The 60,948-nt window shown below is 35.4% G+C and overlaps 2 protein-coding genes across 2 annotated transcripts; both read right to left on the bottom strand.

Moving 5' to 3' along the window:
• Window positions 1-22,205: 22,205 nt before the first annotated feature.
• LOC141629136 (uncharacterized) lies at window positions 22,206-22,730 on the bottom strand. Its single transcript, XM_074442186.1, has one exon. It carries the CDS (start codon window positions 22,728-22,730, stop codon window positions 22,206-22,208), a length of 525 nt encoding a protein of 174 aa, XP_074298287.1.
• A 14-nt stretch (window positions 22,731-22,744) lies between these two features.
• Window positions 22,745-23,812, bottom strand: LOC141629135 (uncharacterized). The gene has a single exon (XM_074442185.1). The coding sequence runs from the start codon at window positions 23,810-23,812 to the stop codon at window positions 22,745-22,747; it is 1,068 nt and encodes a 355-aa protein (XP_074298286.1).
• Window positions 23,813-60,948: the final 37,136 nt, after the last annotated feature.

Below are 60,948 nucleotides of genomic sequence, written 5' to 3'. Positions count from 1 at the left end.
AATGATCAATATATCGCGTCAAAGGTGATTGAAAAGTCGCCAACACATGGCGATCAAGACACATAATAACTATCTCCACGAGTAGCTTTCTTTTTGCACACCGAAGAACCAGTTGTATATAGTGGTGTATATAACCATCAGCAAAGTCTGCCTTTCGAAAAGCATCCGACATGGCACAACTTTTTTGGTTAAACATCTTCCTTGGGAACGCAGGAGCACACGTTTTTGGTTTACCGTCATCTCAGCGCCTAGATTGCGCCGGCGCACAAGTTTTTGGTTGAATATCATATAGGGGCTGCATAGTTCAAGCGTCTAATACCGATTCTATCGGAATGCTTTTGCCTACACAAAACCTCCTTTTGTCCGCACAAAAACTTATCTAAGAACCTGTAGAAATAGGTGTGTTTTACATGTGACACCTTTTTAATATAGGGAGTATATGTATATATTACTTCCTCCTATTCTCTATCTTCTTCTACATTACTTTTAGACAAATATTTAGTGGAATGATAGTATGGGGAGGAAAATGAAAGTAAGAGAGAGAAAGTGGGGTTACATGTAATATTTACCACAAATTGATAGACAAATAACTAAAGCGAAAGATCATTGTGATTTACCATTAAGAAAATGTGGAAGATGTTAGTGAATAGGAGGGAGTATCAATCTTTCTGCAGTGACCGTTATTCCCGAAAAATTTGACGATGCAGCCCGAGCATCGCTGGGCCCAAAAAACTAGTAAAAGAAATATGGCCGGACAGTACATCCTATTTTGTTAAAATCAACCTCAATTATACACGGATGAAAAAGGAGTTAAGGTTAAGAGAAGGACCTGAACTTTCATTTTTTTTTTTTTCAGATAAGGACTTAAACTATCAAATTTTCCAGGTAAGGATCTATAATCTAACTCTGTCAACCCTCCGTCAATATTCTACTCCAAAGTCTCCAATACTAGACGCATAATTAAGCTGTTCATATAATGAAGTAGCAAAATGAGAAATTTATTAGATATATACTACACAAAGCTTTGGGAATACAGTCCCTGTGAGATTGTGATTGTGTGAAAAATGTGAAACCTCAAGTATCTCTTATGTCTTCTCTCTGTATGAAATGCTGGTCGTTATAAGGAAACTTATCACTCTTCCTTCTTCCTCAATCCTCATCAACTCCCTTCTTTTAACCATTTTTCTTCTTTTATCTTTTACATAATACTATAATAGTAAATGGCATATCATATACTCCCTCCGTCTCATCCATTTATTTACCTTTTTTATTCGTTGTGAGGACATTTTAATTCAAGGTAAACAAATGAATAAGACCGAGAGAATATCAATAATAGTCAAAGACACCGTGAATATAAGACTTAAATAATGGTTAATCCAAATAAAAAGTAACAAAAAGATTTTATTAGTTCTTACAAAGTTTAAAAAAGGTTGTGGACTCTAGTGTAAATAAATATATCTTTTTTAAAAAAAAAAAAGTTAATCTTGTATATTCCATAATTCATTAACACGACAAAAAGAACTCATATTCAATATATCTCGATATTAATGGTTAGATATAAATCCACATGTAAATTTACGGAATTTTTAATAGAAAAAATTTACTTTCGAAACATTAATAAGCACTATATTACCACTTTTATTAGATTTTTTTTTGTGTAAAACGTTGATTAATCATTATTTAGGTCCAATGTCTATATTGTCGTGCAATTAATATACTCCCCATAATTGAGAAAATTGAACATCATTTTTTTAGAAATGTTGGTACTCTTGCTGTTTTTGAAAACCAAATATGCATACACACTTCGAGGGGCGAGGCCACTATAGGCTTTCGTGTAGCCGCCGTTACACCAAAGGCGAAAAATTCGGTGAGAATTTCGTGATTTGCTACACTAATATTTACTGCTTTCATACTAATTATCTGTACATTTTACCTTAAGTTTATATTTTGCTACACCGAAATGGAAATCATGGCCTTGCCTATGCACACTTCATATATATATATTTTTTTTTTTTTTTTGATAAGGTAAGAAAACTAGGTTGATTGAAAATCAACCTATACCATCCTTTCGGATGAGAACGGTAAAAGAAAATCAAAGATTTTCCAAATACCAGGTAGCAAGCATAAAAGAAAGGGCACTGAAAAGAACTCTCGTTAAACAAGAATGTCACACAAAAGCCCAAAACAGAAAAAAAGAAAAAAATAACATAAATAACTTCGTCTTAAAAACGATCAGACTAACCGGAAATAAAGAGATCTAGGGTAAGGAAGTTCAAAATCGATTCGGTTAACCAAACCGGTTCAAAAGATTCGTTAACGAATCGCCAGAAAAACCAAAACGAAACGAAATCGAAACCGGATCCCAAATTATTACTCCTACTTGCTAATGTATGCTGCCTGCGTGCTGCCTCATCAAATTGCAAGGACAGAACAAATCAAACATACACTTAGAGCTAGATCTTGATACCATAAATTGCTTATACCAAGTATAATCAGTAGACATAAAGAATAAACAAGATTTGAAATTTCCAATCCTACAAAACCGGTAAGACATAAAGTTTCAAAGAAAAGGGAATACAAGAAAATGCAAAAGTTCAAAGAACGGAAATAAATTTCGGATCCTTTGACAAATCTTAAGAAAAGAAGATATATGATTGTATATCTTCGCAATCTTTCAATAATACTAGTGTTTAGCTAAAACAAGACTTAAAAGAAATTCAATTTACATTCTTGATTTCACCTTTATTCTCAAGATACATGACTCAAGAAAGCTCTCCTAGGCTAAAATGAAGAGCAAGAAGAGTCAAATCTTAGGGAAGGTAAAAATCAAGAACAATAAATGAAGAAATTTCTAAAGAGTAGAAGAGCTAATTAGGGAAGAAAGCCAAGAAATAGATTCAAAGACATTCAAAACCCATATTTTTCTGCTTCTAGCCAGCCGCCTTGGCTACTTGCATGCACACTTCATATATTGATTGAAATGGCAGTGGATAGAATTTACACATAAATCATAATTATTTTAGTGAAATAGAAAAATGCAACTCCTTGTCATGAAAAGGACAACTAAGGAGTCAAATCTGACACATAACGGCAGTATTGACGGATGTTGTATATTACTCCCTCCATTCAACTCCACTTTACATGTTTGCTTTATCACGTTTGCAACGCGACTTTTACACGGTAAATATCTTTAACTATGTATTTGTAAAAATTATAAAAGTTAGATATTTTAAAAGTACTCTTAAAGACGAATCAAATAAGATCTCACATGAATATATTTTAACTTATGTATCGAGAGAAAACTGAAATTGAATGTCCGCTTGTGAATAGTGTGCAAAAGAGAAACCTGTAAAGTGGAGTTGAATGGAGGGAGTAGGTCCTTACTTGGAAAGTTTTAATCATGTTCAAGTCCTTACCAGGAAAAAGATCCATAGTTTAGGTCCTTCTCTTAGAAAGAGGGATAAACAAAACATGGCAGACGGTCATAGACTCATAGTAGTCAGTAGATGTTCATTGATATAGCTGACAATAAGTACTTATATATCCTATTCACATAAATTAAAATCCCTTTAAACAAACGGGGAAGTGGTGATTTAGCCCCATAACTCTTTACAATTGTGAAATTAAGCCTCATAACTCTGAATTGGAGTAATTTAGCCCCAATACTTATACATAAAGTGAAATTTGGCACCAATTCAAATTGTATCTTATAAAACACCATTGATGTAATCATATGAATGTGATATGAATGATGAAGAAGAATATTGAAGTTATTATTGAATATGATTTTGTAATCATCAGAAGTGAGTTACAATGAATGAATTACTCTGCTTATATAGTGAGCAATTCAGTTAGATAGTTTGTTAGGATATAACTAACTAGAGTTAGTTAGTTTTAGTTAGTTAACCCTCTTAGTTAGTTATTCCTCTATCTTAATATCCCCCCCTCAAGCTGGACAATCCTTATTCAATTGTAAAAGTCCTAGCTTGGAAGAGAGCAGCTTATGTTGATGTCCTCCTAGAGGTTTAGTCATTATGTCTGCCAGTTGCTGTTCAGAGCTGACATGCTGAGTGTAAAGGAACCCTTCTTCTTGTTTGTCTCTCACAAAATGGCAATCCACATTTAGGTGCTTAGTCCTCTCGTGGAAAACAGGATTCATAGCAATAGATTGTGCAGATTTGTTGTCACAATACAGTGGGATTGGAAGAGGAACATTGACTTGCATCTCCTGAAGTAGAGCTGCTAACCAAACAAGCTCACTTGCTGTATATGACATGCTACGATACTCTGCCTCAGTAGAGCTCTTGCTAACCGTTTTTTGCTTCTTCGTTTTCCACGAAATCAAAGCCTTACCAAAAAATATGCAGTAGCCACTCAATGATCTGGAACTGAATGGGCATTGAGCCCAATCTGCATCCGTGTATGCTCTTAATGTCATGTCTGATTGAGCAGGATAGAACAAACCCATGTTCACTGTGGTTTTGAGATACTTTATGACGTGCAATCTGCAGTGAGATGAGGCATTCTTGGTTGAGTTAGAACCGACTCGGATCTTTGAACACAATGTGAAATGTCGAGCTGCTCAAACTCAAATATAACAGATCTCCCTATTAATCTCATGTACTGCGCTTACGGATCACTCAAAGCAATTCTCCTTATCGGTGCTCAATCAGAGTCCTCTAGGAGTGGAAACTCAGTGGTTGCACAATTTTCCATCCCTATGTCCTTAAGTATATCCAAGATATACTTTCTTTGATTAATGATTATTCTGTGGCATTCCCCTCGCAATCTCCGTCCTAGGAAATATCCGGCCCGACCTAGGTCTTTTATTGTAAACTTGGTATGCAAACCATCTTTTACAAATGAAATTTGTGTAGCATTACTGCCTGTGATTAACACATCGTCCACATAAACCAAGGCAATAAGAAAATCTCCAGTTTTGGGATCTTTCCTTGTAAACATAGAATAATCATGTTTGGACTGTTGAAATCCTTCACTGACCAAGTCCTTAGTTAGCTCCTTGTTCCATTGTCTTGAGGCTTGTTTTAAGCCATATAAAGATCTCTTTAGTTTGCAAACTTGACCAGGTCTAGCTTTACCATATCCTTGAGGGACTGTCATATACACCTCCTCATCTAGAAATCCATGTAAAAAAGCATTGTTGATATCTAGTTGATGCAAAACCCAGTTCTTAGCTGATGCAAGTGCAATTAGAGACCTGACAGTAGTAAACTTGGCTACTGGTGAAAAAGTATGCCTATAATCTTTGTCTTTTATCTGATTATATCCCTTGGCAACTAATCTTGCCTTGTATCTTTCAATTGTCCCATCTGCTTTGTACTTTATCTTATATACCCACTTGTGTCCTATTGCTTTATGACCAATAGGCAGTTCAGTCAATTCCCATGTCTGTGTCTTTTCTAATGCTGCCAACTCTAAGTTCATTGCTTCAACCCATTTTGGATTCTTTATAGCTTGAGCATAGTGTGTTGGTTCAGGTTCAGCCATGACATTAGAGATAGAAGCCACATATGCTGGATCAAACTCACTCAGATCATTTAAGATAGAAGCATGAAGTGCTTGCCTAGCTGGAGTCACAGTTGTCCTAGTAGGAAGCTTAACATTGCACTGATATTCTTTGAACCTGCCTGTAGGAATGACAGGTCTAGTAGATCTCCTGACTACATTATCTGCAGCATTAGTAGTTGTTGCAGGAATCCCAGGAATAGTTGTAACTTCAACATTATTCTCTGGAACTTCTGTGTTGACAGTGCTAGGTATCTCATTTGTTTGCACATCAGGTGTTGTTTCAGGTATTTCAACATTCCTGTGTGAAACAATACATTGAGAATCTCCAGGATTTACTAATGCTAGTGGATCATCAGAAATTTGCTGTGCTTCTGAATGTATTTGTATATCTTTATGACTTGGCTTAAATGGGAAGATATGCTCCTGAAATTTTACATCTCTGCTAAAGAAACTTTTGTGGGTTTCCAAATCATAAACTTTGTATCCTTTCTTCCCAAATGGATATCCAATCATAATACACTTCTTTGCCTTTGCAGCAAACTTGTCAGATTGTCCCAATGGTATACTTGCATAGCATAAGCAACCAAACACCCTTAATTCTTCATACTTGGGTTTTTGTTTAAATAAAACTTCATAGGGAGTCTGCCATTTCAGTACTGTTGTAGGCATTTTGTTGATAAGATAGGTAGCTGCTAAGATACAGTCACCCCAAAACTTTGCAGGCAAATGAGCATGCAACTTTAAAGATCTAGCAGTCTCAACCAGGTGCCTGTGCTTCCTTTCAACACGGCCATTCTGCTGTGGCCTGCCTGCCATACTCGTTTGGTGCAAAATTCCTTTGGTACTGAACAATTCATGACACTGAGCTTGGATAAACTCAGAACCATTATCACTTCTAAAAACTTTGAGGTTCTTCTGAAATTGTGTGGTGATCTGATTTAAAAATTGTCTTAAGATTGCTGGTACTTGCATCTTATTCTGAAGTAAGAATGTCCATGTGGATCTTGAGCAATCATCTACTAAAGTGAGAAAATAACTAGCACCATTCAATGCTACTGTCCTATAAGGACCCCATAGATCAGCATGTAATAAATCAAAAGGAGATAAAGCATGTGAAATACTCCTTGGATAAGGAAGAGAATGATGCTTGGCCAATGCACAAGTCTCACAATGAAATTTCTTAAGAGCTTGCTTATTTAATCCAATTACATGCTGAAGCTTTTCAACAGAAGTATGCCCCAATCTATCATGAACCAACTGAGCATCAAGAGTTTTTACATTGAACACTCTACTAGTATTAACAAGCTGATTATTCCCTAAACTACAATTACTTAGGCTAGTGTTCCCGCCGCTTAAGCTCCCCGCCACTTTGGTTTATTCTTGCCAAACATGCTCCCTGCTGCTGGCCTGAGCTTGTAAAGATCTCCCACTCTTCTTGCTCTCCCAAGAATGGTCTTACTTAAATGGTCCTGTAAAACACATTCAGTAGGAGTAAAAATGGCTGTCATCTTAGAATTCTCTACAAGCTTGCTAACGAAAAGAAGGTTTTGTCTAAAACCAGGAATCACCAGAACATTCTCTAAAGTAATTGTAGGGGTCAAACAAACTCTCCCCATTTGATAGACAAATTTTATGCTACCATCTGGTAATGCCACAATAAGAGGTTTCACCAAATTCTGAATATTACTCAAAATAGACAACTGAGATGTCATGTGGTCTCGAGGCTCCAGATATCCACAATCCAATTATGAGTATCAAAACAACTAACCACAGATTGGACCATCTGTATTTACCGCAAAGTTTGCGGTAGACACACACTGTTATTCTTTGCCCTATCACCAAAGCTCTTCATGACCCTCTGCAAATGTAATCAACAATGCCATCAACCATGTCAGAATTAAAAGATGTGTTATTCTGAGAACTGGAGGAGAAATCCATGAGAGGGTCATCCTGCAGATAGTCCTCATATTGCATAACATCTGCATTATTAGCATTCCTTCCAGAATAACCACCCCTAGCAGAGTTTCCTCGACCATAACCACCTCTTCCTCTACCTCTGAAGCTTCTACTTTGTTTATACCATTTGCAGATGGATTGAATGTGCCCTTTCTTGCCACAAAAAGAACAAGTCTTTAACTGAAAACACTCATCTATAGAATGTCCCTTCTTGTTGCAATGAGTACACTTTTTAGGCACAATAATTTCAGCATCATCATCAACTGAATTATCTTTCTTAGCTTTCTTTAGGTCTGGTTGTTTAACCTCAACCCCAGCAGCATATGCATTGGCTTTACCAAGGACATCCACAAAGATCGTAAAATCGCATCTCTCTATTTTTTTGTAACAAAGACAGTGCTTTGTTCAGAGGTGGCAAGGGCTCCATGGACAAAATATTGGTCTTAACACCCTCATACCCACTGTTTAAACCCATCAAGAATTGGATCAACTTGGCATGTGTATCCCTGTCAAGAATTCTCTTGAGTAACTGACATGTACAAGAACTGAGTGCTCCACAAGTGCAAGTGGGAATAGGGTCAAGGGTGTCAAGGTTCTCCCATGTTCTTTTCATGTTACTGTAATACTCAACCAGAGATGTATTACCCTGACTAATAGCATTCAAATCCTTACGAAGTTGGTAAATCTCTATAGCATTGACATCACCATATCTTTCAATCAACTCATCCCATAACTCCTTGGATGAATTAGCATAAGACATATTTTCTTTAATGTCATCATCCATAGAATTACGCATCCAATGCCTAACAAGTATATCACAACGCATCCATTGATGATATTTTTTATCAGAACTGTCAGGCTTCTTTACAGACCCATCTATGAACCCTTCTTTGTTTTTAGAAATCAAAGACACATATGTATCCCTCTTCCAATTCATAAAATTACTACTATTAAACTTGTAATCAATCGGTTTCAAGTTAGGTTGATCATTGGTAGATAGGAACAAAGGGTCATCAAAGAAGGCATAAGGAGAAACTTCAGAATTATCAATATTCTCAGGCATTATGATGATGAACAATTAAGTAAAATCACGAAAATTGATCAAAAAACGAAGTTGATCAAGATGATGGAATGGAAGCAAGAAAGAAGAAGAAAAATCGATACCAGAATGAAGTAAGGTGATGAATGTGCAGCGGAAAAGAAATAAAGAACTTAATAACCCAGAATCGAACTCGCGATTGATACCATATAAAACACCATTGATGTAATCATATGAATGTGATATGAATGATGAAGAAGAATATTGAAGTTATTATTGAATATGATTTTGTAATCATCAGAAGTGAGTTACAATGAATGAATTACTCTGCTTATATAGTGAGCAATTCAGTTAGATAGTTTGTTAGGATATAACTAACTAGAGTTAGTTAGTTTTAGTTAGTTAACCCTCTTAGTTAGTTATTCCTCTATCTTAATATATCTAATATCTCCCTTGAAATCAATATCTCGTCAATTTCTCCTCATGCTTAAAGAAATAAGAAAAAAAAAACTTGTACTTTCCATATACGTATTACAATTTCACATTTTCATAAACGATATATATTCTTCAAATTTATGTAACAAAAAAAAATCAAAGGAGTAGCGGTCATAAGCAAACACTCTCATATCTGACATGTCTATATATTGAACAACCATATAATACACCAACACAAATTCTCACTTTAGACGGACACTTTCCGTCTAAAGTTTTAGACAGATAGTGTGTCACTTGCCCACTCACTGCATTTTGTGAGAGGACCACTATCCGTTTACAGCTTTAGATGGATAGTGTCCGTCTACAATGAGACGGATTGATATACCAAATAATGAACATATATATTTCTCTAATTAATCTAGTTTAGTAACAAAATAAGGCGATTTAAATGATAATAACAAGAATACATTACCTTTTGAGTAAGGTAAGATTAGATTGGGGTAGAAATTGAGGTTTAGCTATTGAGATTTTGATGAGAATTTTGTGAGAATTTGAATTGGGGCCAAATTGCACTTTATGTATAAGTAATGGGGCTAAATTACTCCAATAGAGAGTTATGGGGCTTAATTTCACAACTGTAAAGAGTTAGGGCATTAGCAATAGATAAACCTGCAATACGTTTATTCTCGTGCCACATAAATTAGTATACAAACTCATTTAGCTACAAAATTCATCCCAACAATAAATAAACCTCTTCAAGGTTCATCACATGGCACATCATACTATTTATTCTCTCGCATTCTCTCTCTACAAACCTGGATACTATATTGTAACCCCTCTCATCCATGAACCTTAACACCCATGTCCAACAAGAGAGGGTTTGTAGACAAACCTCTAAAATAATTGACACATCATCTTAAAAACCTATTGACAAACCTCTATGCTATTGCTCTTATGGAGCTAAATCACCACTTACCTGCTTTAAAAAATTACTCAAACTAAATTAATATCAAGAACAAAAAAATCTCATCAATACAACTTACCGCCATGTTCACCTACACAATAGTCAATAACCATTTTACTTTACAAAGATCGACGACTAACTGTGCCCCGAAAGATGACCTCCTCAGATGACGACTATTTTCCGAAAACGTAATCGGTGTGTGCTCATCCTCCCGTGATCTCCACCTCCTAAAAAAAAATTATAAAATCATTTTATATAAACTCAAGCATTAAAAAACTACTTTCTCCGTTCCATTGAATTATTTACGTTTGCTTTTTGGGCATTATTCATAAGTGAGAAGAATTTTCAGTACAACTTCTAATGTATAACATAAAAGATAGTCATGTGAGATCTGGTTTAAAACGTCTTGCCGAGTGTATTATGAATATCAAACTTTTATAATTTTCAATCATATATAACTAAAGATATAAACAAAATAAAACAAGCATTGACATACTTTTATAAAGCAAACGTAAACTATCATATGGAATGGAGGAAGTATAACTCAACAACATAATAAATCACCGATAATCGAAAATAATAATTAGATGAAAGAGTAGCATCATTAATAACTGAATAATTGAAACGGAAAACAATAATTATAATAATAATCAAAAGAAGAAGTAACAATTTGCGAGCAAAGCTGATTTAATTTCACAATTTAATTTATTTATAGATGCAAGGTAGAGAGTGATTATAAAAATCTCAATTAAAGTTGATTTATATATTACGCGTGGCTGCAGCCACCACTACTCGCCAGAGTTTTTCGCAGTGCCATCGTACTCGATATTATGCATGGGAGAAAAAAAACAATATGCAAAACCGGTGCAACTACCACACTACCAACCTTTCCTACCACCATCGTCCACCTAACCTCCCTTAGCGGAGCTCCTGGAACGACAGCCCCTCGGCCTATTGCTGGCCAACCTACGCCTATCCCCGAACGGCCTGCCTTCCATACAAACTACCATCTGCCAATGACCCCACCATCTCCCATCGTCGGCGACACCACCCTTTGTCCCGTCGAACTCGCCCCTTCCCTTGTCCAACATCCATCCTCGCCGCCAGCCAACCACCAAGCTTTCTTCAACATACTTGATTTACAATTTTCAATTAAACATGAACCCTAATTAATTAATAGAATAAAAATCCCAAAAAAAAAAAAACTTAAATCGATCAATGGTTTGTAATTAATGATAAATATCATTTATAATTGAAACAATTTGATTGATTTGAGATATTGTATTTGAATAATTTGAGATTTTGTATTTGATTATTTGAGAGGCATTGACGCATTGTTACAACCTTGAGAGAATTTGGTTTAGTTTTTTTTAGTTAGGGGTACATAAGTGGAAAATACTCAGTTAATGTATTATACAACCGGTTGTATATACAACTTATTTAGTGTTGGGGAGTTTTGTTACAAAGTTGTCGAGCTCTATTAACAAAATTATCGAGTTATGATACAAAATTTTTGAGCTTAACAGAATTAATATCACGCTCAATAATTTCGTAAAATAGCACAATAACTTGTAAAATGACTCAACAACTTTGTGTGAGAGCTCGATAACTTTGACGCGGTTGTACATAGTTATTATACAACTAGTTGTAGGATAATATTTATGCAAAACACTGCGTAAAAAGTACTGTAATGAGTAATAATTGTACTATGAAAATAAATTACGTTACTAAAATAAAGAAATTATATTTCATGACATCAACAAATAACTAAATAAATGTGTGAATCGTAAATTTTAGAAATACTTCGGTGAACATAATTCCAAAGCTAACATCACCATGTCAAACTATCATTAAACCTGCAATAATTTACCACAATTGGATTCAAGTAATAATAAATTAAATGAAAAAAAAACGCTCAAACTAATCGAGATAGCAATGCACACAAATCCACAATAACATTAACTCCTACTACAAAATAATAGCACAACCATCAACTGAAAAAAAACTATATGATCATAGTACAAATACAAATCTATGCAACGTAATATAAGTGGCAATTTATAGGTGCCACATATATATACACAAATAAAATTTGAGATAATTTAATATAGTGAGTCTCCAAGGTAGATCAGTATTCTTATGCATGGAGGATTGCACTAATGTCGTTGGCTTGAGGGTAGAGTATTACTTTATTTCTCTATTTTATCCCTTATACAATACATCAATAATACTATATTACTCCAAAGTTATTCAGAAAAGTTGGACTCTCTGCGATCGCTCGAAAAAAGCCTCCTTTATTAATATACTAGACTAGACTAGACTAGACTAGATTAGACTAGACTAGACTAGACTAGATAGACTAGATTTAATGCTCGTGCGATGCACGGGCCTGTCTGTAATGTTCTATTGTAGATAACTTAGTAACTGAAAAATACTAATAAATGTATACTCTAAAATTATTGTAAGAATGATTTCGTATGTTTTTAGCTCTTTATTAAAATAATTCATATTATGTGTATTCGTTGTTGTGTATGTTTTTAGCTCTTTATTAAAAAACAATCATATTATGTCGTATTTTTTTAGCTCAGTCGGAGGACGTTTCATCTCAAGCTTGCAAATTAGAAAAAATATGATCATTATCAATAATTTAACTCTATAATGTTATCTTTTACAAATAAAAATTTAACAACCAAGTGGTATTAGTCCAGTGGTAGCCGGGTTAAAAATTGAAGCTTGTGGAAATGCAGAAGTTGAGAGGTCCCGGGTTTGACTACCAGCTGGGGCGATGATCACTTGGCCACTGCAGCCCCGGAGGGGGTGGCTTATATGGTCCATGTGGTGGTGCGGCAATGCATAGGCCCGGGGGGATTCAATCCCCTCGCCATCAAAAAAAAATTTAATATACCAAAACTAATGCGAGTATATGTGATAAGTTTATTGATGGAGCATTTTCGATCAAAATCTTAATTTGGTGTGAAAGTTATAAAAAAAAATCTTATAAACGGAGAACGAAATTATTATATGCTAAATTGATCAATTTTAAAATAACTATTATATTGATTATGATTATGACAAACAATTCTCTCAATTGTTTTTTTTTTTTGTACGAATTTTTCTTAATTGATAGAAATATAGTTACATGTTCTCATAACTCATAAAAGGTGAATAACAACTTGCAAATGAAAAGATATGATTGAATTACCTAGCCCCCCTAGGTAATTGCAACTCTTATGGAATTAAATTTCTGTGTAGGCAACCAAACGGATTTTCTAAAATCAATTGAATTTCATGTAGGAACTTAATTCTCAAGAATTCGTTATTCCGGTGGAGTTAAATTTCAACGGGCAACCAAACGAGCACTAAGTACTCGTATTTAGCAAACTGAAACTATTACAAGCCTAAATATGAAAGGCTTATAAACCCTTAAGTGGTATTCTTTGACACTAAGAATTGTGATACAATTTTAATAGTTTATGTAATACATAAAGCGCATAGCTAAAGCTAGAAATCTAATCAAGGTAAACGAATTATTGGAGACATAGATTGTATTATGTTTAATAAACAACTAATAATTTTAATATTATGAGATGATTATTTCTCAAACAAATGACATATGTCTGGTTTAAGATATCTAAGATTATGACCACCCCATTACTCCTTACTTTAGCACAATACAACTTGTATCCCTATGATGAAACGCCTTAGATTAACCAAAAATGATGAAACAACATCAGATGCAGCCATGGCAAGTATTATCGTGCAAGCAAGATGATACGACCTTGAACTCTTCTATGCAGATAAGGCAAAGTATGGGTTGTTCGTCCAACCAAGACGACAACACCCTCGTCATATCGTGTGGCCAACACGGAAACAACACTGCCAGTTTGTGTGGTCAACATGGAAATATCATTGCCAGGTCGTGTGAAAGTAGACCTAACCACGGCTATGTCGTGTCACCAGCACGACAAACACACGGCATGGACGAATATGGCGGCCGACACAAAACGAATGTTTTGTTCTCGTCATACAACCATGTACGGCTGGTTATTGTCTTTAACGTGACCCAAAACCCCGCCACAGAACACTAAGTCGATCGAATATTGCGAATTCACGTCACTCTTAATTATTGTTGCTAAAATCGGAATTTAAGTATTGAATTCCTACTAATCCAACCAATATTCCAGAAATTGCATATTGAATTACCCTATTACATTGATTCTATACCTAATTACCAAGTACAACGATTAAATTAAATGAATTGAAAAGTGGTTGTCGATTGTCAATGTCAATTTCAGAAGTGCGGTGGAGAAGAGAGATGAATCGATGAACAATGTGTATGATAATGATGATACCATATGTTTCAAGGTGATACGTAATGTTCGATTATGATTTTCTCTATTAGGTTGAGTGCTTAATACACAGGGGTAATAATGTCATTTACTCAAGAGCTCAAAAAAATAAGCAGATTGAAATTAAAATATGCTTAAAAAAAGTTGAATCACAACATAAATTTCATTATTTTTATTTTTCTGCGGAAGAATAAGATTGTTATATATAACTCCAATTGTCCCAATTACTTGTTTACTTTTGATTAAAAATATCCACTACCAAGAATAAAAATAATTATAAGTTAGCAGATGAATAAGGAGAAAGAATTCTTAACTCAAAATTAGCTTCATAACTCTTATAGTAGTAAAACATTGTCAGTTATTAAGCATATACCTTTTTCGGTGAAACTATTTGAAGACTTATTTCGTAATGTATGTCACCAACCTTATATAGACCTCAATCTCATATTGGACCTCATATTATACGTGCAATCACAAACCAAATTACAGAATTAGTACTTTACATAAGAAAATACGGAGTATACCCATAATAAGAATATGAGACAATATGATCATAAGGCAGCAAGCAATCACATTATTAATAAAACAAATAATACACACAATCACTATTACAACGAAATTCATTAACAACAAACAAACAAAAAGGGAATATGACGATTGTGAAGATGGATTTCGGAGTAAATTTGACGTATTCGCTTTATATTTATACTTCAATAAATGGAGTCGTTGAAGTCGTATAAAACTCGTTTTATTATATTGAGTATTAATTAATAACTAATAATTTATTAATATTATTATTATTTGGAAGATATGATTAACCCTAAAACTCTATCAATGCAAAATTGTAAACTTATCTTTTCTACTAATACATTTGCAAACTTTATCAGTTAATTTTTTTAATAGTTACTATAATTATCTATTAATATTTATTTTTTGAGGTGTTTTACGAAGGTTGGAGACTCTATAATCGCTCGAAAAAAGCTTTCTTTAATAATATAGATAGATATATACTAGATTTAATGTCCGTGCGATGCACAAGCCTTTTGTAATATTTTGTTTTATAAACAATTGTTGAATTACGTTATACAAAAATAATAACCCGTTACAAAAATCAAGGCATGCATGGGTTATTAAAGTTTTAGAGGAGCATTAGATATTGTAAGCTAACAATGTCTTTCCTATTACAATACATCAGTTATGCTGTTTGTCATCTTGGACATAAATGCATACATATAAAATTAATAAGGTAAACAAAGTAAACAAATATAGGTCTTCCATGTTAAACAAATAATCGTACAAAGTTATTTGCCTTATATTTACTAACTAAATTCTTCTACACAGAAAAAAAAATATTATTATCATGTAATTTTTTTTTTTTTTTCTCTTATCTCTTTTCATTATCTGCCTATAATTAGAATTTTAAGTAGTACTCCCTTCACACAATTGTTTTGACCCCATTTCTCTAATATATGCGAGAAATATTTTATTGAAATGGAGTGAAAACAGTTGTGCGGAGGAATTAATATATGTGTAGCAGAGGGATGCTTTTGTTCAAGTGTTGGGATATATTAGCCAGTTTTAAAGCTATGTTAATCATGATGTCTATTACGAGTTTTCATAAAATTCATTAGAGTAGTCATAAAATAATCTTATTATACTCCCTGCGATTCGGACATTTGTTTATCTATTTTATTTTAGGGCGTTTTATTTATTTGTTTATTTACCTTTTTATGTTAGGAATATTTTTAATGTGTAATTTGATCACCCAATGGACTATTGTACACTTGACATCCATTAACTACAACTACAAACGGCCCCCTCCTTCCTCTTTGGTCTTTGTTCCTAAAAACAAAAGTATACAAATATTCGAAACAGAAGGAGTACTAAACAAACTCATACTAATACTAATTAGTCTCATACTAATACTAATTAGTTTCCAATGAAATTACGTAATAAAATCCTGTGTCTACCCAAATTCAAGATATAGATCAGATGCAAAAAAAAAAAAAAGAAAAAAAAAGAACCTGGTAATTTATGATTATCATTTACCTTTACTTTTCTCTTTGTATAAAAAATTATTTTTCTAACATAGATCTTCATTGAAATACTTCAAACACAATTTATTTAGCTGTATAATAAAACGTAAGATAAGTGAGGAAATTAAAAAAAGTTGTAACATCTTGACTCTGGTGCGTTAAACTTTGTTAGACTTGCGCATTTTAGCTAGTTACCTGGCCTCTACTTTAAATTAAAGTGATATTCTTATTTTTAATATTCATTAGATATAGTTTTATTAGTTATAATTATAATTTATTACTCATATAATATTAAATAAATTTAAGTAGTTTACGATTGTTCGAGACTCTATTATCGCTCGAAAATCCAACTTTTAATGTCGGGGTTCGAAAGTCATTCACAACTGTTGGATATATAGAGTTCATGGTCGTACGATGTACATGCCACTTTGTAGTGTTCAATCGTGAACCATGTATCGTGTAATAATGTAATAATTCCTTCATCTAATTTTATTTTCCTCTCTGTCTTCAATTTATCTCATATTTATTGTCCGGTTTTCTAAATTTAATGAGGAACTTAATTCTACCACACTTATATTGACTCAACTCTCTTTACTTTAAGGACTAAAATAGATAGTTAGTAATTGATTATGCAATATACTCTTAATAACTTCCTTTGAAACAAAATCATCGACTATAGAGGACTAAAGGCTGGTACACAACTACACATCTCTCTGAGTTTGATAAAAATTTGTTCCTTGTAGCTCAATAATATATAAAGGGAACAACTCTTTATGAACATGTTTTATAAAGTGGATTATGAGGTTTTAAGCACCGTCATACATGGTTTACAAATTCGTTATCATTATACTCCAAAGTATATAATGATAGAGAATATAGTATTTAGATTAATTTCATGTAAATATTCAAGATTTCGTAAAACCTGGAGTATTTAATATCGTTTGAAAATTCGACTTCTAATGAGAGTCCTCAGAAGTAGTTTGTAAATATTGGACAAGCTCTACAAACGGTAGTATATACTGCATTGAACTTACATTGATATTGATACCAATTCAATTAAAAAAGCATAATATGTATAAATCAGTAACAACTACCCTATATAGCGCCAAGTTTTGATCAAATACTTTGTGTTTCTATATTCAGCTAAAAAATCTTTAAAAATCAAATAATTTTTCCTCACTCACACCCACATGCACACATAAATACACGATTTTCTTAAATAATTACTAACGAGTCCTGATTTTCGGAGTACACATTTTACTTATTACAGTACACTTTTGACGAAAATACCCCTCTCATTTCCATCCTTTCAAATCTTGTCCTCTCACCTCTCACCTCTTTCTATCTCTCTTATATCTTCTAATGTACTGTGTAATGCTAGATTAATCTATGGTATTGCAAAATGTTAAACAATGTAAAGTAGTTTATGACTTGTGAGAAATAATCATTGTACTGGGTTAACTTTTAACGAATGTTTATTATGTAGTACATTTTTCCATTATTTCTCCTCATTTACTCTTCTTAGAATTCTTCATCTCATCTCTTCCACAACTACACACAGCCGTCGTCCACTACCGATAGGCGATAACCATCACTGGTGGCTGCAGCCACCATTACTCGCCAGAGTTTTTCGCCCACACTGCTGACATCGTACTCGATATTACGCATGGGAGAAAAAAAACAATATGCAAAACCGGTGCAACTACCACACTACCAACCTTACCTACCACTGTCGTCCACGTAACCTCCCTCTGCGGAGCTCCTGCAACGACAGCCTCTCGTCCTGTTGCCGGCCAACCTACGCCTATCCCCGAACGGCCTGCCTTCCATACCAACTACCATCTGCCAATGACCCCAACATCTCCCATCGTCGGCGACACCACCCTCTGTCCCGTCGAACTAGACCCTTCCCTCGTCCAACATCCATCCTCACCGCCAGCCAACCACCAAGCTTTCTTCAACATACTTGATTTACAATTTTCAATTAAACATAAACCCTAATTAATTAATAGAATAAAAATCCCAAAAAAAAACTTAAATCGATCAGTGGTTTGTAATTAATGATAAATATCATTTATAATTCAAACAATTTGATTGATTTGAGATATTGTATTTGAATAATTTGAGATTTTGTATTTGATTAGACCATGTACAACAACAATAAGATCTACACTCATAGTTGATATTTTTACAATTATTACCCCACAACAACGAAAAGAGCTTATCTAAAAATGACTTTTTTGTGAAACTCATCATATTTGGATGAGTTTCACAAAACCTTGTTTTATGATAAAAACTTTTTTATTGTTGCGGGGTAATGAATATGTAAATATCAACTTTAGAAAGGAGTCTTTTTGTTGTTGTAGGTGGCCACAATGAGAGAATGATTGCATTTTATTGTATTATTGATCTAATTGACATGAAATTTGCTAATTGTTGTTGTATAAAATTTTAGGGAAAAATATCATTTTATGATAAAATGAGATGTATAGGTTGAGGACCCACAAAAAACAATAAAAACTTTTTGTTGTTGTGGATGCTCTTAGTTTGAGAGGCATTGACGCATTGTTACAACCTTGAGAGAATTTGGTTTAGTTTTTTTTAGTTAGGGGTACACAAGTGGAAAATACTCGGTTAATGTATTATACAACCGGTTGTATATACAACTTAGTCAGTGTTGTGGAGCTTTGTTACAAAGTTGTCGAGCTCTATTAAGAAAATTATCGAGTTATAAAAAGTTGTTGAGCTTAACAGAATTAATATCAAGCTTAATAATTTCGTAAAATAGCTCAATAACTTGTAAACTGACTCAACAACTTTGTGTGAGAGCTCGATAACTTTGACGCGGTTGTACATAGTTATTATACAACTAGTTGTAGGATAATATTTATGCAAAACACTGCATAAAAAATACTGTAATGAGTAAAAATTGTACTATGAAAATAAATTACGTTACTAAAACGTAAAGAAATTATATTTCATGACATCAATAAATAACTAAATAAATGTGTGAGTCGTAAATTTTAGAAATACCTCGGTGGACATAATTCCAAAACTAACATCACCATGTCACACCTAGATTCAAGTAATAATAAATTAAATGAAAAAAAAAACGCTCAAACTAATCGAGATAGCAATGCACACAAATCCACAATATCAATAACTCCTACAACAAAATAATAGCACAACCATCAACCGGAAAAAAAAACTATATGATCGTAGTACAAATACAAATCTATGCAACGTAATATGAGTGGCAATTTATAGGTGCCACATATATACACAAATAAAATTTGAGATAATTTAATATAGTGAGTCTCCAAGGTAGGTCAGTATTCTTGTGCATGGAGGATTGCACTAATGTCGTTGGCTTGAGGGTAGAGTATTATTTTATTTCCCTTTTTTATCCCTCATACAATATATCAATAATATTATATTTGATACCGTCGTCAGGTACCAAAAATAAATACCTAAGTACAACTAACAGAAGTTAGCGGTAAGTAGGGTCGATCTCCACAGGGAGGCGGTCACTATCTACTTGTCAATTTAGTCTGTCTACGGTCACGATTGGAGGTTTTGAATTATTTTGACTAAACTAATAAGATTAAAGTAAGAGAAGTAAAGGTAAGAGAAATTAAGCAGAGGGAAAGGAAACTAGGATGTCGCTTCATCAATGAATGTCAATTAATTGCAGTTAAGGTCACAAATTAGTCGATGTGTCGGTCTAAGGGGCAACGAAAATCTCCTTCCGGTCTCAATTCGCCCTAAAATACTCTTAGCTTAGCTTCCGCCCTCACTAAAGCATTCTATTGTTCACTGCGGGTCTCACCCCTTCCAACCTTCCGGTCTAGGTCAAGGTTTACCAAAATTAAAAGGCTAATTGCATCGATTCAATCAGCAAGATACGATTATAAGCAGTGATTAACAACATAGGCATAACAACGACAATCTATAAACTAATTAGCAATTAACATTCATTCATCGAATCCCCTAGTCCTAGCCGGGAAAATTATCTAGACATAATAAAGGGAAGAACAGAAACAAAGAGAGAAATAAACATAAGCATAAATAAAGGGAAAGAGAGAAAGTTACAGTAGATCCGGGAAAAGAGTGGGAAGAACAAAGTAGCAGCAGTAACAAGGAAAAAGTATTGGAAAGTAGTGTATGAGATGATACAAGTGACGTCTGATCCTTCCTATTTATAACAAATAGGATTTTTTATTTGACCTAATAGCGAAATAAGACTAAAAAGCCCGAGCCCAATAGCAAACCACTCGATCGAGTGATTTTAAACCATTCGATCGAGCAAAATTAAGCTCAAACCACTCGATCAAGTGAAATAAATACTCAATCGAGTAAACCCTAAAATGCAACTAATCGATCGAGTAGAAAAAGGAGTCGATCGAACATAATTGTACTCGATCGAGTACTTTCCAGCGCACAATTCCTGCTTCGCGCATTGAACTTCAAACGGCTGCCATTTCTTCGTTAATTAGGCAAACAGGACGATTCCGTTGGCGTTGGAAATCTAAGAAGACAAAATTTAATCTCCAATTGGAATCACCTGAAAATATGTTGTAGAACTCGAGATATAGCTCTTAAAAGTAGGCACTAGCAATTTGAAGTTCTTCCTTTACTCGCCTAGCTATCTTACTTCTTTGCGCATCTCAAAATAGTAGTTTGTAAGCTCCGACTCAACTTATCTCCTAAATGCATTTATAGGGACATGTTTTAGGCTTGATTATTCTCCTTTTCAGTTCATACCTGCAAAAAATACAAGAGAAACCAAAGTAGACAATTCGGGGCATTTCGTAGCATAAAACTACGATAATAGCATAGAAATACGTGCATAAAAAGGCCTAAAAGGACTATATAAAATGCACGTATCAAATCTTCCCAAATCAAACCTTTACTCGTCCTCGAGTAAATTAAATGCAAACTAAGGGAACGGAAAAGATAACTCAGAGCTAGCTACAAATTGTCCACTTAAACAAATTTAATGCAAGCAGACTAACACTTATAGCAAAGCAGTCAAATGCAAACGAGTTATAGGATGTTTATAAAATAGTTGAACCGTCGACCTTGCAAGACCTTTAATAATGGACTCTCACGGGTCACTCTTCTCTCATGAAGCAAAGGGTGAACATATATATGTAAGAGAGAAAGAAATATAGTCGCTCACCTAAACTACGACCCACATAGACATGCATGCAGCTGATATGATAGACAATTCTAGCTACCGTACACACATTCCAACCAAACAAGGTCTTGTCACAGCCGGGGGCTTACAAAAATATGGCAAAGTGAGGCAATGGGTAAGAAAAGGCAAAACATGTATGGGAATGTGGAGGTATAGGCGACCAAGCTAGTACCTAAACAAAACCATATAGCAACATCCATTTCCAACTCAATTATGAATTAAGCACATATGCTCTTCATTTGGCACGAAACTCACCAAACCGAACTAAAAATACTCCTCAATAAATGTAAATAAAGCATAGGAGCGAAACCATCTACAATCTTTTTTCTTTTCTTTTTCTATTTTTTTTTCCTCTTTTTTTTCGGTTTCTTGCATCATCATTTTTTCAATTCTTTTTTTTTTTCTTTTTTCACGTTTTTTTCCCTCTTCATCCTCCTTTTCTTCATAAATTACCAACTCCAAATCATCAGATACAAGCCAAACTTGGCACAATAAAATATATGCCGCGAAACATACACTAAACTAGCTTGACAAGGCAGGCTAAATTTGGAATGTAGTTAAGGGTCAACAGGCAAATTTGTCTAAAGTGGAGTTTTTTTTTTTTTTTTTTGGGAAAGTGTAAGTATTATATTAAGCATAACCCGAACAATTGATTAACTAGGGAGATAGCCCTTAGTTAATTTACACCATTACAAATTCATTCTAACCATAGTTGAACTCTCCTATTTCTGCCTATTACATTCCGCACTTTTAATCTCAATACTATCCCCCTCTGTACCTGTCTAACTAGCACAGTGGGCAGAACCAAAAAACTCTCTACATGACTTCTATTTCTGGCATGCCAGATCTCATACATTAGATAAGCTATACTTGCAGCAAGCACTTGCCTAACCAACAGAGATCTATTTCTATACTTAAGCCACCACTCCATCACATCTTGAACTGGAATACGAATCTGCAGCCAATTTTCAACCACTGTTAGACATTTCCTGCTATAAGTACAGGAGAAGAACAAGTGTTGATGACATTCCTCCTCTTGCCCACATAACCAGCATACGTTGCTTTGAAGGAAACCCATCTTCACCATCCTATCCTGAGTAAGAAGACGCTGCTGTACAGCTAGCCAAATGAAAAATTCATGCTTAGGAGCCATGATCCTGTTGCTAACCCAAGGATACCAGGGCACATCAACCCCTGTCTGTTCTAACCACTGATAACCCATCCTCACAGTGTACTCTATACCTGTATTCCTCCACTGTTCAACATATCCCTAGCCTTCCTTAAACCCATCAGCTCCTGAGCACAAGCTCTTTCAGCTTTACACATCTCATTGTTAAGTGGATCATGCCTTAATTGCTCCTGAAAGTTCTGAAGAGCAATTTCAGTGACATGGGTTAAATTCTCAATGTCATTGAATTGCTCTCTATTCAACTCCTGCAACCTGTGCTTCAGACCTTTGAGTTTTTTGGTGACCCTAAACATAGGAGAGCCATCAATATCCTCCTGCCATCCATGTTGCACAACCTCATCAAAATTATCAGCAAGTGCCCACATATTGAAGTACTTGAAAGGTGCCTTTTTCCTTGCACTGGTCCTATTGAACTGGATCACACAAGGACAGTGATCAAAAAGCCCCTCAGGGAGGAATTGAGCCACTGAGTCAGGAAACCTCTGAAGCCAAGCATCATTAATCAGCACCCTATCTATCTTACTATAAACTCTAGTCCCATCATCTTGCTTGTTGTTCCAAGTGAAATAGGACCCAATCATTTTCCCTTCTTGTAACTGACAGTCATCCAAGGCTTTCCTCATAGGTAAGATCTCAGCCAATGTAACATCAGTTCCTCCAATCCTTTCCCCCATTCTCATTACACTATTGAAATCCCTACCCACAAGCCAAGGACCATTAGCTGTGGTGGCATAATTCCTCAAATCCTGCCATAAGCTTTCTCTCTCACCAATTTTATTAAAACCATACACTAGAGTAAAGTAGAAGACAAATCCTTGCATCATGTCCTTCACTTGTGTATGAATACATTGAGCAGTTGTATGAAGCAAGTCCACCTGGAAAAGTTTAGGATTCCACAAAAGCCAAACTCTCCCCCCTTTGTGAAAACTATTATTAGTACAAATAGCCCAATCACCACACATATTATTCCTAGTATTAATCCACTTATCCCTTTTTATTTTAGTTTCTAACAAACCAAACAGCCCAACATTATTCTGGTGCATAAACCACCTTATTTCATTTTGTTTGGAAATGCTGTTCAGTCCTCTCACATTCCAGAAGCCCAGACTACCCATTATCAGTTAGGCTCCTCTGACTAACCATTTTCTGCTGACAATCATTTTTGACTTTCTGAATGGACAAAGTGAGTGCATCCATAAAGGTGATCCCCACGGTGTAAAAATCCTCGCCTCACCTGCATCATTCCCGAGCATCCTAGTAAGAAATCTCCTAGGTGCGGACTGTGCAGAGACCCTTGTTCATTACCCCCATTTGTACCCCCATTAGCTTTGTCACCACACTCTGCTCGTCGACGGGCACACTAGGTGTCACCACCGCACTACGGGAGAGACAGGTTTTGGAGTGGTAACTGGAATAGGAGTCTTTGGAGCCTTTTTAGGAACTGTAGGAGCCTTCTGTTTAGGCCTCCATACCTTCTTCACTTTAGCATCACTCTCCTTCCTACAATGATCAGGTAAGTGACCCATTCCTTTACATTTCACACGGCTAAGAGGCGACCAATCATAAACAACCCTAATCCTCCGAGTGTTTCCTAGTTCATCCGAAACACTAACTCGGTAGGAAAGGTCATCCAACCTTGACCTCAACCATGACCCTAGCATAGCCCAGAAAAGCCTTATGAGTCGTAGCATCATCACATTTGATGAACTTCCCTACCAACCCACTAATTTTCTGCAGGCACACACTACCCCAAAATTTGATGTCTAAGCCGTAAAGTTTCATCCAGATGGGAACAATGGATATGTCATGTTTAATCAATTCTGCATTTGGACTCCACTCTTTAACGATTACAGGCTTATTATCAAACATAAGGTGGCCATTGTTAACAACCTCCTGCTGTTTTTCCTTAATCTTAAACCGCACAAGGAACAAACCATTAGGCATGAACGATATACGGTCAATCCCATAACTTTGACAAACTCTTTTCACAAACCCAGAAATAACAGAACTCGGAGGATTCGTACCCAAAATGTAACAATAAACCGCAGTAGACCAGTACTGAATCTCACCTGCTACATCATCAGAAGAGAGGCGGAGTGCTGGCGGTTGCAATTCATCCTCATCTTGTGATACAGCTTCCTCCTCGTCATCAATATCCTCCACTATAACTTCCAATTCAGACTCAAAATCAGCCGGATTATATCGTAAATTGATCTTCCTCGGAGATTTTGATCCTGAAGCTATCCCTTTGCTGCTACTCGCTACATTAGTATCTACTTGTTTTTGATTTTTTGAGAATTGAGGCGTTTTTGAAGAAGTAATAGGTGATTTACTGTTTGATTGAAGATTTTTGGTAAAGTTTTTCTTGTGTTTCGCCATTGCTGAAACCTAGAAAACCCTTTTTTAGATTTTTTGAGGTTTTTCTCTCTCTAAAATCTCTCTCATCTTCTTTCACACAGCAGTTGCGATTTTTATGTCTAAAGTGGAGTTAAATGGGTAAAAATGAAAGAAAGGGGAAATGTAAGCACCTCCCTGCATGTGAGACCAACCACTAACCCGAATGTATGAAGGCAAAAAGCAATTGAATCTCACATACGTACAAATTAATGTTACATGTTATGCAAGGAGTAACTACTCACAATCCTGCATAAAACTGGTCATGAATGTCACCAGTCTATAAGGCTCTAAATCTTAGAAATTATAAGTAGCTTGCCAAAATTTCCAGGTCAAGTCTATTTGTTCAGCTAAATTTTAACATAAACTCGTAGATATGAAATAAGATAAAGCTAAAAGATAATTAGTTTTATGCAAGGCTTAAGCAAAAAGACAATTGCAGTGCAATATCATCATCGAAATCGACCGTTTCGACTCAACCTACATGCTAAACTAAACGTGAATTTTTTGAATTTTTTTCTAATTTTTCAATTTTGATTTTTTTTTGAATTTAATGGAAATAACAATGCAATGCATACAGAAATTAAACGTGATAACAGAAATGCAATAAAAACAACATGCAGACACAGATATGGATGCATAACCTCCCCAAACCAAACCATACAATACCATCATTGTACCTATAACAGGGAAAGGAAATGCAAACTAAAAGAGAAAGAGTGGAGATGCGGAAAACTTACAAGATAACGCGAAGTAGAGACCTCCCCAAACCAACCAACAACGTGGCAGGTCGCAAACAGCTGCCAAACACAGTCACAGGAATCTAAGCAAGTCAAAAACAACTCGAACAAGAGAGAATAACGGTTGATCGAGTGAACTGGGTATCCTAAACATCTCGATCGAGGAAATGGGCACTCGATCGAGTGGTCATCTTTTAGCAGGTACTCGATCGAGTAGAATTTGTACTCGATCGAGTAAGAACAGCAGCAAAAGCTCTTGATCGAGTACAAAAAGTACTCGAACGAGTCATCATCAGTATGTTCCTGCAAAGACGCAACATAACAGCCCACAAAACTAACAAAGCAAGCATAACTGATATAGTATATGCTGTAAAGACCAATTATTACCACTAAAACTGAAATGAAATGTTTGAAAAACAACTAAAAATAAAATCTCCGGGTTGCCTCCCGGGTAGCGCTAGTTTCAGACAGGTCCCAGCTCGACCTTCTTTTCTTCGAGCCTCCATTTAGTTAGCCTGGTCAAAACAGCTCAAAGCGCGCAGCAATCGATCAAACAGCTGCGCATGTGCTACACAAAAATGTAAGTAGCACCACAGTGGAATAAAGATATAGGAAATAAAAATGTACAACTGTTTAAGCCTAACAAATTTCCTATGACAGCTTCTAAATTTGTCCACAAAATAAAGGAGCTCAGGAGCAATTAACAATAAATTAGGGTATCGTTTAAGATTAACAAGTTTGTGACGATAAGTACGGTGAAAAACTATTAAATTAATTGTCCAGTTAGGAGGGGGCATGGCATTAAAATATGAAGCATGAGTCAAATGAGGCAAACTACTATTTAAACAAACAATAATATAATTATCGTTAACTACCTCGGTTTGGTCGCTCTTAGTGATAGAATTATTGACAAAGGAAGATATTACCTCTTCCGTGCTAGGAGCAATTACCGACTCAGCTGCCTCGTCATCCTCCTCTGTGAAAACCGTCCCGTAAATCGCAGCCTCAAGCGCATCCAGCTCGGCCTTGAAAAGGGAAGATTCACCGTAACCATTATCTTCAGCCAAATCGTCATCTAGAACAAACCCACATGACATTGTATTGCTCACACTGGCCAATTCAGTCGATCGAGTAGAAATGTTACTCGATCGAAGACTCTCCTCTTGATTTTCACTCGATCGAGTGCATGAAACAGCTCGATCGAGTAGTTCCTCTAAGCAGCAGTTCGATCGAGTGGAATAAAGTGCTCGATCGAACAATTCTTCAGGTATTTCACTCGATCGACTAATATATGTCAGTCGATCGAGTGATTCTTGTTGTACAGTGCTGAAATCCTCATGGAAGGCATCATTATCTCATAGAATTTCGTAATCTGAGTCATAAAAATCATCATCAGCATTAGGCAACACGGTTTCTTCATGGGAAAAACCGCTCTCTGCGTAGGTAACGCAGGCTTCCTCTAGTTGCCTTATTTCAGACTCAGCAGCTAGCTGAGCTATGTCGGACTCAAGCTCATCAATTTGCGCAAAAAATCGTCTATCATGTTCTTGCACTTTGAATGCAAGTGCCTTCACCAAAGACTTCAACTCGGCAAACTCTTCTTTCCGCTTATCAGGAGGAGGAGCTTCTTGTCGCGGTGGTCAGGTAAATGGAGGCTTTTGATAGCCTCACTGATAGGGTGGATGTGACGGTACAACTACAGGAGGTTGTCTAGCTCGTCTATGTTGCTTGAATGCGTGGACCTCGTCGTTCTCTGCCATGCAAACAGCTGCATTGTGCTCAGCAGCACCACATCTCCCGCAGTAAATCACCTGATGCGCCATATAATGGAACATAGATGACGGGTCAAAGGTACTCAAGCCTTCCTTTTGACGATATTTTACCTATAACTGTGTAGGTAGGACCTGTAGGACCTATCAAAACAGCCCTAAAGAAAAAGATTAGAACGGCCTCAAGGGTAAATCCCTTGAGGCTAAAGACAGACAAAAATAAACAAGCAAATAAAGTAGTTGCCTCCCCGGCAACGGCGCCAAAATTTGATACCGTCGTCAGGTACCAAAAATAAATACCTAAGTACAACTAACAGAAGTTAGCGGTAAGTAGGGTCGATCTCCACAGGGAGGCGGTCACTATCTACTTGTCAATTTAGTCTGTCTACGGTCACGATTGGGGGTTTTGAATTATTTTGACTAAACTAATAAGATTAAAGTAAGAGAAGTAAAGGTAAGAGAAATTAAGCAGAGGGAAAGGAAACTAGGATGTCGGTTCATCAATGAATGTCAATTAATTGCAGTTAAGGTCACAAATTAGTCTATGTGTCGGTCTAAGGGGCAACGAAAATCTCCTTCCGTTCTCAATTCGCCCTAAAATACTATTAGCTTAGCTTCCGCCCTCACTAAAGCATTCTATTGTTCAATGCGGGTCTCACCCCTTCCAACCTTCCGGTCTAGGTCAAGGTTTACCAAAATTAAAAGGCTAATTGCATCGACTCAATCACTAAGATACAATTATAAGCAGTGATTAACAACATAGACATAACAACGACAATCTATAAACTAATTAGAAATTAACATTCATTCATCGAATCCCCTAGTCCTAGCAGGGAAAATTAGCTAGACATAATGAAGGGAAGAACAAAAACAAAGAGAGAAATAAACATAAGCATAAATAAAGGGAAAGAGAGAAAGTTACAGTAGATTCGAGAAAAGAGAGGGAAGAACAAAGTAGTAGCAGTAACAGGGAAAAAGTATTGTAAAGTAGTGTATGAGATGATACAAGTCACGTCTGATCCTTCCTATTTATAAGAAATAGGATTTTTTATTTGACCTAATAGCGAAATAAGACTAAAAAGCCCAAGCTCAATAGAAAACCACTCGATCGAGCAAAATTAAGCTCAAACCACTTGATCGAGTGAAATAAATACTCGATCGAGTAAACCCTAAAATGCAACTACTCGATCGAGTAGAAAAGGAGTCGATCGTACATAATTGTACTCGATCGAGTACTTTCAAGCGCACAATTCTTGCTTCGCGTACTGAACTTCAAACGGCTGCCATTTCTTTTGTACTTGGGCAAACAGGGCGATTTCGGTGGCGTTGGAAAGCTAAGAGGACAAAATTTCATATTCAATTGGAATCACCTGAAAATCTGTTGTATAATTCGAGATATAGCTCTTAAAATTAGGCACTAGCAATTTGAAGTTCTTCCTTTACTCGCCTAGCTATCTTACTTCTTTGCGCATCTCAAAATAGTAGTTTGCAAGCTCCGACTCAACTCATCTCCTAAATGCATGCATAGGAACATGTTTTAGGCTTGATTATTCTCCTTTCCGGTTCATACTTGCAAATAACACAAGAGAAACCAAAGTAGACAATTCGCGGCATTTCGTAGCATAAAACTATGATAATAGCATAGAAATACGTGCATAAAAAGGCCTAAAAGGACTATATAAAATGCACGTATCAATATTACTCCAAAGTTATTCAGAAAAGTTGGACTATCTGCGATCGCTCGAAAAAATCTTCCTTTATTAATATACTAGACTAGACTAGACTAGATAGACTAAATTTAATGCTCGTACGATACACGGGCCTGTCTGTAATGTTCTATTGTAGATAACTTAGTAACTGAAAAATACTAATAAATGTATAATCTAAAATAATTGTATGAAAGATTTCATATGTTTTTAGCTCTTTATTAAAAAAAATTCATATTATGTGTATTCGTTGTTGTGTATGTTTTTAGCTCTTTATTAAAAGAAATCATATTATGTCGTATTTTTTTAGCTCAGCCAGAGAACGTTTCATCTCAAGCTTGCAAATTAGAAAAAATATGATCATTATCAATAATTTAACTCTCTAATGTTATCTTTTACAAATAAAAATTAATAACTAAGTGGTATTAGTCCAGTGGTAGCCGGGTTAAACCTTGAAGCTTGTAGAAATGCAGAAGTTGAGAGGTCCCGGGTTCGACTACCAGCTGGGGCGATGATCACTTGGCTACTGCAGCCCCAAAGGGCGTGGCTTACATGCTCCATGTGGTGGTGCGGGAATACATGGGCCCGGGAGGATTCAACCCCCTCGCCATCAAAAAAAAAAAAATCATATACCAAAACTAATGCGAGTATATGATATAAGTTTATTGATGGAGGATTTTCGATCAAAATCTTAATTTGGTGTGAAAGTTATAAAAAAAAAATCTTATAAGCGGAGAACGAAATTATTACATGCTAAATTGATCAATTTTAAAATAACTATTATATTGATTATGATTATGACAAACAATTCTCTCAATTGTTTTTTTTTTTGTTTGTACGAATTTTTCTTAATTGGTAGAAATATAGTTACATGTTCTCATAACTCATAAAAGGTGAATAACAAGTTGCAAATGAAAAGATATGATTAATTTACCTAGCCCCCCTAGGTAATTGCAAACTCTTATGGAATTAAATTTCTGTGTAGGCAACCAAACGGATTTACTAAAATCAATTGAATTTCATGTAGGAGCTTAATTCTCAAGAATTCATTATTCCGGTGGAGTTAAATTTCAACGGGCAACCAAACGATCACTAAGTACTCGTATTTAGCAAACTGAAACTATTACAAACCTAAATATGAAAGGCTTACAAACCCTTAAGTGGTATTCTTTGACACTAAGAATTGTGATACAATTTTAAGAGTTTATGTTGTAGGGTAATATCCGTATAAGACCCTTTAAATTTAAGGATTATAACGTAAATTTAACATGTGAAATATGGTCATAAACGAAATACAATAGAAAAACGATAAAGATTAAGAATCAACCTCGGGTCCTTTGATGCACGGCGTAAAGAACAGAAATCAACAGAGATTTCCTCCTAATCGTTGCACCCAAGACCGTCTGAGACTATGCCCTTGTGCTAGAAATGCTCTCTAATTGACTTGCAATATCGAGAGAGCTATTGTGAGGTTATTCGATGTGAGATCGAGGTTTTTCAGAGAAAAATGCTCTTCAAAACCCTAATTTTCATGTAAAATGAATGCTTAGGTTAACAAAAGAGAGAAAGCCTCTCTTTTGTTCTTGTTGATTCGGCCAAACCGAGTCCAAGGGAGAGGAATGGGCTTTCATTTCCTCTTCATCTTAACTCGTAGTCCGACATGTAATTCGCTAAGTGTATATGACGCGGTTTCATTATAAATCACATCGGTTATCGGAAATTAAGGCATCAACTAATAATACGGGTTAGTTGAATTATTAATACATGTCCGACAAAGACAATATTGTATAATTATATTCAATATACATTTAATTAAATATAAAACGCTTATATTCAATTTACGAATTAACTGCTTAATTCGCCTTAGCCATTATTATTTAATCCGTATTAAATAAAATATCTCAACATCACATTTTGACTAATTATTAGTCAAATAACTCAGACTAACTGGTTAGTCAAATTTGGTATCTACATGACTGTATTTTCATACCGTCACATCTCTCAAACGTATCCTATAGGTGTGACTTTTAGGGACCAGTTGATCACCGCCATCTGTATGACAATAACGTCAAACTTATCTAGCAAGCCAACCGTTATTGATAAACGTGGATCAACTGATAATAATACCAAAAGTATGCCCTTTGATCCTTTTAGAGATTTATAAGTCCTTGCACTAATCGTTAAGGACACCACCCAACAAGCTCCCACTTGTCCGTACAAGTGTATGTGCAATGACGTTATCCGCACTAACTGGAGGACACAAGCTCCAACAAACTCCCACTTGTCCGTACAAGTGTATGTGCGATAACCGATTCTCATATTCATTTAAAAAATTTCTCCCACTCAATGTAAAACAATTTGCAGATCCGGATCCGCAAAGGTCGTATAGTACAATCGATCTGTATCTTGAGTGGTTTCCCCGACTAGAGAGTAACTTAACTGATAAAATGAATCCGTATCCGAGCATGGCCATGCATTTCAGTTACAGCTCCTCGAGTGGCCCTGAGAAATATCGAGTACCTGATAAAGGCTGAATATTTCCTTCAACTCGACTCCTTCCGATCTAAGCACAGCATGAAATGACCCAGAAAAAAATCTACTTGCCCCCTGTTACGGATGACCGTGAGAAAGAAACCAAAGTCACCCAAAATCTGCCTTAGTCTCAAGAGACAGTCGATAGTCAAAAGAATCGACTCTTAGGATCACCATGGAGGTCCTATCCACGACCGGGCACCGAATGTTATAAAACATTTAGGACTCCACGTCGATGTCACAATGGTGTCCTACGAGATATCCGTATAAATCGCCTCTGTGATTGGTCAGTCAACCTGTTGACTTATGGCTCGTTGAACCCACCATCAACCAACGTCACAAAATAATTACCTTGAGTTATCAGCTCACGTGGGTAATTAAGGACCATAAAATATAATGTTTGTTCAGTTCACTTTGTGGTGTTCAAAATTTGTCGTACAAATCCACATGAAAAACAAAATATATAAAATATCAAAACGATGATGTCGTATAGAGTACAAAAGAGAATGAATCTAATCCATAAAAGAGTACTACAACTGAAGAACACGTTTAATTCCCATGGAATTAACATGCCCTTCATGCTTATCTTGTCGTAATGGTTTAGTGAGAGGATCTGCTATGTTATCATCTGTAGCAATCTTTTCTATCACTACTTCCTTTTGCTCCACGTAATCTCGGATTAGATGAGCTTTCCGTTGTACATGTCTAGACTTATTTCTAGACTTTGGCTCCTTAGCTTGGAAGATGGCACCTCTATTGTCGCAATAGATGGTGATCGGGTCATTCGAACTAGGCACTACAGATAGTCCATGTAAGAATTGACGCATCCATATCGCTTCCTTTGTAGCTTCAGACGCGGCATAGTACTCGGACTCAGTCGTAGAATCTGCTGTAACAGTTTGTTTGGAACTCTTCCACCGATCAGCGCCATTAAGAGTAAAAACGAATCCGGACCGAGATTTCGAGTCATCACGATCCGTTTGGAAGCTAGCATCTGCACAGAATCGGTTGCGCATAGCTTTTGTTCGCCTCCATAAGTCAATGCCCAATCTTTAGTCCTCCGTAGGTACTTAAGAATGTTCTTGACAGACCATCCAATGTGATTCACCTGGATCTTTGTTGGAATCGACTTGTCATACTCAATACATATGCCACGTCCGGACGTGTGCATATCATGGCATACATGATTGATCCTATAGCCGAGGCATAAGGAATCCGTGTCATGCGCTCTTTCTCTTCCGGTGTCTCTGGTGACTGAGACTTGCTCAAATGCACCCCTGGAGCCATAGGAATAAACCCCTTCTTGGAGTTAGTCATGCTGAATCTCTCTAGGACTTTGTCTATGTAAGACTCCTGACTGAGAGATAACATCCGTCGTGATCTATCTCGATAGATACGGATGCCTAGAATTCTTTGTGCCTCTCCCAGATCTTTCATCTGGAAATGGTTTTTCAACCATACTTTCACCGAAGTTAAGAGAGGTATGTCATTCCCAATCAGGAGTATGTCATCGACATACAATATTAGGAAGACAATCTTGCTCCCACTCGACTTGATATAAAGACATGGTTCCTCGACCGATCGAGTAAATCCATTTTCTTTAATCACTTGGTCGAAGCGATGATTCCAACTCCGAGATGCTTGCTTAAGTCCATAAATGGAACGCTTAAGCTTGCACACTTTCTTAGGATGTTGTGGATCGATGAAACCTTCGGGTTGTACCATGTACAACTCTTCCTCCAAAAAGCCGTTTAAGAAGGCGGTTTTCACATCCATTTGCCAAATTTCATAGTCATGAAAAGCGGCAATCGCTAAGATAATCCGAATGAAACGCAGCATGACTACGGGTGCGAAAATTTCATCGTAGTGCAGACCTGGCACTTGGGTGAAACCTTTAGCAACTAGTCGTGCTTTATATATATATCTTGTTGACCTTCCACAGAATGCTTTATCTTGTAAAGCCATTTGCATTGAAGGGGACGAACCTTAGCAGGTAAGTCAACAAGATCCCATACGTTGTTCTCATACATAGAGTCCATCTCGGATTGCATGGCCTCAAGCCATAGCTTTGAGTCAGAACTAGTCATGGCACCTTTATAGGTTGCGGGTTCACTACTCGTTAAGAGTAGAACGTCATCTATGTCATGTTCCTCGACCATACCAATGTATCATGCGGAGGAATAGAGACTCTTCCCGACCTCCTAGGTTCCTCGGGAATATTCACCACAGTCGGGATTGAAGGAATTGGTTCCTCCAATGGTTGCTTGGTATTTGGTTCTGGAATCTCCGACAGGTCGAAGGTTCTATCACTCTTTGCATTCTCGAGAAATTCCTTCTCTAAGAATGTCGCACTAGCCGCAACAAAAACACGTTGTTCGGTTGGCGAATAAAAGTAATGACCAAGTGTTCCTTTAGGATAACCTATAAAGTATGTCTTGACCGATCGCGGGCCGAGCTTATCCTCGTGTCTCCACTTGACATAAGCCTCGCAGCCCCAAACCCGTATAAAGGACAAGTTAGGGACCGTTCCCTTCCATAGTTCATATGGAGTCTTGTCAACAGCTTTAGACGGACTTCGGTTAAGTATTAGAGCGGCTGACAAAAGAGCATAACCCCACAATGAGTCAGGCAACACGGTGTGACTCACCATGGATCGAACCATATCAAGTAATGTTCGATTTCTCCGTTCGGACACACCATTCAAATTGAGGTGTTCCGGGGAGTTAATCGTAGGGCAATCCCACGGTCTTTAAGGTGTTGATCAAACTCGTGAGAAAGATACTCGCCACCACGATCCGAACGCAGTGTTTTAATCTTCCTACCCAATAGGTTCTGTACCCTATTCTTCGTATTCCTTGAATTTCTCAAAGGATTCACTTTTGTGCTTCATTAAGTAGACATAGCCATATCTACTTAAATCGTCCGTGAAAGTGATGAAATACCTATAGCCTTCTCGTGCGGTGATTGACATAGGACCACATACATCCGTGTGTATGAGTCCTAATAGGTCAGCAGCGCGCATTCCAACACCTTTGAAGGAAATCCGAGTCATCTTACCGATGAGACATGTTTCACACGTGCCAAATGATTGAAAATCAAAGGCCGAGATAGCTCCATTCTTTATGAGCTGTTTTACGCGTTTCTCATTAATGTGTCCCATACGGCAGTGCCATAGATACGTTTGATCTTTGTCACCAACCTTTAACTTTTTATTCATTACGTGTAATATTTCGGTGGTCTGATCTAAAACATAAATTCCGTTCATGGAGACTGCCTTGCCATAAATCATATCGTGTAAAGAGAAAATGCAAGTATTATTCTCTATTACAAATGAAAATCCAAGTTTGTCAAGTGCAGAAACTGAAATAATATTTTTCGAAAGACTGGGTACATAATAGCAGTCATATAATGACAACTCAAATCCGCTAGGAAGCTGGATCACATATGTCCCCTTTGAGATGGCAGCCACTCTTGCTCCATTCCCGACACGCAGTCCACCTCACCCTTTACGAGGGGTTCGATGTTTGAGCCCCGCACATGATTACACGATGAGAAACCACAACCAGATCAAGTACCCAAGTTCCGTAACTTGCGTGGTTAATCTCAATCATATGAATAAAAGTAGAAGAAGAAGACATACCAACAGTTTAACACGACCGCCTTTAAGTCCTCATGATAAACAGGACATGTACGCCTCCAATGCCCAATCTTGTGGCAATGATGGCATTCCATGTTTTCATTCTTGCTCTTTGTCGCGCCTGATGAGGTGCTCGACTCACCAGCCCACTCTTACCCGAACCCGACTTCTTAAACTTCGGTTTGCCTCTGCTAGGCCTCGGCTGAACTTTACCCTTACCCTTGCCCTTGTTTGACACAACGAGAACATCCTGTTTCAAGCTCCCATTTGAACTTCATGTCCTTCTCGGTGCATGTACGAGAAGGGAGTGCAGTTCATGGGGACTTTTCTTCAAATCATTCATATAGTAATTCGCTCTAAATTGCGAAAAACCATCGTGGAGTGAATGAAGCATGCGGTCAATCACAATGTTCTCGTTGATCTTACAATCAAGCGTCTCCAGCTTCTCGACATTCTCAATCATCTTTGAGAATGTGTGGGCTAACTGGTTGGCCCTTCTCGAGTCTCGCATCAAAGAAGCGAGTGGTATGCTCATAGGTCACGATTCTCGGTGCTTTCGAGAATTCCTTGGTGAGCGTGGTGAAAATCTTGTTTGCACCTTGGGCTATGAAGCGTTTCTGCAAATTGGATTCCATTGCAAAAATGAGCACGTTTTTAATCGCACCCGCTTCCAAGGCGAAATCGTTATACTTGTCGATCTCGTTAATTCCAGCCGTGGGGCCTGGGTTTGACGGCATGGGCTCAAGCAGAAATTTGAGCTTCCCGTCAGCAACGGCAAAGATTCCGTAATCTTCTGCCTCCCGATCCATGTTTGATCCATCATTCTTGATCGAGTTGATGATTCATCGATTCATGAAGATCCGGCCGGACTCACGGTCCAATGTGGCACTTGGCATTGGGTCGTTCAAGTGACCAGCCATGTTATTAGCAGTTTATGTGAACGTGATCTACACTGAAAAAGAAAGAAAAACCAAAACGAAATAAGCAACTCATCGAGGTGATTTAAGTCTATTAAAATTTATTTTAATCGTGTAGACTCATTGCACTTGTATAATTGATCTCCCTCAAGAATAATACAAGTGATCCCAAGACTCAATTTCCGTAAATTGATAAGCCAACTGTTTAGCTAGTTCTTCCGTAAAAACTCTTGGTCGATAGATTTCCGTAAATCCTATCTATAGTCCACCATGATCACAGGATCGTTTAGTGACCATAGTGTTGAGATAAAATAAGTCAATCGGTTCCAACTTACCCGACGTAGAAGGGGTCATATTATGCCTACCGACGAAGAAGGGATTCATTGGAGTTTGACCTATAAAGACCGTTCTCAATTTTTGTTTATACGAGGAAGATCCCATCAACTAAGTTTCAATTCATTTTAAGTGAACGAATAACTAGCAAATCGCGTGAATGAATTAATTTAGATGATGGCTTAAATCGTGTGACATACGAATGTCATAGAAAACTAACGCGTGACCTCTATATGAGTCAGTTTTCATGCAATTATTAGGTGGTTTGGTTTTTAGGCGGAATATGATGCATACTATCGTTACGATAAAATAAATAAATGAATGCAATACGTAAATAAAATTCCTAGTGTGGCCTATCCTAGTAAAAAGAACATAATACAACTTTGGAATCCACCGTTGGACCCGAAAAGCTTGTCTTGATGTTCCATCTTTTTCCATGTAGCGGGAGTGAGCATCCGGTCTCCTTCCTTAGTCTTCTCAAAATTACAATTAAAATTTACAAAATATAAACCTATTTACATTCTAAATAAAAACTGTAATTAAAAGAAATAAAAGGAGATACGAGATCTCAAAATACAACCAAGACCGTGTTCCATCATTACGGTAACACGTTCTACTAAGGCCACACTAAGTTACAACCGTTTGCAAAAATAAATAAATACGTAATTAAAAGCATTCAAAATAAATAAGAACGATAAATAAAATGCATCAACTAAATTAAATTTATTCGTGACATAATTCCGTAATTATGTTAAATTTATCCAAACCACCAAAGACAATTAAAATTATATGACAAAACCGCTTTAGTCAAGTTAATTTTAATCCGAGATAATCCGTTACTATAAATCGTTTTAAAGTAACTTAATTTTACGTGGGTGAACCGTTTCACTATCAAGCGAGAGCATAAAACCGTTTTATGCAATAAAAGGCCGAAAAAAAAACAAAAAAAAATTTTTTTTTTTTCGTCACTGCTGGGCGTGAACAGTACCCAGAATTTTTTTTTTTTTTTTTTAAGTGCTGAAATTGCCGAGAACATCAAAAGCCAAAAAAAAATTAAACGGCTCAAAATCGTGAGCAACAAGAGATCAAAACAAAACGGTTTGATAAAACACAATTGCAATTTTAATCTAATCCGTATAGAAATCAAACTACAATTTTTACATCTTCAACATATTGCAATAATTATCGGTTAAAATTACAACATGTGAAGAACGATTGAAAACAAGAGATCGAATGATCTAACAAAAATGTGTGGCACGCAAATCGATGCAAAAATCAGAAAAACAGGCCAAGAGGCCGCACGGTTCTTCCAAAAAAAAATTTTCGAGACAAAAATTTGTGTCACACGAAATTTTATGCAATCATTTTGATACATCTTTAACATATTGCAATGAATATCGATTACAAAACAATATGCAAAGATCAAAATTAAAACAAAACAAACGACAACCAACACCGTGTAAACTTGACACGGATCCCAAGGCACAAAAAAAAACAAAAAAACGCAGCAATTAAAAAGAATTGCCGAGAAAAAAAATGGCTGCCGTGACAATTTTTGAACAAAAATTCATCGATTCAAAATTCGTTTGATGAAAATCACATAGAAAAATTTACGTGGCCTCGCTCTGATACCACTTGTAGGGTAATATCCGTATAAGACCCTTTAAATTTAAGGATTATAACGTAAATTTAACATGTGAAATATGGTCATAAACGAAATACAATAGAAAAACGATAAAGATTAAGAATCAACCTCGGGTCCTTTGATGCACGGCGTAAAGAACAGAAATCAACAGAGATTTCCTCCTAATCGTTGCACCCAAGACCGTCTGAGACTATGCCCTTGTGCTAGAAATGCTCTCTAATTGACTTGCAATATCGAGAGAGCTATTGTGAGGTTATTCGATGTGAGATCGAGGTTTTTCAGAGAAAAATGCTCTTCAAAACCCTAATTTTCATGTAAAATGAATGCTTAGGTTAACAAAAGAGAGAAAGCCTCTCTTTTGTTCTTGTTGATTCGGCCAAACCGAGTCTAAGGGAGAGGAATGGGCTTTCATTTCCTCTTCATCTTAACTCGTAGTCCGACATGTAATTCGCTAAGTGTATATGACGCGGTTTCATTATAAACTGTCATCGGTTATCGGAAATTAAGGCATCAACTAATAATACGGGTTAGTTGAATTATTAATACATGTCCGACAAAGACAATATTGTATAATTATATTCAATATACATTTAATTAAATATAAAACGCTTATATTCAATTTACGAATTAACTGCTTAATTCGCCTTAGCCATTATTATTTAATCCGTATTAAATAAAATATCTCAACATCACATTTTGACTAATTATTAGTCAAATAACTCAGACTAACTGGTTAGTCAAATTTGGCATCTACATGACTGTATTTTCATACCGTCACATCTCTCAAACGTATCCTATAGGTGTGACTTTTAGGGACCAGTTGATCACCGCCATCTGTATGACAATAACGTCAAACTTATCTAGCAAGCCAACCGTTATTGATAAACGTGGATCAACTGATAATAATACCAAAAGTATGCCCTTTGATCCTTTTAGAGATTTATAAGTCCTTGCACTAACTGTTAAGGACACCAGCCCCAACATATGTAATACATATAGCGCATAGCTAAAGTTAGAAATCTAATCAAGGTAAACGAATTATTGGAGACATAGATTGTATTATGTTTAATAAACAACTAATAATTTTAATATTATGAGATGATTATTTCTCAAACAAAGGACATATGTATGGTTAAAGATATCTAAGATTATGACCACCCCATTACTCCTTACTTTAGCACAATACAACTTGTATCCCTATGATGAAACGCCTTAGATTAACCAAAAATGATGAAACAACATCAGATGCAGCCATGGCAAGTACTGTCGTGCAAGCAAGATGATACGACCTTGAACTCTGCTAAGCAGATAAGGCAAAGTATGGGTTGTTCGTCCAACCAAGATGACAACACCCTCGTCATATCGTGTGGCCAACACAGAAACACCACTGCCAGTTCGTGTGGTCAACTTGGAAATATCATTGCTAGGTCGTGTGAAAGTAGACCGAACCACGGCTATGTCGTGTCACCAGCACGACAAACACATGGTATGGACGAATATGGCGGCCGACACGAAATGAATGTTCTGTTCTCGTCATACAACCATGTACGGCTGGCTATTGTCTTTAACGTGACCCAAAACCCCAATACGGAACACTAACTCGATTGAATATTACGAATTCACGTCAATCTTAATTATTGTTGTTAAAATCGGAATTTCAGTATTGAATTCCTACTAATCCAACCAATAGTCCAAAAATTGCATATTGAATTACCCTATTACATTGATTCTATACCTAATTACCAAGTACCACGATTAAATTAAATGAATTGAAAAGTGGTTGTCGATTATCAATGTCAATTTCAGAAATGCGATGGAGAAGAGAGATGAATCGATGAACAATGTGTATGATAATGATGATACCATATGTTTCAAGATGATACAGAATGTTCGATTATGATTTTCTCTATTAGGTTGAGTGCTTAATACACTGGGACAATATCATAAGGCAACAAGCAATCACATTATTAATAAAACAAATAATACACACAATCACTATTACAACGAAATTCATAAACAACAAACAAAAAAAAAGGGAATATGACGATTGTGAAGATGGATTTCGGTGTAAATTTGACGTATTCGCTTTATATTTATACTTCAATAAATGGAGTCGTTGAAGTCGTATAAAACTCATTTTATTATATTGAGTATTAATTAATAACTAATAATTTATTAATATTATTATTATTTGGAAGATATGATTAACCCTAAAACTCTATCAATGCAAAATTGTAAACTTATCTTTTCTACTAATACATTTGCAAACTTTATCAGTTAATTTTTTAATAGTTATTATAATTATCTATTAATATTTATTTTTCTGAGGTGTTTTACGAAGGTTGGAGACTCTATAATCGCTCGAAAAAAGCTTCCTTTAATAATATAGATAGATATATATACTAGATTTAATGCCCGTGCGATGTACGAGCCTTTTGTAATATTTTGTTTTATAAACAATTGTTGAATTACGTTATACAAAAATAATAACCCATTACAAAAATCAAGGCATGCATGGGTTGTTAAATTTTTAGAGGAGCATTAGATCATTTAGATATTGTAAGCTAACAATGTCTTTCCTATTACAATACATCGGTTATGTTGTTTGTCATCTTGGACATAACTGCATACATATAAAATTAGTAAGGTAAACAAAGTAAACAAATATAGGTCTTCCATGTTAAACAAATAATCGTACAAAGTTATTTGCCTTATATTTACTAACTAAATTCTTCTACATAGAAAAAAATATTATTATCATGTAAAATTTAATTTTTTTTTTCTCTTATCTCTTTTCATTATCTGCCTATAATTGCAATTTTAAGTAGTACTCCCTTCACTCAATTGTTTTGACCCCATTTATCTAATATATGCGAGAAATATTTTATTGAAATGGAGTGAAAACAGTTGTGCGGAGGAATTAATATACGTGTAGCAGAGGGTATGCTTTTGTTCAAGTATTGGGATATATTACCTAGTTTTAAAGCTATCACTACTACAGAATTCATCAAGGACATCAATGGATGGACATCGGATTTTTGAAAAAACAGATGTAATAAGTTTGCACATCGGATTTTTATAAAAGTCTGATGTAATTATATTATATGGACATCGGTTGTTATTTTCAACCCATGTCCATTATAATGGACATCGGATTAAATTACAACCCATGTCCATATAATCCTCAATTTGGGCGCAAAATGAAAACAATTTCCCCGCCCCAAATTATTTTCACTAGCATACTCTATCTTTATTAATACTTACTTCATCAGACCACCGCCGCTAATTATCTCACATCGCTCAAACTCTATCTTCTTCGCTCACTTCTCAGCCCACCACCACTACCACTCACCAGCCTTCCTTTTCATGGCGTCCCTCACCCAAACCTTACAAGTGCAAATGATCCGATCCATATCTTTATCATCTCCAATGGCTTCTGTAATTTCCCTCTCAATTTTTTATTTGTTGCTATTGATTTATTTAATTGTTGGTATTTTGTATGTAGATTTTTGTTAGTATGAGTAGTTGTTTTCTTAATTTAGATCTCATTACCAATATACATTAGTGGTTTGATTTTTCCGGTTGTGTGATATCTCGCTGATGTGATTTTAGCTTAAATATTCGATTTGTGCCTAATTTGTGACACTATAGCTACAAAAATAAATTTACTCGATCTTTCTTCCGCAAAAAAATGGCGTCTAATCGATTCGAGATGCAGCTATGTAATTGAGTCTTGATTTTCTTTGATGTTATTATTGTATCAAATAGAAAGTTAGAAAATCTAAACTTAAATAATGAATAATGAATGGAAAAATGGAAGGATACGCAACTTAAGGCATTTTTAGTGGACATTGAATTAATGTTTAGTGCTAATAGTTCTACACCACAATTTCCAGATCTCCTCTTATTTTATACTAATTAATTAATCAAAATATAAAAATATATGTGATTTTTTGCCTTTTCCGACTATCGTACTGATATATTTCAATGCGATATTGAATCTCTTAATCCAGTTTGTTTTCTGCTGATACTAAAATGCTTTGGTAATTTGTTTGTTCCTCTAGTTTGTCACTCGTCAGTATGTATCCGTATGGGTGCTATTGTGCTTATTAATTAATTTAACTATGTAGCTGGAATGTTTTTATTGTTAATTTGATTTATGGTTGTTATTTTTGCAGTATTTTGTTTGCAACATGGTGAATACATTACTCCAGCACACTTGTACTTTGCGGCCCTAATAAGTATGAAAGTAAGTTATACTCTTATTATCTAGATATGTAGGATAATATTTTGTGAGCCTATTGTTAGCTCTCCATTAGATTAGTCTTATATAGACCGACCAACGACGATGAACCATGTTATGAACCACTAGACGACATGCAGTGGCAACACAGAGCCACTGCTAATCCCACACTCAAGCGACAAACTTGTCATACGCTGCCCAAGACAATTCAACTCGCTATTGTCCCTTTACCTGGTACCAGTCACTGCTCATCCCACACAATCTCTTGCTTACTCGACACCTATGACTACTCGTTACCCGTCGTTGTCTTTTAGGCGTCAACCATTAGGATACCGTTAAGTAATATCGCTATTATCCCTTGCTTATTCGTATTGATTTTGTTATTCGTTTCTTTTCATCATTATTCAAACTTTCTACAATTCTTTTATGCTTTATTTAATTGCGTAATTTGCAAAAGTAAATTTCCATTAAGAATGATGTTTTTTTAACAAGGGTTTATGATGCAATTTGGGATATTGTTGTAGAATTTTAAAAGTGAGTACTTTATTGAAAAATGTTGAGATTATATGATCTTCTAATAAGATTTTCATAGTTTAGTATACTTTATTATGTAGTTTTTCATAAATTGACTACTGCATAAATGTTTTGACAACTACTTTAGTATAAGTTTGTGCAAATATTTCCATGTTCTCAATGAGGAACCAACTATAACTATATCTGCTTATCTGATAGAAATATTGGTTTTTGTCCATGAGTTCGTTCACCTTACACAAACGTCTTTGTTTGAAATATTAGTGTTTTTATGGAGCTGATGAATAAGAAGAGCCGTCAACATGTGCTGGAGTGTGCTGGAGCCTATGCTTTTCAAAGATGTAAGCACACTAAAATCCTTTCTTCATTAACTTAAATTGCCCCATAGAAACTTTCACTTTTATTAAATTTTCTTATCTTGAACACTGCTAGTTAGATGTAAAAATTTACTTTAATTTTTGAATGACTGAAATATAAAGAGTGTACTATAATAGACATTTTTATGGTTATACATTTCAGGTTATTGGTGGTCATCTACTCACAAATTGATTATTTCATAGATGCATTGGTTTAGGTGAGTAACTAACTACGAATGAATTCATGTCATCTTATGTCTATCAAGTAATGAAACTGCATATACTCACAAATGCACTCGATATCTTTAATATTGTGCTCCTGTAATGTTAATGATATACTGCAACATCTTATGTTTATATTTAGATCGGTAAGAGTATACGGCTACAATGGTGGGGAAAGAATGCGTTCTCAAGCACCGCAATGGCTGCAACATAATGTAAGTTGTTGCTTATTATGACGACAAATTCAATGTCTGATCATCAATCACTTTTAATTGACAAAGTCATGTTATTGGTTTAATTCTTGTCGAGTTGTTGTTTTAGTGTGCTCGTCAACAAGGTGTTGTAGAATGCGGGTACTACGTCATGAGGTACATCTTTTTGAAATCGTCACGCTTTCTAATCCAACAAAAGCTATCAATGAGGTCAGTTTAAACATTATAGCAAAACTCGGTATTTTTTCAAGTAATTATCCTACTTTGACCTGCTGCCTATACGCATTGTGGGCGAACCTGCCGCCAATTCAATGAGCTAGTCACGCACCCTCTTCCCTTAATTATTAGCTTATATGAAGCTGCCCTTGTGAGGCCATGTCTGACTGCCCCATTGTCATTAATATGCATTACAGGTTTTTTAAGACACCACGCCATATTCACAAGAAGAATTAGATGAGGTTCGGGACTTGTGGGCGAACTATTTTCTCAATATCTAGCCGTAGATAGCTAGCTAGCGTAGTAATGTATTAGGTAGTTGCATTTTGAAAAACTGATTACATGATCTGCAAGACCATATGTTATGTTGGCTGGGATTTGTTATGCCCTTTGTTGTTGTTCGTTAGTTGTTGAATTCGGATGACGGAGACGGTTGCGTTGTATGTTGATTGGGATCGGTTTTTATTAATTGAAATCGATCATTTTGGTTGAATGGCAGTTGGCATGTTTTGTATTAATGTTTTGGCATTCAAATTGGTGTAATGCAATATGAATTGGCCTGCTCTTTTCAAATTTTAAAAAAAAAACAATATAAAGAACAGCGGATTTATAAAAGTTCGATGTAATTCTAGCTTCAAAGGACATGGGCTTTCTATAAAAATCTGATGTACATTACACATATGGACATCGGATTAATGTTAAAATCTGATGTTCATTACTCATATGGACATCGGATATATTTAAAAATCCGATGTGCATATATTAATGGACATCGGTTTAAAGTCCCATGTCCATTACACCCCATATGGACGGGACTGAACTCTACATCGGCCTATAATCCGATGTCCATGTGTCTAGAAGTCCGATGTCCTTCATGATTTATGTAGTAGTGTATGTTAATCATGATGTCGATTTAGAGTTTTCATAAAATTCATTAGAGTAGTCATAAAATAATCTTATTATACTCCATGCGACTCGGACATTTGTTTATCTGTTTTATTATTTTTAAATCCGTGTAAATTTCACGGGTTTGTTTTACAAAATTTGTTATTAAAAAAAATGTAAAAAATAATAATCATATTTAAGATTTTTAAATTTTAAATTGTATTATAAACAATTGTTATGTTTTAATTAGTCATTTGTTGATATACATTACGAAGTCTTACCTAATTATGAAGATTAGAAGTGTGGGGCTATGTACACAAATACTATTAAAAAGGCTATTTTACAATAAGATTATGTGAGATCGACTCATATAATTGGGTAGTTATTTTAAATTATTGATTTTTTTTTGTTTAAAGTGGATAGTTATAAAACTCATATCATATTACTACATATTATAAGACCGTCTTTTGAAAGACCAACATAATTCATGTATATGGTCTCAAATCCTTGTATCACTTCTTTTCGGAAATTGGCCTCCATAAGATCAGTTGATATACACGTCTTAAGAATAAAACAGGTCAAATACTACTTCATTTAGCTAGATAGAATAATTTTTTTTGCTAGTGCCTATTAACTTTCTTTTTGTCTTACCAATACTACCTGACCCGTCTTAAGGTTAGAACGGATATGTTTATCTTAGATGAAATTTTTGTCGTAACTAAATAATGTCATATTGCACGGGTTTGTTATTTCAAGTTTTGTTATTACCAAATAATGCCAAATTAAGTTTTGTATAAAATCCAATATATTATACTGTATAAAATAAAACTTTCTTCATCATCAACTAACCCTACTCGAATACTCATGAGTCTTGAATTATCCACACAAAACTGTACTCAAATCATGACTAATCAGGTTGCGCGATCGAGAACTGGTTGACTTGAACCACTTGGTTACCTTGCAATCTTCGGGCGTCATGGAGATGGTAAAAAGTAATCATGTAACGTACGTAATGGATTCGGGTTGGATGACTGGGTAGTTGTTGAAGTACGATATGTCCTCATATATATGTTACAATGAAACATGATTGTTACAGTAAGACCTGTTAAAACATGATCCAACGGTACCCCATTTTTAGGTTAAAGACCCGTAAATCTTGGTGACCTGAAATGAGTCGAACGCGAGATGACCCATTATTTTAGGCTCGAAATTTGATCTAACACGTTTGAGCCGATGGGTAGTATTATTAAAATATTACTATTATTTTTATATTATATTTTATTTGATAAATAGTAAATAAAAAATTATTTTAATATTTTTAGTTAAAAAATTAATTTAAAAATCAATTTTATAAGAAGTATAACTTTATATCATTCTATAATAAAAAAAATTATTAAAATAATGTTTTAATATAGATATGATAAACAATTAATATAATCATATTATTAATATTTAATTTAATTCTTAAAAGTATGTTTTTAGCTGAAAAATGATAAAATAAAAGTCGCCGGAAACTATTTTCTTACTCGTGTTCTAACCTTAACCCGATCTGAAACCCGATCTATAGACCGACCCGTATTGACATAGAACGCGACTTGTATGACCCATTTGACAGGTCTAAAGTCACATTGTACATTTGTACTCGTATAACACATCGCAAGAAACACATGGCCCAAAAACACAGCCCATGTAAAGACATAATAAACCTAACAATTTATCATCCTCCGTATAAAAAGAAGCCTTCAAGATCACCATTAGTTTTTTATCACACTCATAACTCAACTTTCAACCTCACACAGTCACATATGCAATTTCAACCCTTTTCCCACCATATTATCAATGTCCTCTATTATAACTTCAATGATGGTGTATGATTTTACATTATACGTACGTGGTTTGCTATCTATACCTTTTTTCGTTTTTCTTATTTTTTTTACAAATCGTCATTTTCGTGAGTATTCGATTGTTTTTCACCATCTATTACTTTGAATAAGTGGTATTAATGTGCTATAACTGGTTTATTATTTTTCTGAAAGAATCATCCAATTTTTTTTCTCCGTCTTATTACCTCTTTTTCAAATCTATACCCAGTTTTTCTCGAAAATCACGCATGGAATCGTGTATCTCTAACGCTAATGGAAAAACCCCTATTGCGTCAGTTGTAGAAGGCCTTTTGCGTCGGTCTTGGACTGACGTATATCGAGGGGTCGTATTTGATATGCGTCAGTTGTGGAACCGCCGCAAAAAGTTCAACATTTGCGTCAGTTGTGTCTTAAAAACCGATGCAAAAAAGCACCACTTGCGCCAGTTGTGTTTAAAAAACTGACGCAATTGTACGTACAACCGATGCAAATGCTTCAACATTTGCATTAGTTCTTTATAGAACCGATGCATTTTCTTTATTTTTTGCGTCATTTGTTATCATAACTTATGCAATTGATATTTTGTTTTAGGGCCAATTCATTTTTCTTATTTGCATCATTTCTTTCAAAAACCAACGTAATTTATTAATGCTTTTTTTTTTTATATATAAATTTGCTGCCGAAATTACACAATCCGAATTCCAAAACTTACACTAGTATAAAAAACATTCAAATCATTTAATTTAAAATAATATATCCTAATTATCAATTTTACATTTCAATCCTTCTTAATTAGGAAATAAATACTCTAAAATCTATACCTACACATGACAAATCAACCCTCTAAAATCAGTACAATATTTGCTACAAACAAAAGGCATAATTATTACATAAATCGGTACAGTATTTTTGCCGAACTGCCTCGTGGTGGTTTCACCTTCCTCTTCATTCACCATTATGTTCCCAGATAGCAAGTCATTGTGAGAAAATACAACCGGAGCATGAAGTCCTTCAGTTAAAGCCTAGCACACAACCAAAACATAATACTTTCAGCGTACGATCAAGCAATTACAATAAAAAAATTCATTTGCTATTTACTTTAAAAAAAAAAAGTCGCCTCACGTACAATTACTTCCGCCAAAGCACGTGAAATGCTAGGTAAAGCATATTATCCTAAGATAGAAAGGAGAAAAAAAAACTTTTGCTCGTCCCTGAAATTATAATTTTGTGTGAAAAATAAGAAGTGTGTAGAAATCATTGAAGAAACATGATTCCATATATGTATTGCATATCAACCAATCAAGCTCATTCATGTACCATTGAGAAGATACTGAGAAACTAAAGCTGACAGAAGTTTTCCATGTGCTTATGAGACATGATAGACTAAACCTAAAACCAGACTTTGGCTAAGGAGACTAGTGGAGAAAGAGGAGCTAGCATCAACCAATTCCACACAAACAAGACATAATGACAACTATGCATCCTGAAGTCACGCTCATGAGGGCCCATGACCATCGTTGAGGCCTCAGGCAACGTCCCTTTAATAAAAAACAATGAAACAACTAATTAACTCTGCAGGGATGAACAAAAAGTTGAGATACAAGACCCTTTTAATTCCCATAATACTGACTTTAAGTAATGAATTTACAAGTTTGAACCTCAACTATCACGCCCTCGGTTGTTTTTCTTAGGGCATAGCAGCATAAGAACAACGATAAGTCATTTTCAATGGAATCATTAATAAGGATACTTGTGAATTTAAAGAGACAGATGGTCACCTTGAGCTTAGTGACTTCACTTTGAATTTCTTCGAAGGAGATAGTTTCATACTTCCTTTGTTTCTCTATATCATCGAATCTGAGGTTTGATGCTCCAACCAAAAGCTGAGATTAAACATGTAGGCATTACAGATAACTGCATAGCCCATAAAGCAGTGTAGCAAGTTAAAACTGGAAAAATTAAATTCATAGCTGTAAGGTCATATATGAAAATCTTAATATACTACTTTTTCTTTCGGTTCAAATAATCAAGGATGCAACCAAACATCAAAATTTAAACTACAAAGTTTGAACTCGAAACTGATGCAAAAACTAACAAGAAAAGGCAAGGACCAAAACATTTCAAATTATTATTTTGCGCCCCTAGGCGATTATGCAATCATTCTTCAAAGAAAATGGCTCAAAATGTCCAACACAGTACAAAAACACAGCCTCTTGTGATAGAAACAAACATAGTCAATCGAAGAAGATAAGCACATTTGTTTGACATTGGCAGAGTAAAGTATCAATACACTGCAACAGATAAACTCCGAGAAGGAACACATCAAGATATAGCGAGTTCATTTAGAGGAAAACCTTTTACAAAGAACTTAGATATGTCAATCCACAGGTGAGGTTCTCTGGAACCAAGAATGTCTACTTCGTGAAATTTCCTTAGCTGCTTAGCTATTTCGGCTATGAACTTTGGCTCCCTCATATCTATCACATAGTTTTACCAGAATAAAAAAGATAAAAGTTAGTACACATGAGACTAGATACTGATAAATATGTCCCAAGCTAAAACATTTCAACTGAAAGAGCAACGCACTCCAGACCTGCATATTTCCTCCTTGACAATTTGACCTACCACCCAAATTTAAATACTAACTTCACAGCTTTATTCACTTTACCCTAACGTGACACAGACTTCCGTAAAAAACTCATGTATTCATTGTCAATGTAGCTAAACATGTTATCCAAGTAACCTTGAGTAAGAAGTTTTTTTGATCTATGTGAACTTTAAACCGCAGCTACAACATTCAAATCTCATAATGCATATTTGGCATTCGTAGTGAGAAAAAATACTGAAAGAAGCAGCTTACTTAAAACAACAATGCTCCAGCCATCCAGCATGTCGCCAAGGTTTACGATAAAAGCCTCCTCAAACAGCAGTTACAAGAGAAGGGAGGAAAAGAGCAGATAACATAGTAGCCATACTAATAAGCAATCGCAAACTAAACGTAAGATAGAAATACCTCTCCACCATACCACAGAAGTTTGTCCTAATGGCCATGATGTGCAAAATAAGTGACCAAGTCCAACCACATGATGAAAGGCTGAAAATCGGAGCCAAATGTATCAGATGGTTAAACTAACTAAACTAATATTGGGTTCATGGGTTATGAGATGTGCAGCAGGTGCTAAGGGTTTTGATCAAACGGAATTTGAGAGCAAATTCTTTAAAGAAAGGGGATCTGTAACAGGAGTAATCAATTAACTATAAGTTTAATGATCATAGTAAGAATTACAAGTATTCAAGCTCTTGGTTGCACCGAAGTAACAAATGCGTACTCGAAAGAGCATTTTGACAGTAGGTCAAAATAGCAGAGCCTGTTATTGGCATCATATCTTGAGCTACACTCAATAATATTTGGTGATCTTTATATGGTTGGAAAGCTTGGAATGTTAGCTAAAATTAAGTGGTGGAATTATGCTTATATCTTATGTGTAGCTCGACTTATGGTTGCTGCAAGCAGACCCTGCAGAAGAATGCTATGACACACATTTCTGACCTGAACTTACTAACGGTTTAATAACTCAAGATCCAAGCCATTTTCTTGCATGATTCTAGTTGGAGAGGATAGACAACTCATCTAGCTTCGATTTGGTATATGGGTCACCTCATGTTTCATCTTGAGTCAAGAGTTATGCCATCTGAAAACTTCCACCTGCGTGCTGAATTGTACAGCACAAGTTCAGCCTGACCTGCCAGTACTAAAATGATCATACCTCTCAAACCAGACAACATATAGGGGTAATTCTTTTTGGAGGTGGTAGCTAACTCAAGTAGCTTTTATTTGGTACCTATAGGGCATTTTCAATCATCGTGAGGAGTAATTTATAGTGTCTGCAAGAAGGGTCTGATTCAAGAATGCTACTGAACTAGTCTGTTTTGGCACTTGTTTAAAGCAATATCATTTATGCCTTCCTAAATGTTTTAAATTGTCTGTTCAGGGATGAATATTGGTCCTCAAATAATCTCAACTATAAGAGAATCACATGGCAGCCAAGGGAGTCCTTTACAAGTGACAAATGCAGCTTGTTTTTTGAGGGAACACAAGGAAAGCGACATCTTATCCTCACCTTCTCCTTGTCTTCTATTTTTGAGATCTTTGCTGAAGGGGCAGCCATGGGCCACGCCTTAGACAAAGTAGCAACTCGTAATATCAGAATTGTTGATCATATTTACTCTTTAAATTAAACCACTGAAAATACTCGTAAACACACAATTATATGCTCCAAGATGAATTGCAAATAAGGAAATGGAAAGCTACCACAAAGGGGACACCATATAATTTGAGCATTTAAGGGGCAAGTTACAAAGATAATCCAGCAAGCAAAGCAACCATTGCACAGCAATAGGTTGTCGATGTTATAATATCTTTGTTTTCAGCTGGACCGAAGAAATCACCATATACTCTCTCCTATTCCGAATAACTGTCCCATTTGGACAATGGCACGAAAATTAAGGAATGGAGTTAAAATAATGAAAAGTATTGGATAGGGGTAAGAATATAGGAGTTAAATAATGAAAAGTATTGAATATATTGGTTTAGGGGTGGTTGGAGTGGTAAATAAGGAAAAGAGCCAAGGGTAGGAAAGTAAAAAAATATGTCCAAATATTGCAAATGGGACAGTTATGTGAATAGACGGAAATGGCAAATGGGACAATTATTCTAAATAGGAGGGAGTAATAAAGAGGGCTGGTCTAGGGTTGGTTATCCGCCTGGTTTTGTTATAAAAATCCCCAAATATTACATACCCTAACATATTTAATCCTCAATTAGTTTTGATAGCATACGAGATCAGTTTCGCACATTTAGCATTGATTCAGCAAGCTCCAAATGGAAAGATTATCTACATAAGAAATTGCACATTTAGTATTGATTAAATGTCCCCTAGCCAAAAGATCAAATCCAATTCTAACAATCTAACAATTACCCACACAAATTTGCAAATAAACTACCTGATTCTTACCACATTAGCAGGTAGAAATCAAAATTATACATCTAAACTTATAGAACAAAAAAAGTTCTTGAAAATTAAAAACCCTTACAATCAGGTTGAACTCGAAAAAAAATTAGCTACCGCGCAGTTGTAAAAACCCCAACGTCGATGACGTTAATGAAGAAAAACTTGAGGTCAGAATCAATAGAGAAGAGTATGTATAAGGGGTTGTTCTGTTGCCCACTAGATTACACAGGAACTTTAATTCATGTGAATTGTAAAACGGGTAGGTTGTTTGGCTACCCCAATTCACATGAATTGGAACTTCCCATGAATTCCAATTCCTCCATAATGGAGGAAGTTGCTTACCTATATCCCCCTAGGTAAGTGGGAATGCCTACATGAATTACAATGCCTACATGTAACCAAACAATATTTTCTAATTCACATGAATTCTAAAATCATGTGATATGACACTTCCTAGGCATTTTAAGTTCCTGTATGTAACCAAACGACTCCTAAGTATGCGGTAGAATAGAAAAGCAAAAACCTAGATAAGAAAACTTACCTGCAGATCCCAAATCAATAGTTGAGAGAATGAGATAAATAGATGGCGAGTCGGCGGCGAGTCATCAGTGGGTCTGCGGTGGGGTGTGGTGTGGATTGAATGAGGGAATGAAAGGAGTGTTTATTTTTTTTGAAGGAATGAATGGGGAAAGGGATGTGTTGACTTAATATGGGAATGGGTATTTGCATCGGCTTCAGGTATAGTTGATGCAAATGCATAATATCAATAAGTCGGTTTAATAATATAATTGATGTATTTGATCAAATATATCAGTTTTGCTGAAAACCGACGCATTATATACGTCAGTTTCTTCCAAAAACTGACGCAAAAAGCTAGACTATAGGGCAAAAATGGATTCCCGCCAAAACTAAGTACTTTTTGCGTCATATTTTGTAGAACTGACGCAATAGATGTTTTTTCTACTAGTGTAATTTTTGGAAGATCACCGTCCAACTTTGTACTATTTTTTTACATTTTGATGAGTTTAACTTTTATATCTTTAATTTAGGGTGTTGTTGTTGGATGTGAAATAATTTTTTTTTTTCTAAATACATTATAAAACATACTCATTTCTTGAGTATTACATTTTTTTTCCTTACAATTTTTGGTGTCGTTTAAATGTTGAATGTAAGGTTCTCCTTTATTTTTCGAATATTAAAATTGTTTTCATGTAAATAAGTCATTTTTTTTTCAATTTTTCAAATAGCAATAATTCTTGTATAATTGCCTTTTTAAAAGTAAGCAATCAGATTTATCAGAAGTGTCAAAAAAATAAAACATCAAATTCAAATAGATGAAGCAAGCAAATTAAATTCAGGGAGAAAACGTGGGTTCCATAAATTAAAACATCAGATTTGTAATGTAGAAGTGGTATTTGTATTTTTGTATTTAATAGACCATTGTACATTACGTAAATTAAATCAGGGCTATGTAATTAATTCACGAAAAGTTAGTGGTTCCTGAAAATAAGGAAGATAAATGTTGCTTCGAAAAATCAAGAGACAACCACGTGCTGACAACTCAGCACTGTGGTTGTTCTTTTAATGAATAGGATTTTAGGGCGTTTTATTTAATTGTTTAGCTTTTTATGTTAGGAATATTTTTAATGTGTAATTTGATCACCCAATGGACTATTGTACACCTAGGTAGCACCAAAACGGACACGGGACACGGACACGACACGGACACGTGACACGGCATCCCTTGAAATTTAGGACACGGGACACGTTATTTAAATTTAATAAAATATATATTTTATAATTATAAACGTTCGATTTTATTTTTATAAAAGTATTTGATATTAAATTTAAATAAGTGAAACTAAAACTTGCCCTTGATTATAACTCGTTTTCATTTACCATCCAAACGAATCTTTTAATCAATCTCTTTCGACAGCTCATTTCACGCTTAAAGAACATCATTCGCCCCAAATGATGTCCAAATGTCATGGACACGCGTCGGACACGGCCGAAATACCATGGACACGTGTCGGACACGTGCCCGAATAAAAGTAGAAAGTTAGACACGGCTTTGTAGGTGTCCGACACGTTTCGAGGTGTGTCCGAGGAGTGTCGGTGTCCGACACGGTGTCGGACACGGGACGGCTGATTAGGAGAAGTGTCCGTGCTACCTAGTTGTACACTTGACATCCATTGACTACAACTACAAACGGCCCCCTCCTTCCTCTTTGGTCTTTGTTCCTAAAAACAAAGGTAAACAAATAATCGAAACGGAAGGAGTACTAAACAAACTCATACTAATACTAATTAGTCTCATACTAATACTAATTAGTTTCCAATGAAATTACGTAATAAAATCCCGTGTCTACCTAAATTCAAGATATAAATCAAATGCCAAAATAAATAAATAAATAAATAAATAAAATACTAGTAATTTATGATTATGATTTACCTTTACTTTTCTCTTCGTATAAACAATTATTTTGCTAACATAGATCTTCAAACACAATTTATTTACCTGTATAATAAAACGTAAGATAAGTGAGGAAATTAAAAATGGTTGTAACATCTTGACTCTGGTGCGTTAAACTTTCTTAGACTTGCGCATTCTAGCTAGTTACCTGGCCTCTACTTTAACTTAAACTGATATTCTTATTTTTAATATTCATTAGATATAGTTTTATTAGTTATAATTTTAATTTATTACTCATATAATATTAAATAAATTTAAGTAGTTGCAATTGTTCGAGACTCTATTATCGCTCGAAAATCCAACTTTTAATGTCGGGGTTCGAAAGTCATTCACAACTGTTGGATATATAGAGTTCATGGCCGTACGATGTTCATGCCACTTTGTAATGTTCAATCGTGAACCATGTATCGTGTAATAATGTAATAATTCCTTCATCTAATTTTATTTTCCTCTCTGTTTTCAATTTATCTCATATTTATTGTCCAGTTTTCTAAATTTAATGAGGAACTCAATTCTACCACACTTATATTAACTCAACCCTCTTTACTTTAAGGACTAAAATAGATAGTTAGTGATTTATTATGCAATATACTCTTAATAACTTCCTTTGAAACAAAATCATCGACCATAGAGAACTAAAGGCTGGTACACAACTACACTTCTCTCTGAGTTTGATAAAAATTTGTTCCTTGTAGGTCAAAAATATATGAAGGGAACAACTCTTTATGAACATGTTTTAAAAAGTGGATTATGAGGTTTTAAGCACTGTCATACATAGTTTACAAATTCGTTATCATTATACTCCAAAGTATATAATGATAGAGAATATAGTATTTAGATTAATTTCATGTAAATATTCAAGATTTCGTAAAACCTGGAGTATCTAATATCGTTTGAAAATTCGACTTCTAATGAGAGTCCTCGGAAGTAGTTTGTAAATATTGGACAAGCTCTACAAACGATAGTATATACTGCATTGAACTTACATTGATATTGATACCAATTCAATTAAAAAAGCATAATATGTATAAATCAGTAACAACTACCCTATATAGCGCCAAGTTTTGATCAAATACTTTGTGTTTCTATATTCAGCTAAAAAATCTTTAAAAATCAAATAATTTTTCCTCACTCACACCTTCATGCACACATAAATACACGATTTCCTTAAATAATTACTAACGGATCCTGATTTTCGCAGTACACATTTTAATCATTACAGTACACTTTTGACGAAAATACCCCTCTCATTTCCATCCTTTCAAATCCTCTCCTCCCACCTCTTTCTATCTCTCTTATATCTTCTTCTAATGTACTGTGTAATGCTAGATTAATCTATGGTATTGCAAAATGTTAAACAATGTAAAGGAGTTTATGACTTGTGAGAAATAATCATTATACTGGGTTAACTTTTAATGAATGTTTATTATGTAGTACGTTTTTCCATTATTTCTCCTCATTTACTCTTCTTAGAATTCTTCATCTCATCTCTCCCACAACTGCACAGAACCGTCGTCCACTACCGATAGGCGATAACCATCACTAGTGGCTGCAGCCACCACTACTTGCCAGAGTTTTCGCCCACATTGTCGCCATCGTACTCGATATTACGCATGGGAGAAAAAAAAACAATATGCAAAACCGGTGCAACTACCACACTACCAACCTTTCCTACCACCGTCGTCCACCTAACCTCCCTCAGCAGAGCTCCTGCAACGACAGCCCCTCGGCCTGTTGCCGGCCAACCTACGCCTATCCCCGAACGGCCTGTCTTCCATACCATCTACCATCTGCCAATGACCCCACCATCTCCCATCGTCGGTGACACCACCCTTCTCCCGTCGAACTCGCCCCTTCCCTTGTCCAACATCCATCCTCGCCACCAGCCAACCACCAAGCTTTCTTCAACATAATTGATTTACAATTTTCAATTAAACATGAACCAAAATTAATTAATAGAATAAAAATCCAAAAAAAAAAACTTAAATCGATCAATGGTTTGTAATTAATGATAAATATCATTTATAATTGAAACAATTTGATTGATTTGAGATATTGTATTTGAATAATTTGAGATTTTGTATTTGATTTAGTTTGAGAGGCATTGACGCATTGTTACAACCTTGAGAGAATTTGGTTTAGTTTTTTTTAGTTAGGGGTACATAAGTGGAAAATACTCAGTTAATGTATTATACAACCGGTTGTATATACAACTTATTCAGTGTTGTGGAGCTTTGTTACAAAGTTGTCGAGCTCTATTAATAAAATTATCGAGTTTTGATACAAAGTTGTTGAGCTTTACAGAATTAATATCAAGCTTAATAATTTCGTAAAATAGCTCAATAACTTGTAAAATGACTCAACAACTTTGTGTGAGAGATCGACAACTTTGACGCGGTTGTACATAGTTATTATACAACTAGTTGTAGGATAATATTTATGCAAAACACTGCGTAGAAAGTACTCTAATGAGTAAAAATTGTACTATGAAAATAAATTACGTTACTAAAACGTAAAGAAATTATATTTCATGACATCAATAAATAACTAAATAAATGTGTGAATCGTAAATTTGAGAAATACCTCGGTGAACATAATTCCAAAGCTAACATCACCATGTCAAATTATCATTAAACCTGCAATAATTTACCACAATTGGATTCAAGTAATAATAAATTAAATGAAAAAAAAACGCTCAAACTAATCGAGATAGCAATGCACACAAATCCACAATAACAATAACTCCTACTACAAAATAATAGCACAACCATCAACTGAAAAAAAAAACTATATGATCATAGTACCAATACAAATCTATGCAACGTAATATGAGTGGCAATTTATAGGTGCCACATATACACAAATAAAATTTGAGATAATTTAATATAGTGAGGCTCCAAGGTAGATCAGTATTCTTATGCATGGAGGATTGCACTAATGTCGTTGGCTTAAGGGTAGAGTATTATTTTATTTCCCTATTTTATCCCTCATACAATACATCAATAATATTATATTACTCCAAAGTTATTCAGAAAAGTTGGATTCTCTATGATCGCTCGAAAAAAGCTTCCTTTATTAATATATATATATATATATATACATATATATATATATATATATACATATACATATATATATACATATACATATATACATATATATATGTATATATGTATATGTATATATATATGTATATGTATATATATATATATATATATAAGTTTTAATAATTAAAAAATTAACATAAAGTTACCAAAAATGATCTGGCCGAGAATGGGCTGATGAGAGAATCACCTGCATGCCCTCTTGCTCCCGTGTGGAGATTGAGGATCGACCTCATCCTCAATCTACTCGTCCTCCCGATCATGTCCAGATCCACTACTATTGCTCCCAATAACACGTCGAAAAATATTAGGCATAATCACTGCTTAAAAACAATGCAGATTGTTAGTTCAAAGAAAAAATCGTTAGTGCAAATCAATCATTTCTGCATGCTATATATAAACAATGGAAACAAACACTAACTATAATTTTAAACAATGCAAATTTTATTGAATGTTTAAAATTCAAAATTTTTACAAATGGATTAATAATTGTACAATTACAACTAGTCCTCCTCACTATTACTGTCGCTACAAATCAAAAGAGGTTCATCATCTGAAAAAAGCACTCCTACTTCTTCCTATGATTCCTCATTTTCGTATCTAATAAGTTCTTCATCTTCATCTTCATCCCCTTCTTCTCCGACGTCCCTGTCATATTCTCCTTGACCTCTTTCCACTAACACTTCGTTTTCATCTTCATCCTCTATAACTTCCAACAAAATCGGTGAAATTGAGTGATCATTCCCAGCCACATCTTCTTGAAAGACACTTTCTTCAATAGGAGCATCAACTTGTGATCTTGCCTTGGTTTTAAAAATCGCGGACCACTGAATACCTTGATTACCTTTCTTAATGGTTGGATAAGGAGCATAACAAACTTGATCGACTTGAAAAGCTGCCACAAATGGGTCATCTCCATGAAGTTTCTTTTTCTCGTTTACATTTACAAGTCCGTAAACCTTATGGATACTAAGTCCTTGTGGGGAAATATCAAACCAATCACATTTAAACAATATAACCCTGTAAACCCTTTGCTCGGTATAATAAGAATGCTCAATTACTTCATTTAGGGTTCCATAGTAGTCCAACCCTTCAGTTGAATTCACAGAAACCCCATTGCTTAACGTAGATTTCGAAACATCAACTCCCTCCTTAAAAGCTCGAAATTTATAGCCATTGATGGAATACTGTCTCCAAGACTTCACCATGTTACTCGGACCCAATGCTAAAGCTATTATTAGATGATCCTTCCATCTATGAACCTATGAATAAAAAAATGTTAATTAAGTTGTTATATTTTTTTCAATATTTAATAAGAAATTCAAATGTGTAGTTTAATTTCAAAGAAAATGTATCATCACTTACTTCATTTCGGAACCATTTCGGAAAACTTTTGTTATGTTTTACCCAAACATCATCAGAGGATGTGTGACATCAGGAAATTTGATTTTGATATGTGTCTCAACTTCCCTATAAGTAGGGAAAGCATGTTTTAGTTATGTATTATCTATAAATTCGATCTAATTTGATAATTAAAAAATAATTGAGCAGTGATGAAGTATTGACTTACTTTTCATAAGTCTCTAAAAATTCTCCACATTTCCTTAGCACATAAAAATGAGCTTCTTTATACTCTTTCTTAGTCATGTACCTCTGTATACATTTCCCGGTTGTAGTTCCCATGTCATCATTGAATAACTCATGTAACTTAGATTTTAACTGGTCATCGGAATTTACACCAACATCTAAGTCTTTTGCTTTTGTGTCAATGTGATCTTCGAAATAAAAGGAACAGAAATTTGAAATTTCCTCTAACAAAAAAGCGTTGCATATTGAACCCTTCACCCAAGCTTTGTTGCCAATCTTTTTTCTAAATGATTAAGAAATCTCTCAATTGGATACATCCATCGATATTGAACAGGTCCTCCAACTTTCGCTTCATAAGGTAGGTGAAGAGGCAAATGCTCCATGGAACTGAAGAAAGACGGGGGAAATATCTTCTCTAACTTGCAATCTCCGCAATGTTTGACTCCAGACGTTACATAGAATCAACTCTAATTGTAAAAGTACATAGGTCTCTAAAAAATTGGCTTATCTCAGTTATTGCATTCCAAGAACCGGTTGGGAGCAACTCTTTCAAGGCAACAAGGAGTAGTCGTTCCATAAAGACATGACAATCATGACTTTTCATGAAATGCAACACCATCTTTTTATGGTCAACACACCGACTCAAATCTGAATCATAACCATCCGGGAATTTTAAATTAGCAACCCAGTCACATAGAGCCTTTTTCTCCGTGGTTGATAAAACAAACCTAGATGATATGGTCCATTTATAGCAAAGTTCATTAAAGTCGTCTTTACCCTTAGGGCCAAATTTTGTTTTACCTGGTACATCCATCATGGTGTTGTTAAGTTGTTCAAAAAAAAATTTCTCAATGCGCATAACATCTAAGTTATGTCGAATCAGCAACGGTTTCCAGTAGGGAAGTTCCCAGAATATGCTTTGTTTCCACCAACCTTCATTCTAATCTTTCAATCTTTTCAATTCTTGATCAGAGGCATCAACTATTTTTGGCAAGTCTTTTACGGAATCCCACACTTCATGACTCGTTAATTTTGATGCGGCTATGTGATTCTCAGTTTTTCTGTTTTTTAGAAAATGCCTACAATTGTTGCGGAAAGGATGGTCAGGTCTTAAGAACTCACGGTGACAATCAAACCAACAAACTTTTTTGCTATTCTAAGGCAAAAAGATCTATGATCATTTTCTGGACAATAAGGATAAGCACGATACTCGCTTGTGGAACAACCAGAAAGCATGCCATATGCCGGGAAATCGTTGATCGTCCATATTAATGCAGCCTTTAATTGAAAATTTTGCTTCTTAGAGACATCGTAGGTGTCCACACCGGTTTCTCAAACTTGTTTCAACTCTTTGATCAACGGTTGGAGGTAGACATCTAAATTTGACTTAGGGTTCTTAGGACCGGGAACGAGCACAGATAAGAACAAAAATTGTCTCTTCATGCATAACCAAGGAGGTAAGTTGTACGGAGTCACAATCACGGGCCAACAGGAGTATTTCGTCCCGAACTGCCCAAAAGGTTGAAATCCATCCGTGCACAAACCTAGCCGAACATTCTGGGGTTCACTTGCAAAATCTGGATGCTCTCTATCGAAATGTTTCCACGCTTCTCTATCACTTGGATCTCACCTACTATGTCCTTGGTTGCATATAGTCGTTGTAACCTTGGCGCAAGCGGGAAATAAGTTACTGGTTTACAAGGAATTCGCCTCCCACTTGAATTCTTTTTACCTTTTTACCGAGATGCACGATACTTTGTACATTCTTCAAGATTAGAATTTTCCTCCCAGAAAAGCATGCATCCATTGAGACATGCATCAATCTTCTCATGGGGTAGTTGGAGTCCCTTGAGAACTTTTTTAATCTCATTAAAA

Source organism: Silene latifolia, chromosome Y (genome assembly GCF_048544455.1).
Source record: "Silene latifolia isolate original U9 population chromosome Y, ASM4854445v1, whole genome shotgun sequence".
Lineage (NCBI taxonomy): Eukaryota > Viridiplantae > Streptophyta > Magnoliopsida > Caryophyllales > Caryophyllaceae > Silene > Silene latifolia.
Note: the sequence above shows the minus strand (reverse complement) of the source record. Positions and strands in the feature narration are given on the sequence as shown.

Coding starts and splice junctions, on each gene's coding strand:
- LOC141629136 (XM_074442186.1), bottom strand. CDS start 22,730: ATGGGTTATCAGTGGTTAGAACAGACAGGGGTTGATGTGCCCTGGTAT.
- LOC141629135 (XM_074442185.1), bottom strand. CDS start 23,812: ATGGGTAGTCTGGGCTTCTGGAATGTGAGAGGACTGAACAGCATTTCC.